General features: G+C 38.2%; 6 protein-coding genes and 3 long non-coding RNA genes across 11 annotated transcripts; 3 read left to right on the forward strand and 6 right to left on the reverse strand.

The window, feature by feature from the left end:
- Positions 1 to 90: 90 nt before the first annotated feature.
- LOC124327629 (NHP2-like protein 1) lies at positions 91 to 953 on the reverse strand. Its single transcript, XM_046786611.1, has 4 exons — positions 740 to 953; positions 549 to 672; positions 346 to 483; positions 91 to 288 (listed from the first exon to the last, which is right to left on the reverse strand). Exons 1-4 carry the CDS (start codon positions 740 to 742, stop codon positions 164 to 166), a joined length of 390 nt encoding a protein of 129 aa, XP_046642567.1. The 5' UTR covers positions 743 to 953; the 3' UTR covers positions 91 to 163.
- Positions 954 to 2,307: 1,354 nt separating this feature from the next.
- Positions 2,308 to 6,660, forward strand: LOC124327627 (allatostatin-A receptor-like). Of its 2 annotated transcripts, XR_006916202.1 has the most exons (6): positions 2,308 to 2,427; positions 3,105 to 3,405; positions 3,505 to 3,873; positions 3,948 to 4,049; positions 4,542 to 5,273; positions 5,520 to 6,660. XR_006916202.1 is itself a non-coding variant. In XM_046786607.1 (5 exons), exons 2-5 carry the CDS (start codon positions 3,184 to 3,186, stop codon positions 5,136 to 5,138), a joined length of 1,290 nt encoding a protein of 429 aa, XP_046642563.1. In that variant the 5' UTR covers positions 2,308 to 2,427; positions 3,105 to 3,183; the 3' UTR covers positions 5,139 to 6,660. The 2 variants fall into 2 exon arrangements, 1 of the variants encoding a protein (XP_046642563.1); XM_046786607.1 differs by having other exon boundaries at positions 4,542 to 6,660.
- A 2,897-nt stretch (positions 6,661 to 9,557) lies between these two features.
- On the reverse strand, positions 9,558 to 10,811 carry LOC124325923. The gene is made up of 4 exons (XR_006915452.1): positions 10,303 to 10,811; positions 10,057 to 10,242; positions 9,806 to 9,997; positions 9,558 to 9,731 (listed from the first exon to the last, which is right to left on the reverse strand). It is a non-coding gene; the product is annotated as an uncharacterized LOC124325923 (long non-coding RNA).
- A 2,789-nt stretch (positions 10,812 to 13,600) lies between these two features.
- Positions 13,601 to 14,023, reverse strand: LOC124325963. Its single transcript, XR_006915469.1, has 2 exons — positions 13,906 to 14,023; positions 13,601 to 13,846 (listed from the first exon to the last, which is right to left on the reverse strand). It is a non-coding gene; the product is annotated as an uncharacterized LOC124325963 (long non-coding RNA).
- A 15,947-nt stretch (positions 14,024 to 29,970) lies between these two features.
- On the forward strand, positions 29,971 to 30,869 carry LOC124327468. Its single transcript, XM_046786399.1, has 4 exons — positions 29,971 to 30,013; positions 30,201 to 30,380; positions 30,449 to 30,564; positions 30,642 to 30,869. The coding sequence occupies exons 2-4, from the start codon at positions 30,202 to 30,204 to the stop codon at positions 30,788 to 30,790; spliced, it is 444 nt and encodes a 147-aa protein (XP_046642355.1). The 5' UTR covers positions 29,971 to 30,013; position 30,201; the 3' UTR covers positions 30,791 to 30,869.
- A 1,772-nt stretch (positions 30,870 to 32,641) lies between these two features.
- Positions 32,642 to 33,184, reverse strand: LOC124327674. The gene has a single exon (XM_046786670.1). It carries the CDS (start codon positions 33,182 to 33,184, stop codon positions 32,642 to 32,644), a length of 543 nt encoding a protein of 180 aa, XP_046642626.1.
- Positions 33,185 to 43,199: 10,015 nt separating this feature from the next.
- Positions 43,200 to 44,967, reverse strand: LOC124327820. Its single transcript, XM_046786831.1, has 7 exons — positions 44,964 to 44,967; positions 44,833 to 44,909; positions 44,611 to 44,772; positions 44,457 to 44,543; positions 44,219 to 44,384; positions 44,022 to 44,155; positions 43,200 to 43,963 (listed from the first exon to the last, which is right to left on the reverse strand). The coding sequence occupies exons 3-7, from the start codon at positions 44,725 to 44,727 to the stop codon at positions 43,730 to 43,732; spliced, it is 738 nt and encodes a 245-aa protein (XP_046642787.1). The 5' UTR covers positions 44,728 to 44,772; positions 44,833 to 44,909; positions 44,964 to 44,967; the 3' UTR covers positions 43,200 to 43,729.
- A 7,846-nt stretch (positions 44,968 to 52,813) lies between these two features.
- On the reverse strand, positions 52,814 to 58,882 carry LOC124327818 (lethal(2) giant larvae protein homolog 1-like). 2 transcript variants are annotated; one of them, XM_046786829.1, is made up of 19 exons: positions 58,621 to 58,882; positions 58,456 to 58,553; positions 58,297 to 58,394; positions 58,104 to 58,185; positions 57,934 to 58,040; positions 57,716 to 57,859; positions 57,492 to 57,654; positions 57,214 to 57,425; positions 56,550 to 57,006; positions 56,323 to 56,478; positions 55,889 to 56,041; positions 55,603 to 55,821; positions 55,111 to 55,540; positions 54,796 to 54,998; positions 54,501 to 54,727; positions 54,046 to 54,432; positions 53,850 to 53,965; positions 53,568 to 53,716; positions 52,814 to 53,425 (listed from the first exon to the last, which is right to left on the reverse strand). In XM_046786829.1, exons 2-19 carry the CDS (start codon positions 58,537 to 58,539, stop codon positions 53,378 to 53,380), a joined length of 3,435 nt encoding a protein of 1,144 aa, XP_046642785.1. In that variant the 5' UTR covers positions 58,540 to 58,553; positions 58,621 to 58,882; the 3' UTR covers positions 52,814 to 53,377. The 2 variants fall into 2 exon arrangements, with proteins under 2 accessions (XP_046642785.1, XP_046642786.1); XM_046786830.1 differs by having other exon boundaries at positions 57,492 to 57,630; positions 58,621 to 58,876.
- Positions 55,996 to 56,412, forward strand: LOC124327821. The gene is made up of 2 exons (XR_006916214.1): positions 55,996 to 56,083; positions 56,166 to 56,412. It is a non-coding gene; the product is annotated as an uncharacterized LOC124327821 (long non-coding RNA).
- Positions 58,883 to 60,948: the final 2,066 nt, after the last annotated feature.

The raw sequence follows: 60,948 nt of genomic DNA on the forward strand, positions 1-60,948 counted from the left end.
TACATATTTGTTGTGAATTGAAATGCACATTCAATATCAAAAACTACAAAATGGAATGGAGAACCTCATAGATGAATGTAAAAGATGAGATTTTAGACAATGAACAGCCAATTGGCAGTTGTGTATTTTCAATCAAAGCATTGTCACTCAAGAAAATTTGAGATCAAATGAGAAGTTTTTCAATTTCTTGTTGTAAAGACTGAATCTGTGGCTTCAGTTGTGATCCTTCATGTACAGTCACAGAACAAGCAATAACAGAACGGGAGACTCCACAAGCACGTCCAAGTGCTAAAAAAAGAATGAGTTAATTATGGCACATCTAAAATAATAACTTTATAACATTACCTTGCTTTGAACGGACAAACACATATGGAACATTTTTGTCTTCACAAAGCAATGGCAAATGCAACAAAATTTCCAATGGTTCAGCATCAGCAGCCATGACAATGAATTCAGCAAGACCACGATTCAGGGCTTTGGTAGCTACACACAAGAACAACAAATGTAGGCTATGACACCGTAACAATATTGCCTGAAAGAAATAATACCTTCATTTGCTCCTTTACGCATCTGCTTGTAGTTAGAAGCTTGCTGAACTAGATTTAAAATTTTTACCGTAAGTTGTCCATCGGCCAACGGATAAGCTTTGGGGTTGATTTCTTGATCAGTTTCCTTATTAGAGAACACACAAGTTAATATTATGGTAAGTAACACAGAGTATTTATAAAATATATATCACCATTTTAGAAATTAAATTGTGATTGATTAAATAGAAAACAACAGTCCTCTCGGCGATGCGCGTCGCTTCACTGAGGTTCGTCAAACAAATTGAAAATGGTGAGCAGCAAACACGTGGTCTAAGGCTGAAGTCTGCGAACGCAAGGAAAGTGACAATATATCGGCTAATGCTGAGGCTAAAGTGGAAACGAAACGATGAAGCGAAGAAAATACGGAGCGAAATGAAATAAATACGTTTTGTAGCGTGCTTACACCGTTGCATGTCACACACTACGCACACAAGACAAAAAAATTCACTTACTGTTTATATTTTTTAATCATTCAAAATTATCAGCACTTTAATTATTTATTAAAATAATAGTTTTTCTTTAAATTAAAACTTTCTGATTAACTTTTAAAGTATTGTTTTGGTTTGACAGTAGTTGGCAACACCTTGGAGTTGAGGCATCATTTTTCTTCTTTCAGAAATTTCTTTATTTTTTAATTTTTTAAAAATGATAAAAAATGATTCCATTTGTAAACGAGAAAACTCGGAAAAGTGTCATCGATAGAAGTAACCCGGGATTAATTGTTCTGTGCTTCAAATCCGATTGATGATGTCTTCAAGGTGGTCCGATCAGCATCATACTTTTCGATTTTTTTAAAATGAAAAACTTCTTCATTTAACCGGGACTAGAATTTTTGGGTCAGCTCTTGATTATTAATATTAAGTGGTATTTAGACATTTAAGATCCTATCATAATAAGGCTTTTTAATACCTTGAAAGTTATAAGGGGGAAAAAAATTTGGATTACTCTATACAGTCGCCTCGCGACGTGACCGCTGTCGCAATAATTGGGCCTACCTATATTGATTATGTCATGAGTTTTGCGATTTTGATTTCCAAATATTAAATATAAAATGTAATAAAAATTAAGTAAAAAAAAGCGTTAAGTTACAGTTCTTTTCTACGTATCCATAGACTTGTAGCAGATGCTACGACGAAACTTTGAAATTGCGCACCAGGAAAGGTGACTTTTGTTTTAAAATGGGAAAAATAGGATAAGCGTGGTGAAATTAATGAACTAATTATCTGATCCTTCGTTTCGTTACAAAGTTAGTTCTCCAATCTCCCTTCATTTGGAGCGGACAAGAAAACAGACCTCATTTAAAATTGCAACTGACTTATGTGACTTATGTCATATATCAACCGGACACTGTGCGTATTATAATAATATGGATATATGCTTATCTCCACAGATGTATTCATAGCAGTCTGTAATACTCCCCTATACATGCACATATATTTATGTTTGCATGGTAACGACTGTCGAAATGGAAGTGAAGCTGGACTAAAGGATCAAAAAGTGTGTTAAGAAACATTGGTATCAAGAAGTCTGAAGAAGTGGGTGGGATACGAAATAACCCTTGGAACTTTTGCGTAGGATAGCTACTACCTCTGGCAATCTTTTTCTGGTGGAATAGGAAAGCTGTCCTAGTGAAGACTGAAATATAGAACTTGAGATCTTCTTCCATTCTGCGCAGCTTCCTGCGCAGCTTCCTATGCGACACCCTCGTTCTCTATTGGAAATGTTGAGACGCGAGCAATCAGCCCAAGTTCAGTTGATTTGGAACTGACGAAAGAACACAATTTTACAGTAATAGATTTCAGGATTCCGAACCTTCTGTGCGAAACAACAACGCTTTCCCGTAAGTTATTTTCAATTTGGGAACATTTGGCTTCCATTAAGTTTTGTTAAGTTCTTCTGTCACAGTGATCTGCTCTGAAATCTAAGCTGCTCTGTAATGGCTGAGGGCTGTAGACGCATATTAGGGTCAGCTTAGGATTGTCCAATAACAAAGAAAACTTACGATTACGTCAATTTACGTCATTCAGACTTACTACGAAGATTAGCACAGTACAAATATGCTACGTGAATATAATTTGTACACTGCATGTCTTTAAAGAAAAAGCAGATAAAATGTTAGAAAATACCCAGTAAACAATAGAGGAAATTTCCGGCTGGATGTCAATTGGGACGCCGAGCATACGGCACGTAATGTCTTCTGGGCATTCGATGCTCAGTTTTTCTTAACCGGCAAAAGTTAAAAATATCCAAATGTTTTCTTCGCTTCAAGCTTGTTTTTATCTAGAAGAGAAATGAGTTCCTCAAGTGCGTAACGTATCACTGTGCAGTGCTTTATTTTAACTCAATTGTTTCTACTTTCGAATTTATCCCAGATTATCAAATGTGAATGTGGTATTTTTCTCAAATTGTTGACATCTATGTTTCAGATCGAGATTTCAGATCAAATTTAAATTCATATGTGAATGAACTTTAACCGAAATGGAATTTTTATATTAATTGTGAACTGTTTGTATATAGTGGGGACTGAATATTTACCATCCGAATTTGGAAACAACTTCTTGTCGGCCAAAGGACGTTAAATATTAATGTGCCAGTCATGGATATGATGGAAGACCTAATGTCCGAAGCTGGCATGGATGGAAGCGGAATAATATCCAGTTATCCAAACATGTCTAATTCTCTGGACAATAGATATGGATTGTGTAATATTTCACGCCATGCTGGTTTGCCCTTTTGCTTAAACAGAAGCTCAGGGGTGGATGAATTCAGACCAGACTACTCTCATGGTTTTGCAATGCAACGCATCATTTCTATAGTGGTATGATACAAAAATATGTGATGGAATTATTTTACAAGTTTTCAAATGAATCTTCATTCATTTTTATTTTGCGCTCTCTCTCTTTCTGTCTCTCTGAAGGTACCAATCATATTTGGCATCATTGTTGTAGTTGGGTTCATTGGCAACGCCCTTGTTGTTGTAGTTGTGGCGGCCAATCAACAGATGCGTAACACAACCAACTTGCTCATCATCAATCTAGCGCTGGCAGATCTTTTATTTATCGTATTTTGCGTTCCGTTCACCGCATCTGATTACGCTTTACCTTTTTGGCCATTCGGTGACGCCTGGTGTAAAATTGTCCAGTACTTGGTCATCGTCACAGCATACGCCAGTGTATATACTTTAGTCCTTATGTCGCTGGATCGCTACTTAGCCGTGGTCCATCCCATCACTTCAATGTCTATTCGAACGGAGGCGAACACATATTGGGCCATCGCCGTTACCTGGGTGGGTATTTCAAAGGCTTCCTTTTATGTGCTGTACTAAAATATCGATTCATTTTTCAACAATTACTCTACCAGGTTGTTATATTTGTGGCCTGTGTTCCATTACTGATGGCTCACGGGGAAGTTATGTATCTCTTCGCCGAAGAAGAATATTCTGTGTGCGTCTTTCTCCAAAAGGTAAAAAATATTGTTTTTTGTCGTTTTATTATCGGCAGAAGTTTAACTCTCTGCGATTCAAACCAAACACAAAGCAAAATTCAATCAAAAATGAGATATAGAAGATAAGTTCAGTGTGCTATAGATGTTATTCCAATGAAAAAGTAGTAGTCGAGCAAAAAGTCGTGCGCAGTTTACGCCGATGCGCACCACAGCGGCCGATAGCAGAACTAAGATTGTTATTACGCTTGACACCAAATGTAGGCACAATCCTTTGTTGGACAAGCACGGTTCTCGAACTGCGCACGACTTTGTGGCATGTCTACTACTTTTTCATTGGAATAACATCTATATTACGTAACTTTATATCAATTAACTCTTGTTGACAAATTTTAAACAAATTTAAATGTAAATCAATTGACAAATGATAGTAGCTTTGTGTCTGATAGAGTCTAGTTGAGAAAGGTTGGTGCAATAAATCGTATTTTTTTATTTATTTAATTTTTGTTTTAGGAGGGTTGGAGCTATCACGTCTTTCAAATCACTTTTTTTGCGACTTCTTACGTTATCCCACTTTTGCTTATTTGTGGATTGTACATATGTATGCTTATGCGCTTGTGGAGGGGGGTGGCTCCAGGTGGGCGAGTTTCGGCCGAGAGCCGGCGTGGTAAGAAGCGCGTTACTCGCATGGTTTGCATAGTAGTCGTCATATTCGCCGTGTGTTGGTGCCCCATTCAACTCGTTCTCGTTTTAAAAAGTTTAGCCTTGTTTGAAATCACACCCTTGACGGTAATGATACAAATCATTTCCCACGTTTTAGCGTACATGAACTCCTGCGTGAATCCTTTTCTGTATGCCCTGATATCCGATAACTTTCGGAAAGCGTTTCGCAAAGTCGTTTACTGCCGGTCTTTGGGATTTGCGCTTCCCAGTTGCGAGCAGCGCCATCAGCCCAACAATGGCGAGAAATCCGACATTCGACAGCCTCTCTTTACTGGAAACACAGGCAACACGGGAAACACTGGGTTTACCGGAAACACTAACATGATGAAGTCTACCGTAGTGCACGCTTCGAATAACGCTGACGCCGAAGCCATTGACGTTCTGTGAACAACAACAACATTTCAACAACCGAGTGATTTCTATTTCAACCTGGAAATTGACAAAAAAAAAATATAAATATAAAAAAAAAAAAACGACAAAAAAAATGATACACCGCTGGGATAAATAAATGCTGCAACGTATGTAAGTAACCGAACTAAAACACTAATTTGACCATTGAAAAGTGGAACATTTATTTTGCTTGAATAGAAATTCGAAATTGTGGCGTTATTTATTGACAAACAAAACTGCAGTTCTGTTTTGCTTAAATAAGTTCAATATGTCTTCCTGTTTTCTTGGCATTTCACGATTTTGTGTCTTTACACAAACTATGCAATAAAATTAGAAACAAAGCGATGACATAATATTTTATGTTTTGTATTCTTACAGAAAGTGCCAACCGAAGCGAATGCCCATGAGGAACAGTACCGGTACCAGTGAAAAAAAAACAAAAAAAAAAACATGTCATAGGCTTTTAAATATTTTACATTTTCGCAACCACATTCCACATAACACTACTTACCCCATCCCGAAGGTTTGTCAGATTTTGTTTTTATTGTTAAAAAATTGTAAATGACGTTTATCTGATAATTATGCTTTCGTTGAATTCATGAAAATGTGTCGTACCGTTAAAAATTCTTTTTCGAGTCTTGTAATCATTCGCTCCGAAGAAATTTTGATCTGAGACAAATGACATATTTGTGGCAGATTAACAAGAATATTCCAGTTAGTCGTTTTTTTTGTTTTGTTTCTGACTTTGATTTTATGCCAATATGCTGCTGCTGCTTTATAGGAAAAAGTTGAAGTTCCATGATAATTCTTCACATTTACTGATTAGTGATTTATCCGAGGATTTATCTATTATTTGTAAATAAAATGCTTGAATTTTAATTAAATTATTGCTGCTCGTGTTTAAGATATAAATGAAATCGCGAAGGAAAGCTAGTTTGCGCCAATCAAACAGTTCCGTTCACGCATCTCATGATTTATTTATTTCTTATGTTGCATATTGATTGCTGTTTCGTGAATTTAATCCCATCATATGTTCAATTGTGAATTCAGTTACTCTTCAATTTTTCAATACCGTATAGGATTAAAACTGTGTCAGAGCTATGGGAACTTATTAGTCTCCAAACGATTTCCATAGCTCTGACTGTATATTAATGTAAATTGAATGTAATTACTACCATTTTTCAACCCCCAGTTGCACTACATTGACAATGTTACTTCGGGGAAAATATGAAATTCAGAAAAAATATAGCATTTTGATCTTAAAGCGCCAAAACGAAAGATTTTTAAAATTTGAGATAAAATCAACACTGAAAGTGTTTTAATTTTCAATTAAATCTCATATAATTCACGTGTGTAACATTCCAACAACTGCTGCATGTTAGGGTGTTGCTCAGTTTGCAACTTTAACTATGATTCCTAGACGACAATATAAATCCACATTAAACCAACAAAACAAATTGAAAATGAAACAGTTTTGTGTCATGTTACCCTCCATATTTAATTAATACATAGTAATGACCGGAACCTATTTACACATTACAGACATAATAGAAAGTTTTAATTCATTTAATTTATGTGATGATATTCCTTATCATTTTAAATTGATAACTGAATCGCAATATCATTCCTAATTAATATAGTATAAATAACTGTTTGACCAACATTTTTTTTTTAAATTTATGTTGAATAACATGCCAAACTGAATCAACTATGATGACGTATTTTCATGTAATTGGTGGGTTACTGTTAGGTTTTATATTTTGCCAAATACATAATGGTCTCAAAATTGTTGTCGTTTGTGAGGACTAGTCTATGGGTTTTAATTGTTTTAATCACGCACCGCACATAGGTTACACAAGCAATGAGAACTGTGAGGGAGAGTAGAGTGGGAGAACTGAGAGGGAGAATAGAGAGGGAGAATAGAGAGGGAGAATAGAGAGGGAGGATGGCTGCTGCTGAGGAGTGAGTGGAGGATACTACGGAGTGGTCGACGACCGATGACTGCCGGAAGCTAAGGAAGCAACTGATAGAAGACTGGCGGCTTGACTTGCTGTTGACTGGTGAAGAGCGGGTGTCCGACTGGTTACTCTTCTGCTACAATGCTGCCGCTCTCTGCTGCTACTAGAGATGTTCTCCTTGTAGAGGGCTTAAATTCTAGTTGCGTAGCCGGTGTAATTTGGAGATGGCTCCAACTTTACGCTAGACAAAAGTTCCCCGGATTTGACTGGGGCTCAGGTTACTCGTATCCCTTACTTCCCTTACTAATCCCTAATCCCTAGCTAATCTCTTGTCTATAAAACGGAAAGGCCCAAAAGGGGGAGGAGTTTGTGTGTGTATCTGTCTGTTTGGTTTTATGTGTCGTTGCGCGCACGCTGTGATTGGTCGACCGTTTTCTACCTGAACAAAGGGTCAAAAACACCCCAGGCTACGTCTAACCTCGCTCGACTCGACAAAAATTGACCAAAAAGGTCGACATCACCCGGGGCTCCAATCGTACAGGGGGGCTGAGGGTGGACGCACACACACACACACCTCGGGCAATGTGGGAGAAGGGTGGGGTAGAATTTTTCCATAGGCAATTTCTATGTCCTCTATTAAATTTCTTGACGAGTGCTGGGTTTGAACCATGGCTTCGAATACACGACGGGGATGAGTGCGCGGCAAAAATTCCCCGATCGAGTACGCTAACCACTACATTATGAACGGATATGAAATGGCGAGTTGGATTCTCAACCAATTCATGCTATTGTTCCATTTTCATTTCTTTTGATTTATACTCTTTCTCTTACTTAGATTATTTATACTATACGTGACGCCACTATTATAATCAATTTATAAAAAATAACGGGCAAGGGAATAAACTTCAAAAAAGGATTTCAATTGCGGGAAAGAGATCCACGGGCAAGGGAAAAATAACGGGCAAGGAAATTTGCACAACGGGCAAATTTACACTAGCCCAACTAAAGACCGGCCCTGGACGGGCATAAAGTTACTAGTCTCTCGTCTATAAAACGGAAAGGGCGAAAAGGGGGCGGAGTTTGTTTGTGTATCTGTCTGTTTGTAAGTCCGTGTGAGCGCGCGCTGTGATTGGTCCACGGGCGACTACCTGCGAAAGGGTCGACATCGCCCGGGGCTACGACTGACCTCGCTCGGCGGCTTGACCAAAAGACCGCCTAAAAGCTCCAACAAAGGCGATCGCTCGCGGGCAAGGGATCCACGGGCAAGGGGAAACGGCACGGGCAAGGGAATTTGCATAACGGGCTAATTTACACTAGCCCAACTAAAGACCGGCCCCGGACGGGCATAAAGTTACTAGTCCCTTCTTCATAAAACGAAAAGGGTTGAAAGGGGGCGGAGTTTGTGTGTGTATCTGTCGGTTTGGTATTATGTGTCGTTGCGCGCACGCTGCCATTGGTCGACCGTTTTCTACCTGCGAAAAGGGTAAAAAACACCCGAGGCTACGTCTGACCTCGCTCGACTCGACAAAAATCGACCAAAAAGGTCGACATCTACAGGGGGTCCAATCGTACAGGAGGGGGGGGGGGGCGATTAAATTTCTTGATGAGTGCTGGATTTGAACAATGTCTGCGAATACACGACGGGGATGAGTGCGCGTCAAACATTCCCCGATCGAGTACGCTAACCACTACACTATGAACGGATATGAAATGGCGAGTTGAATTTTAAACCAATTCATGATATTGTTCCATTTACCTTTATTTTTTATTTATACTCTTTCTCTCATTTATATTATTTTTTCTCCACGTGACGCTACTATTATACTAAATTTATGAAAAATCACGGGCATGGAAATAACCTTAAAAAAAAAGGATTTTAATTGCGGGCTAGAGAGCCGCGGGCTAGGGAAAAATAATGGGCAAGGGAATTTGCATGAATGGCCTAATTTACACTAGCCCAACTAAAGACCGGCCCTGGACGGGCATAAAGTTACTAGTCCCTTACTAATAAAAAGAAAAGGGGTAAAAGGGGGAGGAGTTTGTTTGTGAATCTGTCTGTTTGTCCGTGTGAGCGCGCGCTGTGATTGGTCCACGGGCGACTACCCGCGAAAGGTTCGCCATCGCCCGGGGCGATGAGCCGCTCGGCGGCTTGACGAAAATGCCGCCACGATGTATTAGACTATTAGGAGAGGTGGGCAAACGCGAGAGGAAAAAACTGTGCCAACTTTCGGTAATCATTCTCACTTCTGCCGCTAGGTTCTCTAGTGTTAGTGGCCCTGAAATATGGCGCGAAGTTTAACCATTGTGGATAAAGCATCGCGGTTAAAGGGTTTTTTAGTTCAGTAAAAATAAGATTAACACCATGCTAGTTTGTAATAATGTAAAATCAATTACAATTTATTGATTTCAATAAAATAAATTTTAAAAAATAAGTAGTGTTGTCGTTATTATTGGTCATTGGTAGAAAAATAGTTCAAATTGGGGAATCTAACAAACGTACTCGTCATAGAGGGGAATAGTAATTGGGAGCATGATATACCTGGTCGTTAAGCCCAAGAAACTGATTACTTATTGCCTTTTCGCAAGCAGCAGTGACATTTTTCCTGACATTTTTAATTGCTAGTTGAAGATTCTATGACATAATTGGATGTTAGTTATACGAAGAAGAACGAAATTTGCAAATAATTAAAAATTTTAATAGTGTACCTTGACAACAAGTTCTTTCCGCTGAATTTTTGTTTCAGCACTTTTTATTTCATTAAAGTTTTCTTCTTTCTTGCGGACATTATTTCAATTACTGTTTGCCGTGACATATACTTCAAGTGAATCTTGTCGAGATGTTCACACAAGTAACACATATTACCTTTACCAGATAACATTCTTGGGCAGAAACAGGATCTGAAATTAGCATTTTCCTTGATACAGGTCTAGCTTTAGTTTTTTTTTTAAATTTTCACCTCTTGTTCCTTGGGTTGTGTGTTCCAGGCCGTTCTCTCCACCTAGAGTGACTTCAACACTGTTCACATCAGATGTTGTTCGATTATCAAGTTTCTCTTCTGGTTGTTTATGGCATGCATTGTTTGATAATGGAGAGGTTGTTTGTTTCCGATAATTTTTGCTTGGGGCTACCCCATCTTTGTAACCTGCATAATTTAAAATAAGTTCATGAATAATACAGGAATTATTTATAAAGTGTAACTTACCAAGAAAAAGGATTGGTATGACATCATCACTCAATTTCCAACGACATAATGGGGCACCACCATTTACAGAGTTCTTGATGATGAATTCTTCTTCCCAATGTCTAGAACACACATAATCTTTTCTAGAAAATTTTCTGTCACTTCTTTTCATTTTCTTTCCCCATAAAATGAATTGCCTTTCTTCTTTTGGGTGGTTTAAATACCTTGGCATATTTTTCTTTTGCTGATTTGTATCCCGTAAAACATCCAACAACGAAACACTTAACCATTTCGCAACACGATTTATCAAAAACACATCACCCTAAGTTAAAGAACGAAATTATAAAATGAAACATCGAAATGGAATCTACTTTCAAAAATGGCAGACGCTTTACTTCTGATAATTCGCGCCCAATTTCAGGGCCACTAACACTAGAGAACCTAGCGGCAGAAGTGTAAACAATTTCAGAAAGTTGGCACAGTTTTCAGAGGGGGCGCCCTACTGCGTTTGCCCACCTCTCCTGATACATCGTGATGCCGCCTAAAAGCTCCAAAGGAGATTGCTTGCGGGCAAGGGATCCACGGGCAAGGGGAAACGGCACGGGCAAGGGGATTTGCAGAAACGGGCCTTTTACACTAGGCCAACTAACGACCGGCCCTGGACGGGCATTAAGTTACTAGTCCCTTCTTCATAAAACGAAAAGGGGGAAAAGGGGGCGGAGTTTGTTTTTGTATCTGTCTGTGTGTTTGTTTGTCAGTCCGTTTGAGCGCACGCTGTGATTGGCTGACGGGCGACTACCTGCGAAAGGGTGGCCATCGCCCGGGGCTACGACTGACCTCGCTCGGTGGCTTGACCAAAAGACCGCCTAAAAGCTCCAACAAAGGCGATCGCTCAGGCAAGGGGATCCACGGGCAAGGGGAAACGGTACGGGCAAGGGAATTTGCATAACGGGCCTTTTACACTAGGCCAACTAACGACCGGCCCTGGACGGGCATAAATTTACTAGTCCCTTACTAATAAAACGCAAAGGCCCAAAAGGGGGAGGAGCTTTGTTTGTGTATCTGTCTGGGTGTTTGAAAGTCCGGATGAGCGCACGCTGTGATTGGTCGACCGTTTTCTACCTGCGAAAAGGGTAAATAACACCCGAGGCTACGTCTGACCTCGCTCGAAAAAACGAAAAAAAGACTAAAAGGTCGACATCACCCGGGGCGGCCGGGCTGCAATCGTACAGGGTGGGGGGGGGGGGGGGGGTTGAGGGTTGACGCGCACACACACCTCGGGCAATGTGGGCGAAGGGTGGGGTAGAATTTTTCCATTGGCAATCTCAATGTCCTCTATTAAATGTCTTTACGAGGTGGAGGTCTTGACGGGTTTGAACCATGGCTTCGAATACACGACGGGGATGAGTATTGCGGGGATGGCTATTGCAAGATAGCCTGTCTGGTTTCATTCATGATTTTTTTTGGGGGAAAGGCATGACCGGTGGCTAAATGAGCCTCTTTCTCCTTTTTCCTTCTTCCCACCTTTTGCTTTGTTCTTAGCCCCCAAAATTAGGACCAAAAAGCCTAACATAGTTCCCGCATGACTCATAGGTGGCTTTTAGGTTGTTCGGATTTTTTTGGACCATACTGAACATCACGTAAAAATACATGGAATATTTTCTTTTGACAAATTACTGATTTTCTACTGATATTTACATTTCAGTAAACTTTTGATTTCTTGATGTTGATATCATTTTAGGTAAAAGTCTAATTTAGTGCCCTAGACTTACACTCTTTTTCTACAGCACAACACCACAACACAGCGGTATAACATCGCACTATCACAGTATCACGTAACATTATCGCCTTACAGTACCACACTACGCCGACGATTCAAAACATTACATTTTACACTATAATTACATTACACAACCTTATCATGACACAACATCAACACGATACAATTCAACTTGACTGAAAAAATGTACTAACAAAACTGGTGTAGCTAATAATTAAACTACTGTAGCAAACAAGAAAGCAGAAGAATGTAGTTAGAATTCAACTCTAATTATAATCGAGACATGAGGTCTTTACCTCGCTAATAATAAAAATCAAATGGGGTATACAGCAGACGATTTGCAATGCTGCCATGTTGACAATAGCGAAATTTAACATTTCATCCATCCCTCCTTTAAATTACAATTCCGCTACACAATGTACATTTTTTAAGTTGAAAATTCAAATGCAAAAAAGGAAATCCCAGGGAAGTAATAGCATTCATGGAAATATACGTTATTTCCCAGTAAAATTCTAAATGGGAACAAATACATTCTCACAAAGCAATGCTGTTAGTGGCGAAGAAGTCGATTTACTAGTTCTGGAAAAAGAGGCCGAGGGAAATAAATTTGAATATTTTGCTTAAATAGCTTTCTCGTTTGTTGCTGATCTCCCTTGCCATCTTTAGACGTATTAAACAAAAATTGACAACGCAAAAAAACGCCCCTAAAAAAAATCAGTATGAGCTTTTTCGTCCAGCAATGTGGTGGGCAATTCCTGTTCTTAAAGGTATACGTTAAAAAACTTGGAGAAAATTGTTAAAATTAATTTGATTAGTTGTACATCTGTTATGTTTGACTCTCTTCATCAGTTAGAGTAAAGAATTTAAAATAATATTTTTTTTGTTTCAGTAGACTTTGGAATTTGTTAAAATCATTTTAGTTTGATTTTTGTAAATGCCTAAATGGTTAATTTTTGTCTCTTTTATCAGTTACCTTAAGGGTTAAAGTAAAGAATTGCGTAAAATCAAGATTTGGGTTCACGTAAAATTGTTCTAAAAGTCGGTATTGCGTGTTGCATCTGTAATGTTTACTGTGAGTGTATAGTGATTTAGTGTTATGATGTAGTGTAGTGATGTAGTGCAGTAATGTAGTGCGCTTATTTAGTGTGATAGTGTAGTTTACCAATGTAGTAGTGTAGTGTTGTAATGTTGTGCTGTAGTAAAAGAGTGTAAATCTAGGGCACTAAACTAGACTTTTGCCTCATTTTATTCATTGACACGTATACGTCGATAATCAGCATTTGTTTATCACTAACAAATCATTTCAATGATTAATAAATGATTGTTCAATGAGTCCCGAGTGGTAGTTTTGATTTTATAATGATTTTTATTCAGCTTGCTATTGATTTTTATAATTACTTCTCAGTTTATATCACTGAGCTTTCCTCAGATTTCAGTGATATTTGATGGATTTAATAACAGTATAAAATTATCACTAATAATTCATTCCAATGATTAAACAACGATGTTCAGGAGCTAAATTAGAGCTTAGGCCGGCAGTGGGTTTTCTCTTCAATGTATTGCGAGTAAAGATTTGCCTGCCAGAATGGTAGTATGACTATGAAAAATAACGATGGTGCCTGAAAGAGGCAAAGATACTATAAGAACATGTAACATAATAGATATAATAAGACTAGTAATAAAGCAAGGACAGAACATAAGTTGCTTGCAAGCTTATAGACCATAGAACAGAATCTCACAGTGGAATAAAGCTGACGAGAATGCAGAGTATCTCAGATAGCTGAGCTGCAAATATACATAATTAGTACAAGACACATGGAAAATATATATGAGACAATTCTCACCTCTGTTAGACAGAAAACGGAACAAAATCACAGAAAGAAACGTAAATGCCGGTGATTTAGAAGAACTCAAAACTCTGACAACCTGACATAGAAACGAGAGGCAGACGAATGATAAGGCGTATTTCTGACAGCGGGAAGAAATGGAAAAGAGTGTTGCCAGATTGCGAGAAATCGACACAAACATAATTTCGCCGTAACATTCTCCCCCGAATCGAGACGCAACATCGATGAGTCAGTTACACAGTAAGTACGGTACGGTAGTACGGTTAAACAGAACAATAATAAATTCTGAGGCGGTGACAATGAGCAGCTGAGATCTTCTTGCTCGTCTCAGCTGAATCGACGTGACTATTCTCGATCGTAGAGGAATCCTTCGGCGCACGTTCTAGAAGACACAGGCGATGAACAGCTCTCTTATAAATTCCGGTGTCGGCTTGGACCTCTACCACCCTGACCAGGCCGTCTTCTCCTGGGAAAGTTTTGGGGTTGATTGGAATTGATCATCAACACGAGGTCTCCTATAGCGAGAGTCTGCTGTTTAGTCTTCCACTTCTTCCGCGGAACGAGCGATGGAAGATAAAATTTGGTACAGAGGTCCCAAAAGAGTTGAGCTGTGCGTTGCTCATATCGAAAATGCTCCCGGGGCAGGGCGTCTGATAAATCTCCTAGCGGCAAGTCATAAGTCGGCGGACGATTAAACAAAAACGTTTGGAGTTAAAGGCCGAAAATCCGATGGATCCGTGCTGGTGTAAGTTTGTGGTGTAAGCACCGACTTCTGCCAATAGAGTACGAAGCATCTCATCTGTTGGATACCGCAAACCAGCCTTCTCAGTTTCCAGGGCCCGGTAGAGAGCCCGTTTTGTTGAGTGAACGATACAATCATGTGCGCTTCCAAAATGAGGAGCACGCGGAGGTTGGAAGAGCCAGTCGGTATTTTTCACCTTCAGGAACTGTTGAAACGCTCCACTCTTTGGCAATTCTTGAATAAATGAATTAAGCTCGTTCTCGGCTCCCACGAAATTAGTCCCATTGTCCGAGTGGACGGTTGTAGGTTTGGTGTAGGGGAGACTGGAGTAAGCCGGGACGGTTTTCGTTTTCCCCCCATATCTCCCAATATAATCACCCTATTTTATTGTTTTTTACATTTTTACGTATTTAACATGTAGAGGTACCCCCCATATTTTTTATTTCATTTTAGAATAAACCGTTTACCCGTAGGAAACGGCTAAAGTTTTCAAAAATTTGTGGGAGGTGCCAATTTTGGGGGATAAATGAGGACACTAGGGTGGGTGGGGTAGGACATTTAATTTATAAGCCTTAAAATTTGTTAAAAATTAAAAAAAAAATTGAAATCGTGTTTCCCAATATCAATTCTATGTGTCTGTAAAAAAAAAATTATGATTTATCGTGTAAATTGAGATTTACATTTTATGAAAAAAATAGCTTAGCTACGCCCGATTTGAGGGCGGAGCTCCCTGCCTATCTCAACTGCAGTAAAATTTGCTGTCCCAAATTCCCGATAATCTCTCTTTTTTTAAAATGTCCATATTTCCTAAAATAATGGGCCTAAAATTAAATTTTTTTTCTTAAACGATAAAGAAATGAACAAAGTTTCTTCCCGTATAAATATATTATGTTTTTTTTTTGTATTTTTTCCGTAATACCTTTTATGGCGGCGAAAAATTTTTACATCAAAAAGCCGTTTTTTTTTATTTTGTCAATAACTCCCACAGTTATTGACCAAAACACACCAAACTTCAACCCCGATTAGATAACATGTTTTTACATGTTATACTAAAAAATTTTCAAATTAATTGATATTTTCTATTTTTCCCCTCACTGTCCCTCTTGACCCGGTGTCTCGGCATACTCCAGTCTCCCCTAGATATCTATGAAGCGCCGAAAGACCAGCAAAGAGTCTTCAGTGGAGAGAGATTCAGCGAGCGCTTAAAAGACTCCTCTAGTCACCAAGCAAGTAATGATGACGCCGTAACGCTTGAATACTCTATTTCTCCCAGGGCTAGTCTCCAATGGTCCGAAACAATCTATGGCGACATGAGTAAATGGCAGAGAGTAAGAGTCCAAACGAAAGGCTGGTAAATCTCCCATAAGCTGACCAACAGAAGCACCTCTCTCTCGAATGCACATTGAACAGGTTCGCCGTATCTTCTTCACGGTTTATCTTCGCGAGGAGAAAGTTCGTTCCAGCATGATGTGTTTGCTCGTGGAGAACCGCAATCAACTTTTCCGTCAGCGGATGCTTACTGGGTGGAATCGGTGGATGAATGGAGTCGTACGGCAATGTTGCGTGGCCAATCCGCCCGCCCAAACGTAATAAATTATCCGGTCCTAGAAATGGACTGAGCTGGAAGAGATGGGAGGTAGAACGAATAGCCTTTCGTTTCTTCAAACAGTTTATCTCTTCATAAAAACTCTCCTTTTGGCATCTCTCGATCAACTGGTAGGAGGGGCCCTCCAGCTTGAAGAATTCTGAGATGTTAGATTGATTCAGTGGGATGTCGGACCAATCGGAAACATCCGTTGCTAGTTGAGCTGCATAGGTTCTGCAGGTACGAATTTCGTCCGGAACAGCAATCCAAGGAAGATCTTTAGGCCATTCCGATTCCGGCTGGAAGAGAAATTCAGGACCATTCAGCCAGCGTTGTGAGATACCTTCTTCTTCGATGACCGATCGAGTGGCTTCATCTGCTGGATTCAGCTTGCCCGGGACGAAGCGCCATTCTCCCGACTCGGTCAGCGTCTGGATTTCTCCCACAGGATTCGATACATAAACCTAGTAGTAAGAGGCTGTGGGCCTGTGGCTCTGATCCAGTTCCAGACGGTGCTACTATCGGTCCAAAAAAATCGATTATCGATTTTGCGGCTAATGGAGCTGCTGACGAATCTGGCTAATCTGGAACCCGGGAGGGCAGCATTCAATTCCAGCTTGGGGACGGAAATAGTTTTCTTCGGCGCCAACTTGTTGCTGGCCTTGATCTGATGGATGTGGATCCTTCCGTCACGGTAAACATTCCGTACGTAAATAACGGCGGCTTAGGCTTCTTCGGATGCATCGCTGAAGGTGTGCAGCTGTGAATTCTCGATCTGGTTCTCTTCCGGAAACAGAAAGCGATCCAAAGATGTGTTGATTAGTTGACGGACGACAGCAAACCAGCACTTCCACCAGCTCTCATCGCTCTCGTCCACCGCTCCGAGCCAATTCACTCCTTTCATCCCGAGAGATCGTAAACGAATTTTCGCCTTTACAATTAAAGGGGCCGCCGTTCCCAAAGGATCAAAGATGCTGGCCACTTTGCTGGCGATTCCGGCACGAGTGAATTCAAACTCCTCCAGATTCTCCACTCTGAAACCTAGAGAATCTGTTAGTGTGTCCCAAACCAGGCCGAGCACCTTACCGCTCTCGGTATTCGAAAGTGAATGGTGGCGGAGTGGCTTTGCTTGAATGTGATGCGTCGCATTTTATGATTGACTGGACAAATTCGGATGAATTTGAAATCCACCCATTGAGATGCAAATCGGCGGCGGACAGTATCTTCTCGACAACAACAGCTTACTCAAACCCTTTTCTGACGGAACTGGCTGAACTTAAATAGTCGTCGACGTATACCTTCTTCTTGATGACTTCACAATTTTCTCATCTGCCTTTGCATCAATCGCGGCTCGACGGCAGGTATGGATAGCGATAAAGGGGGAACATGTTGCTCCAAACGGAAGGCAATCCATACGGCAAATGATTGTTTCGGCTGACTCCACCTCTCTCCACAAGAAGCAAAAGTAGTTGGCGTCGGCAGGGCGAAGACGGAAGCGACTAATCATGGCCTCCACATCAGCAGCCCAAGCTACTTCTCCCTCTCGAAACTGGGTCAAAACGGCCGGTAACACTGGTTGTAAAGCTGGCCCACTCAGTATGGCGTCGTTTAAACACTTCCCTTTAAAGGGCGCCGCAGCATCAAAAACTACCCGAAGCTTCGGACCCTTGTACACTTCATGATGCGCAAGGAAGTATTTCGCTCCTTCTGCAGCTGTACCAGATAGTATAGATGTGTAGCCCTTTTCAAAATTCTTCTTTATGGCTTTTCTGTAATCGGCTTCGAACTCTGGATCACGTTCAAATCGGCGCAGCAGACTCTTGAACCGATCGTCGGCCATCCGACGATTGCACATCAAATTCGGCTCCCCTTCTCGCCACGTAATGGGCACTTCATATCCCACATTCAACTTCCGGGTTTCACCGTCTAAAATTGAGACGGCCTTTTGATGGTCTTCCGACATCCCGGCGACTTGATATTCGGTGCCGAAATTTTCTGTCTCGCAGAATTGTCTCATCACGTCGGTAAGTTCAGCCAATTGGGTCGATCCGATGATGGTGTTGGTTCTGACAGCTGTGATTGTGGTTCCATCCTACACCACTCCTCGGATCAACACCCGAACCTGTTTCGGACTGCCGTAGGTTCATAATCGCCGCCAATTCTTGATTCCAATGCTGTGACGAGAGGAGAACGATCAGTAACGATTAATATGTCCACTTTACCACCTGTCATCGTCACTGGTAGATCAGCTAGATGATTCCAACGTTTCTTTAGAACTGGCCAATCGGTTACAGGTGTATCACTGGCCACGGTTGGTAACGTTGAGCAGGTAATGGCGACGATAGATTCATCTGAGTCTCTAATGCCGAAACTGATTCGCTGGGAGGGGTAGTGGTTGACGACGTTCCCGGCTCCGACGACGGTAAGGATGTGATGAGCACCACGAAGCTTCAAGAGTTTGGCGAATCCTTGCCGCATCAAGGTGGAGTCGCTTCCTTCATCCACGAACACATTCGCTGTTATCCAGTGCCCGTCTGCATCTTGTATCATTCCTATCGCCACTCTTCGATTGCTTCCGATGTCGCTGAGTAGATTAGCTGGACGCGCAGTGATGGAAGTATCCGGATTGGCTCGATTGACGTCGTGTAAGCGCGTGATGGAACAAGGTGCAGCCGGATTGACTACAGGGCTTCCGTTGAGGACAGAAACGGATCGAATGTCTTGGTTTCAGACAACCAAAACACAGTCGATGCTTTGCACAAAAGCCGACACGTTCTCCTAGAGAAGATGATTTAAAGACGCCGTAACTCTCGAGTTTATGCTCACCTTCACACTTGAAACAAAACGGGAGTGAAGCGGATTTCGATGAGGTGTGTGACGTGGACGATTGTTTGGAAGGGACTGGGTTAGCACGGGCAGTAAAGCGGACGTTGGATTTATGAGCCACTGTTGTCTGTTCTGCCGCAATACTATAAGCGTTTTGATAGGCAGCGGCTCTTTCACAAAGCCAAACTCCGAATGTGTTTAAGCTTCTTATCTCCAAGCCTCCTTTTCGGCTATCGTTCCATGCTAGACGGTCGTGTAGCAGAAGCCTCAAGCAAATCTTCTCAATCAATCCCGCAGAAGATGTCTCCCCAATACGAGAGAGGTCAAACAGATGAGTCCGTACCTTTTCAGCGTACCTTTTAAAGATGGCGGGATCGTTTTTGAGTTTGAGGCCTTCTATGGCTTGTATATGAGCGGATCGCATCAAATCGCGCCGGTGATTTTGCTGTGTCGTAAACTAAAGCGCGGAAAAGGTCGATCCACTCGAACCAGTCAAGGGATCTTCCGGAAAAAAAGGCTCTAGGTCTGCTTTCACTGACGATCGGGATCCAGCTGTGTAGATAGGTTTCAATGTTCCGTTGGCATACCCGTCAATCCAATCGTCGGGAGCGGTATTCTGCTGAGCTTGATTTCGTTTTCAATCTGCTGCCCATTTCGTGAATGATCCGCCCCTATTTCTAACGGAAGAGAAGTTGTCGGGGTTAACATCGACTTGCTGAAGATCTTGGAGAGCCTCCTCTGCTTGTTGTTGTTGAATCTGAAGTTCCTCCGCTCACTTTCGAGCCTGCTCTGCTTGTGTACGGGTCTGCTTGATCAGTTGCTTTGCTGCGTGAATCTCCTCTTTTGTTACTCTCCCAGCGCGCCCGCCGTTCACTTCCGAGGGGGCTTCATCAGCTCTTGACTTCAGGTGTTCATCAGCTTCGGCAATCGCCTGTGCCGTATGTGTGCTTTTCGCCCCCTTCTCTGTCCACTCCTTCGCTTTTCCCCTGTTTCCTATGTATCAAGGCATTGTATATCGATACAGATGGGACTTGATACATAGGAAACTATGGAAAAAGAGAAGGAGTGGGGGCTAAGTCACATATACGGCAATCGGCATCGCCGAATAAAATGCCTGAAAAATGTGTCGAAATTGAGGTCTCACGAAAATTGTGATATCTCGGGCATCTTACAATATTTAGAAAAAATTCTTTTGGATTCGGAAAAAGGGATGGACAAGCTACATTTCCTTTCAATTAGTTTGTTTTTTAAGGCCGAATATACGGCGAAAAACTATGTAAACGGAGGGGGAGAGTTCGGGTTTTCGTGATATTTCACGTTTTTCAACCGTGATTGGAAAACCCATGAACGGAAAAAGATAAAAATCCGGATTTTATTTTGTTAGAATCGCCTTGCGATTCTCAACAGAATAAACCTAGTCCGGATTTTTAGAGTCTTTTTCCGGATTACGATCCGAAATGTACCTCCACCAGAAAGGGGAATTTCGGTCCGCTTGAGTGGGAGATCGCTTTTCTGGTAGCACACTGACATCCATCGTCTATCATATAGATGTCTTAATGTCTAAATCAAATCTGATCTAGCTACAACCTAAATTGGATATCACATGGATACTCAATTTTCTACGGCCTTATGCTATCTTCGTATAAATGTCCTATAGATCTACGTTTATCATACGATCACGGACATCCATTTGTGTCTAGAAATTAGACGTTTAACAGACAGAAGTAACATGACGTCTGTGAGATGTCCAACTTATCTGTCCACAGGATAGATGAGGACGACAAGGTCTTTAAATTTTCATAATTTTAACTGCTAATATTAATTTAGAGCCGTTGAACCACATACAGTTGAAAAGTAATAGGGAGTGGCGTAGTGGGTAGATTACTGGAGTACCACTCCAGAGAACGAGGTTTCTCTCCCATCGAGGAACGTTTCTTTTTTTCTTTTAATTTAAGTATTTTGAAGACGGCTGTAAGCCGTACCCATTTGGATGTCTTACAGCGCGACATTAGTATAGACATAGGCAATCCTATGGACGTCGGGTTAAAATATCTCACTTGGCTGAAAAGATGGGTGACGTATATCCTATAGATAGAGGCGTGCTACCAGGGTTGTTAAAATTAGCTTTTTTAAGTAATTTTTTTTATTTGTGGTCAGCAATTCAATAAGCAAGTATATTTTTAGAAAAGGGAAATGAGAATGTTTTAAATATTAATGAGAGGGAAGGGTATAATGGCTTAGATAGAAATTTTCTCGGTGATGCCTGTTTGGCGACATGCCTTCAACTCGTGAAAAGGTTTCTATCAAGCGAAAATACTGCAGAGATCCTTAAAGGTCAGACGTACAAGGGAGATAGAATAGAGGGGTATAATGGCTTATTAAAACTTTTTTCGGTGTCGCCAAACGGTGGCACATCCTCTACTGGGGAAAAGAATTTTATTAAGCAGAAATACTGCAGAGGTCCTTTTAGGCGGGACGTACAGTATCGTCCACAAAAATCCGAACGCACCTCTTTTTCAAAAGCCCAGTTTAATATATTTTTTTGTTTTTAACTTTCAAGACTTCATATTATGTGTAGAATTAATTGTTTTACAAAGTTCATTTTTTAGAATTAAGAAAAAAATTTCGAAATATTTTTAAAAAATAAAGAAAGAGACCATGGTGTTTGGATTGTTTTGGAAGATACTGTACAAGGATAGAAATAAGGGATGCCACGGTATTTTGTCACACTGATATAGAAACTGAGAATGTTAGAACATACACTTTTGTTTCGGCTTTTCTCTGTATTGCTTTTTGTGTTTACTGTTTTATTTAATCAAAGCGACAGGTGTAAGCGTCTACGTACGAGATTCAACGCTATATTGATGTGACAATCCAGAACAACTTATGTTTCACCACTACTCATTCCATAGCCGTTTCAACAAAAGTTAGGCGTTTCTTTCTGGAATAACAAATTTACTTTACTTTTACTTATGACGATAGAAACTGAGAATGAAGGAACACACATTCGTTTAATTATACTTTAAGCGTTTACTAGTTTGGATTATTGCGGCATAGTGAATCAACTCGAAATTTTCCTTCGTTGATTTGTTACTTTGTTTATTCTTATTATTTATGCATACAATTTAAGGTTTCTTTCGGTATTTAGTAAAAAAAAACAAAGGGTTGTTTTAGAATCGCAATATCTAATTGATTTCATGACTTTCTGTGGCGATATTACTTCTGAAGAATATTTAGTAATAATTGCTGTTGACTCGGAGGGGATCGGGTCAAGCAATATATACTTGGCGTCAGATGTGATGTGAATGCACTGTTCAGTGCTTACATACACAACTATTAGTGACGATTTAACTTTCAAAAAAACAAAATACATGTTTACCTTGGAATTTTAGTGTTTACGGGAAGATAGAAGGTAATAAATTTTGTGTTCTTTTGGCCTAAGCCAATTTACATTTAATTTGGAGAAATTGGACTTCGGCTTCCTTGCCGGAAATATAATCGACTGTAAAATCATTAGAATAGAAGTGTAGGGTATTTCCCTAGTATTGATAATTTTTATTCACTTATCCATTATAGGAAGACTCGATTGTTTTAGAATTTTTGAAGCATTTTAATTAGAATTGGAAACATTAGAAGGAAATTTTAGAATTATCAAAAGTTCAATAAAATGATTGACACGATACGATTTTTACTTTTTCTGTTGGCTCGAGAGACTCGAGGGAATTAAATTGATCTTATGGGCGTCCGATTCTTTAAGCACTAGGGGATTTATTCGTTCTTGATGGAGCGAAAACGGTGGAGAAGCTGGTATTTTGTGTAAAATAACCAAGCATTTTAATTTTAACTTTGGGTCGGCTAGCTGTAACATCTGTGGCATAGGATAAATAAAGGAAATAAATGGTTGAAAAGGTATCTGAAAAAGGAGATTTGTCCATTTTAAACCAACTGTTTTTATGTGATTTTTTTTCGAGGAACTGGGATAGCGGAAGTTGGATTTGAATTGAGGGGAGTGAACACTTATCATCCGTCTTTCCAGCAGCAACCTTTTGATATGACATATCTTGGATCTGTGTGGTCATGTTCTATATGTATTAGACTTTCCGTTTGGGGAGGAGTGATTGATGTATCCACTTCTAGAGAAGGGATGATCCAAGAGGGTATGTTTGTGGGATGGTAGGGGCAATATTGTGGAGTTGATATGTGGGGTTGGATCTACGGGGATGGCTACCGTAAATATCGGTATGACTTGCCTTAGGGTTGGTACATTGGGGGTGCTGGGAGTGCTAGGAGTGATGGGGCTAATGCTTGGGGTGGAAACGGGAGAAGGAGGGGATGAAAAACGAGGGGGAGATCTGGGTTGGACTTTGCTGATATTTGAGAAAATTTCTGGAACTGTCCATGTCGTTCCGCGTATAGCTGGCATTGACTCTGGAGCTGATGGGTTAAATGGAAATGGTTGATGGTAATATACGTGTTTTGAAGAGGAAGAGTTTGTTGTGTTATTAAATCGTGTGAAAAATAGGTAGATAACTAGACAAATAATTATGATAGGGATTATAGTGAAAAAGGATGTGAAATTTGTAAACCAGTTGGTCCAGGAACATTCGAATCTTGTTTTTTAATCAAAATGTAAAAGAATAGGTGAAATCGGGTTGATCGCGTCATGCTGCATGACGGCCATTAATTTACCAATCATTTTCATTTGTTCATTTTCTTTAGAGTGGAAAGAGGTTTCTAGATTATGTAAATATTTAGCTTCAATATAAACTTCTTCTTCAAAGTGACTTTTCAGGCAAATGGAAGAGATTTTGATATTGGATTTGATCGGAGTCCAGTTTTTTTTTACATATTCAAACGTTTTTCCGTTAAGGTTAACATGACCGTTGCTCCAGGTGCAAGGTCGGACTTTTTTACGGGTGAATCCGTCTTTTCCTATTGTGTAACCGTTAAATTTTGGTTCAAAGCCACATTTGGTTTTATGGGCTTCTACTTTTACGGTGGTCTTTTTACATTGTAGAATGATCATTTGACCGTCGGCTTGTACGCGTTGACAAGTCGGAAATCCTAAAATTATTTCTGCTAGCATGGGGCTAGATTGTGCTGTTGTCATGGCTAAGAATTTTTTAGTTTTTTGGGATTCACAGTATACGTTTCAGATTTCGTCATTTAATTGATTAGAAATTTCTTTGATGAAAGAACTGGATGTATATTGATGATGGCTTGCCTCATCAATAATTTCTGCTCCATTTGCTTGGAATGTATCATTTTTATTGCGGATGGAATACTTCGTTTCTATTTTTGAAATCGATAAGGTTGGGGATCGCATCATTGTTTTGTCTATTATATTGGGAAAATACGCTAAGAGTTAAGCAATGTTTAGTAATATTATTGGTTTTTATTTATTGTTTTCTTAATTAATCCAAAGAAGTCCGGTGGAGCTGTCATAGTCAATTTTTCAGTTTTAGCTAGTTCTGGTGCAGTTTTTGTAAATAATTTTAAGGTTGGATGTTTTGACTGTAACACAAGAGTCTTGATGAGAACTAGGAATGAGTCTTTTTTTAGATATAAAAATTTAACGACATTGTCTGTATCGCAGTTTACTGCTCTCAGAGTTTAATTTCCTAATTTTAGCTTACCAAAACAAAGGTTGGTTCTATCGTTTACAATGTAAATGCCATTTAAATTATGACCTGGTTCGGAATGAGTTGAAACGGTGTGATTGATTTTTATCTACTGGGGCGCGGAAATATTGAATAAAAGTATCTTCAATTCCTTTAACTTTAAAAGAGTGATCAAAATTACAAATTTTTTCTGGTGTACCATTAATTTAAAGTTTGTTTTTAATATCTCGATTGTGTTGAGTTTCTGAACTTTCTGCATCGTATAGTAAAGCTTTCTTTGTCAAATGACTTCGTAGATGCAATGAGGAGATCGTACGTTAGGCTTGTTCCATATAAAAGTTAAATGACCTTTGTGGAGTAAGGGATCATTATTTGACTGAAGATTCGGATTTAAAATACCAAAAGGAGATTTGATCGGGCAATTAATGTAGTTTTGTGTTATATTGAATTCTTAAATTTCACAATTCAATATTTTATGAATTTCTCCAGATCTAAGGCTTGGTACAGGGCACGTTTTGTAGAACGGACCAAGCTTCCCTTACGAAAAAATCAGCTATGCGCTCGACCTTGAAGCTAGCGGCAAGCTGATTTGGTTCAAGCTAGTGATTTCTAGCTTGCCGCTAGCTGGCAATTATGTGAATTTCTTCATGCTTGCGCAGCTCTCCTTCAAAATACCTGAACATAAGGTAAACTATTTTAGCCTACCTTCGCATAGCTTGCTTTAAACTAAAGCTATGCTCAAAACTCCTAGCTTGATTCGACCTGTCTTTTTTAAGCTATATCTAAGCTAGTATTTATGCTGGATAAGGTAAACTGTTTTAGCCTGCCTCCGCATAGCTTACTTCAAGCTAAAGCTATGCTTAGAACTCCTAGCTCGATTCGACCTGTCTTTTTAAAGCTATATCTAAGCTATTACACTACAGCTTATTTACAGGTCTCCGGCCGTTTTGAAAAAATGGAACCCCCAGACCTCGATTAAAGTTCCCGATGCGGATTATAATGAGCCTCCCTTAGAGAAATTTCTCTAATCCCTCGGATTAAATAAAAATAAATTAAATAAAAACGGTATCGCTACATTAAATTGACCGAATTACCATTTAAAAAATTGAGCAGTACGTAATATATAAGACTAACAATAAAATAGATTTGGATTTTTGTATTTGTTTTAATCAGTTTCAAATGTGTTGACGATTGCTGTGATAATAAAGGTTTCAGTCAAATCATTCATCATAGCACATACTCTTTTAGCCTTAATACTTATGGGATCATATGCAAAAAGTTCCTTACTGAGGCCAATCAATTTAGTAGTGTGACCGGGAATCGCGGAGAAAACTGTGTTTTTAATTGGTTGGGGTACATACGTTTTTTGTGAATGAGTGACAAATTTTCTACCAACTATGAATGCTCTTGCTATTCATCAATCTCAATCGTGAAAATGCTTTCAATCTTAAAGAAATTCCCATCTTCCATAAAAGCACAATAGTTATTCCTTTTTGGACTGCGGTTATAACTGCTAGTAGTAAAAATGGACTGAGTTTCCACGACTTTAAGTCTTGCATAAAAAATACCTTTAATGGAATCAGGGAATTCTTTACAACGAAGAGACGGAGAATAATTTCGAATCGCGATTTCTTCAAAAATGGTCAAGTTGCGGTAACCTGTAGTAACTCCCAAGAGAAGGATTTTACCATCGTTTACATGAACCCCTTTGGAAAGTTCCCTAGGTGTAGTAATTATGACAATAAACAAACGACGTGATGTGGAAGATTGTTGGTTTTGATCAAATCCAACGCTTCATCACGAACGGACATTTTAACAAGCGATCCACGATTCAAGTAGACCGAAATCCCGGAGCGGCTTTCCAGATCTAAATCCGGAAACGCCCTTAAAAATATATAAAAAATATAGTCATGTTCGTCCGGATTTACCTGCGTTTGCAGAAATACGAAATTCCTGCCCGTTTACGAGATATTAAGCGTTAAAGTGTGGGATTTTTGAATTTTTTCAGAAATGGGGGGTGCTTTTACATCGTTTTTTGGAAAAGCGGGGGAGCTAGAGTAAAAACTAATTTTATAGAAAGGTTTATTACTATGTCAACCACCAAAATCTAAAAGGAATTTTCTTTCCGGATTTTATTGGTTGAGTTATGACTAATTTCCTGAGAGGCTCATTTTTCCCTTTTCCCTCTCTGTCTGGCAGCCATTTTTATTGTACTGTCCTCCGCGCCCCTTGCGGAAGCCAGCTTGGTTCCACTAAATATGAAGGCCGATATGACTTCTATGGGTCTAAAATGAAGGCCAACAGATAAAACCTTCTGCTTGCTTCCGCAAGGAGCGCGGCGGAGAGTACAAAAAAATGGCTGCCAGACAGAGAGGGAAAAGGGAAAAATGAGCCTCTCAGTAAATTTGCCAACCATCTCAGTAAATCTCAACCAATAAAATCCGGAAAGAAAATTCCTTTTGGATTTTGTTAGTTGAGATAGCAATAAACCTTTTTATACAATTAGTTTTTTCTATAGCTCCTTCGCTTTTCAGAAAAGCGATGTCAAAGCACCCCCCATTTCTGACAAAATTAAAAAAACCCACACTTTAACGCTTAATATCTCGTAAACGGGTGGGAATTTCGTCTTTCTGCAAACGCAGGTAAATCCGGCGTGCAGAGACAAACATGATTATATTTTTTATATATTTTTAAGGGTGTTTCCGGATTTAGATCTGGAAAGCCCCTCCGGGATTTTGGTCTACTTGATTCGTGGATCGCTTGTTAATTAGAAAATTAATGGCCATTTGTTTACCTGTATGTTGAGTGCCATTACACATGCTCATCATTTCTCCATTAAACCATTCAGGAATGAATGTTGAGGTAGCCCACAAACACCCCCAATCAAAGACAGACTGACAAAGGTGAACCAAAAAATGGACATTAATTGTGATGGACTTCTTAGTATACAGTTTTTCCATATCAATTACAAGTTGCTCAAATAGAATTTGCGCCTTGAGAACATCTTCCCTTGATAGACGGTTTTGTAAGAGAAGATAGATCCCATAAGAAAGATTACTGTAGTGCATAAAATACTTTTGAGGCAGCAAATCTTGTAAGATAGGGAAATAATACAGCTGAAAAGTACGGAAAGTGGACGCTTTCCAATCACTAGTAATATCTAGACATTCTATAGTACGAGTAATTTCGTAAGGAGGTTTGGCTGCAATTAGTCTGCTATTGATAACTTTCATTTTTCTTCCCAAATACCATTCTTTTTTTCCATTTTCACCAACTGTTGAAGTAAACAAAATGATGTAGCTTTTGAATACGCCTTGGCAGCAAGAATATAGATAGTCGGGAACCAAAGCTTTTATAAAATTGAAGTCAGGTAAATCCATAAAAATATTTGGGCCAACCACCCCATTGATTCGTTGGCCAGATTCCATTGCCATCTTGACGTCTCTTAAATGCTGTTCCAAGGATCTTGAAGAGTAAGTGAGGTGCTCCAGATTATTTTCCTCGTCAAATTCTTCGTCAGGCTGAGGGTAAACTCGAATGGTTCCACGTCCTTTAGAAATCTGTTCTCCAGGGTGAAGGCAAAAATCACAGCCGCAATCTCCATTGTGTTGGGTAGTGTTAGTAAGGGCAGAGCGAGCGATGGTGTCCACTGTGATGACAAGAACTCGAATCTTGTACAGTTTTCCGTTGTAATGAAATCCATCTCTCTCAAGTTTCTTCAACTTTGCGATGGATCCTCTCATGACTGCATATTTGGGGGGTTTCTTGTTGCCAACCCAGATGGCCAACAATATTACGAACTTTCGCCGATCTTTGTAACTGGCTTCGGTGACGATCGCCATCAATGGCCAAAACGAATACTTGCTAGTCTTGAAATATTTTGCCCCATCGGCATTTATCTGTAATGTGACAGTATAACTGTCAATTTTTCCTTGGTCTCGAAGCGCTTTATAACCATCTCCGGAATCAACATCACTCAGAGTATCACCATCTTCTTGTTGGTTGTTCGTGTCTGATGAGAGACTATGGTGTTGCAAGAAATATTGCAGCTGTTTTTCAATCGGCATTTCAATTATGATGCAGTCGCTTGATTTGTTTTTGAAGTGCTTGTGACCATAACTTTGATGTACAGTATCCTACAGAAAAATCCGAACACAGCTCTTTTTCAAAAGCGGAATTCAATGTATATTTTTTGTTTTTAACTTTGAAAACTTCATATTATATGTAGAATTAATTGTTTTACAAAGTTCATTTATTAGAATTAAGAAAAAAAATGCCGAAATATTTTTTTTTAAATAAAGAAAGAGACCAAGGTGTTCGGATTTTTTTGTAGGATACTGTACTTTGGGATATTTGTCGTCTCGAACGACAAGAACATTTTCACACTTTAAGGATCGGCAAATATACGTAATTTCCACTTCTGACTTTAAGTGATTGTACTTTGACATTAGATTATGTACACTGGTGAGTCGCTTGTGGACACCTTGTGTGGACATGTTTAGAATTTTAAGATGATGATCTAATGCTTTTTTCGTCAAGCTGTTGGATAGATAGTAGGCAACACTTAAAATTGATAGATAAACAGATGGGGGGTCTTCACTTTCAACCTACATGGAACGAAGGAAAAATCAAAATTTATGTATACTATTGGCTTTAATAATTACTGACAATAATAATTATATCATGGTCATCACTAAAATCAGAATCAGAATCCATGTAAGGAGTTGCCGTATCTAGTTGGACATACTGGCTTGGCTGACTTTCTATTTCTCGAGTAAATTCCAAACCTGCTGGACCACTATTCGAAGTGACTAATGGAGGGGGATCTTCATTTTGGGAGATCTATGTAAAGATTACTAATTTGTATTGTATGGATGCAAAAAGAAATAAACTCGTTAAGTTCTAATTACCATTAAGTTTTGATGTTCGCTGACTACATCTACATCCTTGGATGGAACTGAAATATTCACTGAAATTGATGCCGAACTCTCGGTCTCAAGCATTATTTGAGTTCTTCTATACTCTAATTCTTCTTCCCGTTCCGCAGCTCGTTTTCTGGATTTTCTTGTACCCCCTTCTTTTCCTTTAAAATCACGAGACATATTGGCTGATTTGAAATTAGAAAGAAGATGAAAAGTAAACACGCAAAACAAAGACTTGACAGTAGCCTGCAATAGGCGGCTGCTATATGTTTATTTTTACAGTCGAAAAATATTACCCGGCAACATTGTAAAAAAAAGAGCTGCAGTTTCCCGCGTAAAAAATCTCGTCTGCACTGAAATGTTCAGATCGTCACTCTGAATGTGCTCTCGTTTTCTGTCTTGATAAAAAGTAAGTTGTGACTTTTTTAAATTGATTTATCATATATTGCATAGCCTATAGCCTGTTTTTGAGAGGCAATGGTTTTCTGAAACCATTTTTTAGCAAAGTTAATGCAAGCCTTGTATATTACCTTTGATTATTTTACGCTCTGAAACTTTATCTTTAGTCATGAGGAATTTACATTTTTGTATCATAGAATGGCAAAGTCAACAGTCAATTTCCCAGTCATTCTTTTTAAGTGTACTGATGAGAAACTTATCATCACTACAATGCGCAGCTTCTTCAAGCCTAGTCTTAGTCTAGATAACATGGATTTGATCGACTGCATCTCTTTGTTGGATTCATGGATCCAAAGTAAAAAGGTCATCGTATTCAGGTTATTTTATAGTTCTTGTTTTGTATTAAACTTGTATCTGTTTATTCTAACGATAAAATGTTTCATAGATGGACTAGTGAGGATGATGATAAAACCCCTTATGATTTCACCGATTATTCAATTCCAGAGAATTGTGATGGAAGTAAATTTGTAATGAAGACTGGCCTAATTCTCTATCACTGTGGTACAATAAATATCTACATTTACATTTTACCCTAATTTATTCCAAACTTTCATTTGTTTTTATTCCGTTATGTTTAGATGATCTTTCCAAAATTGCATTGGAAAGAGACAAACTTATCATGGAAAATATTGAAAAGACTGGAACAAGGTTTACTTCAAAGGCAAAGCGTTCCCTTTGTTATCCAACAATGGTTCCAAGACCTGCTGGTTATACCCTTGATGATTAAGACGAGATTAGTGGTGATGGTGTTATAACTGATATATCACAGTCACAACCTCAACCTTCAAAGAAAAGAACTTATGCAGAATTGGACAAAGTATAGGCTAATATTATTTTATTTTTGGTCACGCATTCAATAATTGTAAGACTAATTCTTTTTTTTTCAAATAAGGAAAACATGGAACTACACAGTAAAAATCAAAAACTTGAAAATGATGTGGACAAACTCGCGAAGGAGTGTGCCGAGTACGAAGATAAAAAGGCTGACGTCGAAGAAGAACTAGAGAAATTGAAAAGGGAACAACCTATAGCTCTCATTGAGAGTAAGAACTTAAACAATTCTGTGATATGTTTCATACCTTTAATAACCAATAATTTCTACAGAAATGAAGGAGCATGTTCTGGATTTGGGACACATTTTGAAAAATTCAACAGCCCTACAGGCATCCAATAACCTTTCTCCTACATCATCTTTTGCCGGAAGCCCTGGTCTTCTTAACAGCAGAGCTGTAAATTCTGATAAGGTATATCCACATCCATATTCTGCTTTATATTCGTATAGTTCTAACTAAATGAATTCTATGTGTAAAAAGGTTTTCCTTTTTAAAGAAGTTTTGATCAGCGAGAGCAGTTTGAGGAAGGCAAAGGTGGCTCTAAAAACAGACGGCAATTCAAACAAATCAAGAAATAATGGTGTTGCGATTATTATGGACGCTTTGTATCAGCCAGAAGAATCGGCTAACATGTCTCTTTCCGGCAATACCTGCCCAAGTATGCCAGGCTCTAAGCCAAAGCCAGCAAATCCCAAGGAGGTCTTGAATGAAATTATAGGTACGTTATCGACAAAACCTCTTTTTTTATGCATCGGATAGTTATATAACCACTTATTTCTTAGGTTTCATGGTAAGATATTGGAATCAAGCATACAAAGGATCTATTCTGACAGAGCAGCAAGTTAAAGAAGCTGTAAGTGCCAAACTCATGGCGGTCCACACAAGCGAGAAAAAGCAGAAAAAGAAGATGCTGGCCAACGAGGCATCGTCAACACTTACCGTAGGAGCTGCCAATACTGCTACAGTTCCAATTACTACTACTGATGTTTAATTATTTAAAGTTTTCCAAATCTCCTGCCGGCCAAGTGGTCTTTTAATCAATTGCATTCTGATCCAAAAGCTGTTACGCTTTTGTAAGCAATAACTTCTAATCCCGAAAGTCAAAAGTGTTGTTATTTGTATTGTTCTATATTCTTACTTGTGTGAGTAATGTTTATGTCTGTTCGTTGGAGCGCGTGATTATGCCCAACATTATGTGTCGTGTTTTGAAATACAAAGTCGAATTCAACTCAAAATTTTAACATGCTGTTTATTTTGTTTTATTTGCCCGACCCCCGCCTCAAGTTAACTGACAAAAACAAGTTAACTAAAATCAGTTTATTACAAGCTAAATTTTATCACCTAGTTATTGGTTGAATTAACTTAGCTTGAAAAAAGCTAAAATAATTAAGCTTATTTTAAGCTGACCCTCAACAACTAAAAATCAGTTGATAAATGGAAGGATAATATCGTCCATTTTTAGCCTAAACTTTATCAGCTAATTGCAAGCTTGGCGGTCCAAATTGTCAAGCTAAGACAAGCTTGAAACTAGCTGTTTTTTTGTAAGGGTTTCGTGAGCTCCGCCGAGGTGTGGTGCTCGTGGAGGCTGGAAGTACCTATCAATCACCTTCTCTTTTCGGAACTGCGACAGCTTCGGGTCCTTTTCGAGTTGAACCAACAAAATGGTTCAACTCACGCTCCGCTCCGACGAAGTTCGTTCCATTATCGGAGTGGACAGTGGCAGGTTTTCCGAATAGACCAATGAATCAACGAAAGACGAGCAGAAAATCTTCACTTGACGATGATTCGGTTAATTTCAAATGTACCGCTCTTGTTGCCAGAGAAGTGAAGGTGAGGGTACCATACCGCTTTGTCACTCTGTTCCAGCCAGGACTCGTCTCTATAGTACTGAAATAGTCAACTGTGGTGTGGAAGAAAGGCGGAGAAGAGGAATCAAGTCGCACGGCTGGTAGATCGCCCATCAGTTGAGCGGCTGGAACCGCTCTCTTCTTGATGCACGTTGGGCACATTCGACGCACCTTCTTGACCAGTTCTTGCCCGCGAATGATCAAAAAATGTTGACACAGTTTGGTGAATAAATAGTGGGTTCCGGCGTGATGCATCTGACCGTGCACGACTTTGACTATTTTCTCCGTGTGCGAGTGCTTGCTGGGAAGTAACGGAGGGTGACGGGCATCGTACAGCAGCTTCGCTCTATCAATCCGGCCACCTGACGTAAGATTCCATCTTACCCAAGCTTCGGGCTTAACACCAGTAGATGGGAAAAGGAACGAAATGGCTTTCCTCATTTAAGTCTGGCGATGTCTTCCGGAAAAGCTTCTGATTGACATTGTTTGAAGAGGTTCTTCGTTTTTCTTTCTAATTTTAAGAATGATGAAAGGTTAGAATGGTCCAAACTGATTGCTGACCAATCAAACGGATCCGGATTGAACTGGACAGAATACAATTTGGTGGCTTTGAGTTCGGCCGTCGCCGCCATCCACGACAGATCTGTGGGCCAGGTTGATTCAGGTTGTAGTAGAAATTCCGGGCCATCTTGCAAGATCTTTGACCATACTTCTTTTCCGATGGCGGAACGGGTCGCGGCGTCAGCAGGGTTGAGTTTGCCGGGAATAAAACGCCATTCGTCGCTCTCTGTTAACGTCTGGATCTCTCCTACTCAGTCGGCGACGAAGATTTAGTAAAACGAGGTGGTTGCTCTTACCCCATTTCGGCAGTACTGGAGTCTGTCCAGAAATATCTGCGGCCGATGGAATGGGTGAGACAGTTAGACAAAAAATGATCAGCATTTGAAATTTCTAAAATGTAGTCTATAATCAAGAACAACCTGAAATGTACATACCTGAAATGTCATTGTCTTTGCTATTTCCTACGAAAGCTTGTTCCTCATTTTTCATAAGAATCAGACGATTGTTGGCTTCTTCAGTGTAATTGGGTACTGTAACAACAAAACAGGTCAATACATTTGTTAAATAATACATTAAAGTTACATACCCATTTATAAGGTTTTTTTTCTGGTCTCACTTTCCACGATTGTTCTTTTAATATTGTAGACTAGAGAACTCACTTTATCCTCATAGAGACCTAAACCATAACCAAATTATTATACCAGCCTTACAGATATTATCTCTAAACCAGTACTTACTTGTATGGTTCACGTTTTTTACTTCTTTCTAGAACGATTGTTTTTTTTATTCTTCAAAGGAAAGGTTTGACATATTCAGTTGTCAGAGCTAAACTCCAAATGAAGTACCACCACCATGAGCGCTAGTTGTATAGGGTTCACAGCGAGAGAAAAAGTGGCACAGCTGTCGCGCAAACGGGTTCACAAGTGCAGCCGAACTAGAGTTGGGGAAGTTGGAAGAACTTGCAGCTAACCATGTGTGTTTTTATCTAGGCTAATAAATAAAACGTAAATTTAGTAAGTTAACTATTTACGTTTTTCTTAATTTTCTGTCTTCTAGCAAATGAAATGGGGAAAAAAATTCTCGTACTGAAGATGTGATAGAAAGGTTTAGACAATTGCCAAAAAAAAGTATAGTGATGGGCTAAAGATATCAATTGAGGAGTCCACGAAGAGGGAACGAATTCGTTCAGTGAAACGCACGGTATTTTTTTGTATTGCATTTATTTGTTTATTTTTTCACTAAACTGTTGCTGTTATAATGGTAGTTGGCTGCACTTGAAATAGACAGTGGGGCTAACGTAGTTATGTTTATGCATACACCAAATGAAAAAGTTTCCAGTTTCAGAACTCGTGCTTATGGAAATATAGGAAAATTAACAATTAACAAACATAGAAAACAACAACAAAAATTAGTGAAACAACCAGCGTTTCGTTTGTGCAAATTGCAATTAAAAGCTCATGTTGCAGAATTTGAGGGTAGGCTATGATAGAATATATTAAGTGACATTATAATTATTTACAAAGTAAGTGTTTTTAGCTAACCGTTCAAGTGCTGTGGAAATTGAAGATGCTCAGTTATCAGATAAAGATTCATTTAGAGAAGCCAATCATCTTTCTGAAGAAGAAGACAAAATGAATTAAGGTACACTTCTCTTTTGATATAACAACATACAGATCTTTAAAAAATTTATATTTTGTAATCTCAGCTATAGAAAACTTCCATGTTGGTGGGAAAAACATTAATGACCTAAGTTTTGAAGCTAGTGAGGATTCTGATGATGCAGTAAAATTGACCAGACGAAAAAAAGTGACAGTGAACCCAAAAATAAACAAACAAACAAATCTTCTGGCACTAGTGTAACTGATGAAAATAACAGCGAAACTTTCACTAATTCTGTCTCCGGACCAAATTCAAAACCAAGTAGATTAATTAACATAGTTATTTAATTACGTACTGTGTCTTATACAACTGTGTCATACCATTATTTACAGCTGGCGGACATCAACCTCGCAAATCGAGATCCAAGAAATAAAAAAAAACCGCGTTTCTGTGCCCCCCCCCTCCCCCCCCCCCCAAAGGTTAAAAGGACTGCTGAAACTAAGAAAAAGCTACCAATAATTACCTACCAGCAATCCCCAGCTAAAGTCCTCGTTCACCCAATTGATGAAGAATGTGGTAAGAAGAGTGATTTACACATAATTGTTCCAAGCCTTAAACAATTTATTTCCCATTAAAGACAGTGGAGATTCTGATGAAATATTAACGCGGTCTTAAGAAAACGGAGTATGCAACCCCAATCGGATTTAAAAAACTTTGGGAACGATGTTTACAGCACCGATGAGGAAAATAACGAGATGCTCGATCTTCCGATCACAACAAAGGCTACGATTCACAGAAGTATAGGAAACGGTAACAAAATGTTGATATAGTTTGACTTATTTACTTATTAAGACTTAATATTTCTGTTTTCAGAAAATGAACGTGATACAATAGATAAAAAAACAAAGGGAACAAAAGGAAAACTACCATTTTTGTTTCCCCCAAGAATAAAAAAAACGCTTCTGGAATGATCATAAAACCTAAACTGCCGTTCACGAATGAGGTCCTACTCAAAGAATGGAGCGATGAAAACGGTAATAACAATAAGTTTTAAAAATATTTTGACTTATTTTCTTATAAAAGCTTGTTTCTCCCTGCTTTCAGAAGATGGTGATGGTTGTAACAATGATGAAACAATTGTTAAAAACAGAAAAGTGTTCCTGAAAAAAACTGTACCTGGAAAAATTGAAAAATCACTTACCAGGGAATTGGCTTCCAATTCAACAACAAGCAAACAAGCCGATTTGGCAAAGATTCTGTGTCCTAAGGAAGTAATAGTCAGGATCGAAAGATTAAGATGGTGATGGTTGTAACAATGATGAAACAATTGTTAAAAATAGAAAAGTGTTCCTGAAAAAAACTATAACTGGAAAAATTGAAAAATCACTTACCAGGAAATTGGCTTCCAATTCAACAACAAGCAATCAAGCCGATTAGGCAAAGGTTCTGTGTCCTAAGGAAGTAATAGTCAGGATCGAAAGATTGTAAGAAAAATGCAGAACTACGGTACAAAATTGCCTTAAGAATTGCTGGTACCGCCAATAGTGTATTTTGAAAATGAACATTTCAAGCAGCACAACTCAGAACTCGGTTTTAAAACTTGAAAAGATGGTCATAAACTCGGCATTTATTAAAATGTTTTCATTGTTAAACGTGTTGAAAGGAAATAAATGTGCAAAGAATCATTTAAAAAACAGGTTTTGCGATTTCATGGAGGCTTTTAATGTAACTTCTGTCAACCTATCTCCTTTATTCTTAATTTTTTAGTTATAAGCACAGTAGGAACATATAAATAACTAATATTACAAAATAATAGGACTTCAAACAGGATTATGTTTCTAATTTAGAAAGAACTGACAACATTGTTGGTTTACCAATAATACTGACAGAAATTTTTTTTAGTTTTTAACGTAGTAATTTGACAATTGAAACTTTTTTTAAATTGAGGTTTTATAAAAGAATAATTGTCAGTAATCTCATTTTTTTAGCAACAAATGTTTTACAGAATAGCAGTTAACTTGAATAACTAATATTTGTCTCTTAAGATTTTCCAAGGTAAGGCGATCACATTCAATTACCGCCTTCAAAATGATCGCCTTACGGATACTTCTCGTATTTTTTAAACACAGGAAAAAAGTTCAAGCAATTTTCTCAATTTTTGCGATCTTGTATGTCAATACTAGGTAATCACCCAACCGCGGTGAAAAAACACTTTCTTTATTTCACTTCTTTTATTGCATTTTAGGAAAAAAAGCTGAGGCAATACGACAAGGTTTGGTAAAAGAAAATGTTGTAAATATCGGTGTTCGATCGGCCCTTTTGTCGCGTTGCGCTAAAAAAAAGGTTTTTCAAGTGTAGTATATAGAATTTTCACGCTTGCCGTTGGTTCTAGGGCTTGTCGATCTTTTAAAAAATGGTTCATTAGTAGAAAAAACAAATTTTTAGGGATAAAAAAAACTCGGTGTTCGATCGGCCCTTTTTTTTCGCGTTGCCATAAAAAAGGTTTTCCAAGTGTAGTATATAGAATTTCCATGCTTGCCGTTGGTTCTAGGGCTCACCGGTCTTTTCAAAAAAGGTTCATTAGTAGAAAAAACAAATTTTTAGGGAATAAAAAAATCGGTGTTCGATCGGCCCTTTTGTCACGTTGCCATAAAAAAGGTTTTTCAAGTGTAGTATATAGAATTTTCACGCTTGCCGTTGGTTCTAGGGCTCGTCGGTCTTTTCAAAAAAGGTTCATTAGTAGAAAAAAAAATTTTAGTGATAAAAAAAATCGGTGTTCGATCGGCCCTTTTGTCGCGTTGCCTTAAAAAAGGTTTTTCAAGTGTAGTATATAGAATTTCCACGCTTGCAGTTGGTTCTAGGGCTCACCGGTCTTTTAGAAAAAGGGTCATTAGTAGAAAAAAAAATTTTTAGGGATAAAAAAAAATCGGTGTTCGATCGACCCTTTTGTCGCGTTGCCATAAAAAAAGGTTTTTCAAGTGTAGTATATAGGATTTTCGCGCTTGCCGTTGGTTCTATAGTCCTCGTAGGTATTTTCCAAAAAGGTTCTATACTAGAGAAAAAAATATTCTTAGGGATAAAAAAAAATCGGTGTTCGATCGGCCCTTTTGTCGCGTTGCCATAAAAAAGGTTTTTCAAGTGTAGTATATAGAATTTTCACGCTTGCCGTTGGTTCTAGGGCTCATCGGTCTTTCTCAAAAAGAGGTTCAGCAGAAGAAAAATTTTTTTTTTTTTTGGGGGGGGGGGGCAGCACGATTTCAAATTTCGTTTTCGATGGCTGAAATTGTTCAGAAAAGGGTAAATCATAAAATTTCAACTACAAAAAACGGTTGCCAGCCCTCCTCCGGAGATTCCTAAAAAAAGAAAAAAAGTGTTGGTACTCCGCTGGGACCTTTTGTCAGCGACAAAAATAGGGTTCGACAGAACCATTTGTCGCGTTTGGTGAGACCAGGTTGGTAAAACACAAATATAGCAGTAGTGATAGCTTGTTTATCTTTTAATGCTACTGCTTCCACCCATCGTGAAAAATAACAGTTATCATGAGAATGTGTTTATTCCCTTGATTGTACGCGAAATTATCGGGTCTAAAAAGTCGTTCCCGATAGCTTGAAAATAGTGCTTTTGTGAACTCGTACGGATGTTTTTTAAGTTCACCTGGAATTGGCTGCACATATTTCACACGCTTTGCAATATTCGTGAATTTCTTTTCTCATGTTTGGCCAATAGTGATTATTTTTTTTCAAATATGTTCGTAAAAAGGCAAGATGACTATCCATCGGTTCTTCGTGCATATCTTTCAACACCAGGGGGCGGAACGCTAGGGGCACAACCGGCTGGTGGTTGATTCGTTCCTTCTGCTTTTTATTGTCACCAACGAGTAACCTGAGCAACGGTCAAATCCGGGGAACTTTGGTCTAGCGTAAAGTCAGACTTTTTTTTATATTCTCTTTTTTGTAGCTTAATAGCACGATCTGGCCATAATAGATTTTATCGTGGGATATCTGCCCAGTCAGTAGATTCCCTACCTTACTTGAAGATTTCATCTACATGGCGATGCTACAGACATCTGGTGGTGACGCAAATCTGGTTGTTGCGTCATGGTTGGACATCAAATATTGCGTCATCACGGCGACGCTATAGACATCTGGTGGTGATTTGCGACTGACCAATCACAGCGCGTGTGTATTGTGACATGAATAAGCTCCTCCCCAAATGTCCGTGACATGAATAAGCTCCTCCCCCAAAATGTTCGTGACAGACACAGAATCCTCCCAGGCTCCCCCAAAAGCTTGTTCTTTTATTATATATGGATTCTCTCCGGTAGAGCACTCCTTTCGGAATTTCAAAAATATCCCTTCCTGAATTCAGCAATTCAAGCCATTGTTAAGTGGCGTGGTATGTAATAACTTCAAAGGGTCTGTCTTAAGTCGTCGTAAATAATGTTAAAAATGATCGATTGCATACACGATAGTCAGTGCTTCTTTTTCAGTCGTATGATATCTTGTTTCGCCTTCCTTCAATAAATTGCCTACTTGCGTAAGCAATGGGTTGCTTCTCCTCATTTTGTACCTGCGAAAGGACCGCCTCTATTCCGTAGTCACATGCTTCCGTAAATAGGAGGAATTTTCTTCAAAATTTGGTATGGCAAGTATGGGGGACGTTACTAATCGATTTCTTAAATTTACAAATGCTGTTTGGTCTTCTTCTGTCCAAACAAATTTCTTCTTTGCTATATCTTTGTGTGTTTTTAATGCGATTTTTTCTAACGGTTTTGCGATTGAACCAAAATTCGGAACGAATCTTCGATAATAACCAATTAGACCCAAGAACGAACGCACTTCGTGTGCAGAGGTTGGCACTTTATAATTAACAATTTTTTCAGTTTTCGTGGGTTCCGGTTGGATGCCCTCTGGTGTTATAACATTACATTCTTGTAAAATGATAAAGATTATGTTTTACTACAAAGGCTGTTTTCTCTTTTATATCTTCATCTAGTTTGATCCGATAGTAACCTGAGGCTAAATCGAGGGTAGTGAAAAATTTCTTTCCATACAATTTATCCAAGGTATCGTCGAAACGGGGCATTGGAATTGGATCTTTTTTCATAATACTATTTAAGTTCCTATAATCTATGTATGCTCGGAATTCTCCATTTTTCTTTTCTACGAAAACTAATGGAGCGGCCCAAGCTGAAGTTGATTCTCCTATAATTCCTGCTTTTTTTAGTTCCGAGAGCTGCATATGCAGCGCTGCTGTGTGGCTCCGTTGGTGTCGATAAGAGCGCTGTCTTATAGGGCCTCTCCCTTGCGTGTCTATCGAAAGTTTAATTAAATCCGTACTAACCAGCTGTGAATTTTTCGTTACAAATAACTTTTTTAAATCGATGAATTTGTAATACTGGTTTCTGAAATTGTGGTTTCAACATTGCGAAAAATTGTCTAATCAAGCTCGTCATCTGTTGTTTTCTTCTGCTGTGGTTTTGCAAAAAACCTGTCCGACATTGCATACGACCTCTATGGTACACCCGTCTCCATAAATATGTAACTCTCCCAAACGACGGGAAATATTGTAATACCACTGCAGTTATTCTTGACACTGAATATCATTGCAGCGGAATGTCAACATTATTTCTTTGGTATTCTTGGTTGACTGTTTTCTCCCCCCCCCCCCACCCGAATTTTGAAAGACAAAGAATACCAAAAAAAGAATTTTGACATGTCGTGTCAAGAATAGCTGCAGCGTTATTACAAACGCAGTCCTCATTTTTTAGCCCATACCCTTAATGTACATTACGTTTTTTCATTGGATACATTTATGTAAAAGGAAAAATCAGAGTGTGCCTAATCTATGGACTCGTACTATGGAATATGGACTACTAAATATGGACTTTCACCAGAAACTATAACAACAATCCGTAAAAAACGTAAACGTGGAATAAATAGTGAAATGATCTAAAAAAAACTACAATTATCTGATGTGTCTCATATAGTCTCATGAAGCACAATGGCGAGCTTGCCAATCATAAAGATTGTTGTATACGTTTAATAAATTTTAAGTTAATTTGAATAGAATAATATTTTATTGAATAAATGTACTGAGATAACAATCAGTACACCGGCGATTGTTAAACGACGCATAGACTATTTTATTCCTTTGAACTCGTTGTGATGCAAGACTCTAGAATATTCAGGAAAAGTTTTATCGGGCGACATGTTGACATGCTGCTTGCCGACACAGACTACATTCTGTTGGCTGATGGAGGTTACACGTTGCTGCCACGTGTTATGATTCCTTATCGATTAGACCATCCACTGAAACAGGTATATTAAAAAAAAGCAATATGAATTTTTCTCAAAAATATTTTTTCGTTAATTTCGATCAAGTTTGAGGTGGTGTACAAATATATGCAGCGACGTAGCCGCCAAGTAGTTGAGCGATGCTTTGCTCTTCACAAGTTTAAATTTAGGAGACTTAAAGTTACCGATGTGCAAAATTTAGAGTACCTGTCGGATATAATAATAGCCTGCTGCTGTTTACACAACTTTGTACGGTGTCCACCAGTTTCGGCATTTTTTTCGGCACTTGGATTTCGTCGTTTTCGGCACCTCATGCAAACCACACTTCCTCGATTATGAAAAAATATTGTCCATTTCGGCACCCAATTTGACCGTTTCGGCACCAATTTCGATCGTTTCGCCACCAACTTCAACCTTTTCGGCACCCCATTTCAATTTATCGATTTATTCATGTCAATTTGCTATCCGCGCTATTGCACCGTCAGGCCACTAGGGGCGCTCTGACGGCTGATGGCTGTGGTACCCTCCCTCTTCCTGACGGCTGGAGCAACCCAACCCGTTCCTGATGGCTGGTCGACTACCCCCGACAGAGGCGCTGCGGCCTTATTGTTTTTTATTTGTTTCGTTTGACGTTTGTGTCAGTATACTTTCGTTCGTTCGTGTAGTGATAGTGATATGTTAATAGTGCTTTGTGATTTGGATTATTTTGGATTACCTGTTTTCTTCGACATACACACGTTAAATTGTGAGTACTATTCTATTATTTTATTTCATACGTTGTAATTTAGGAAAAAATAAAATTAATGCCCTGTATTTGTTTACATGACGGGGGCGTGAAATGTAGCTGTCAAAATAGACGCCATTATAGGAATTCATTGTATATGTACCATATACAAAATTTATAAATAAAACAATCGTCACATTTGTATAATTGTTTATACTGTTAATTTTCAGGTGCCGCCAACCCAAGCAAAATTTTGATTTTGGTTTTAGATAATAGCTTTTTTGGGGGGTAGAGCCTTCTAGGATGTGCCGTTTTGCTTTCTTATTTTTTTTTTATGTGGTGTGTGTAAGGTTGGCACGGTGTGTGTTGTGGCTGTTCATGCTATGCATGTTGACTCGCCATTAGGGTATCCTAGTTGGTCAGGTACTAGCACACAACATACTGTCTCAACAAGTGGGTTGCAGGGCGCCAGCTGGAACCAACGAACCTCTGGAATACCGCTGGTCGTGGCATATATTTTGTCTTCTGAGCATACACCACTTTATTAAAAAATAGATTGGATGACGCACGAAGTCCTCTAACATTATTTTTTTGTTTTTTTTTTTCAATTGTTTTGTTTTGTTGTTACTCCCGGGTGGCACCGGAAGTCTTTTTTGGTCTTTTTTTGGAGAGTGTTATCACTCAATTGTTTTGTTTTTTTGTTACTCCCGGGTGGCACCGGGAGTCTTTTTTGGAGAGTGTTATGTGACTTATTCTGTCTCTATTTCCGTTACACGGGCATCATTCGCAGTTTTTGCGTATTTAATGGCATTAAAATGTGTATAAATATTGGCACATTTTTCCAAAAATTCTTTGCTGGTGAGGTGCTGCTAGTTGTAATCATCCTAAAATTTGAACAGTTTTTCGTTCAATTCTCGGTAAGTTTTTCTTTGTCTTCTTAAACTTTGTCCCTGCTCCAGCATTTTTTGTGTACAAATCCACTTGAACAGATTAAAGGCACCATTTTCTTTTCGTTCTTGTAACGAAAGAAGGCGTGAATCGTCCACATCTGCATGAAGGGTTTCTTGACGATACTAAATGTACCATCTATGTACCATCTTTTCGCCGTTTTCAACAGCCGCGCCTGTTTGTTTGATTTGACTTGATGAACCATTTTTCGAGACAGTAAACATGACCGAATTTCTTAGGGACCACCCACTGGAGGAGGAAGATATAGAAAATGATGATTATATAGATTTTGAATTGAAAATGAAGCTAAAATCAGAAGAGATTAACTTGCAGGTTATTTCGTGGCTGTCTGAATAAATAAACAAAGAGTGTATTTGACTTCTTACGATATCACAATGCCAAATGAAATAAATAAAATAACTTAATTGATGGTCTCTTGTTTGAAAAGGGTGAAAGAAAAGGTCTGTACTGCAGGATTTCCTCTACTTTGATTTCTATTGGCAGCGTGACTTGGAATTAAATAGAAATGATTCATATTGAAAAATTAAGTAGGTTTCTGTTGAGTCAAGTGCTGAACAAGGGCAGCGGAAAGTAAGCGCAAGGCTTCGGTTCAGGACTTTTGAAGCTCACTTCTCTTTGAACTTTGTTCAGCAATTGTCTTCTTATGTTCTGCATCAGCATCATCCCTTATCTTTTGTTCTTCATACCTATTTCTTCTTTCTTCAGCTTCTTCCTTCTCCCTCTCAATAAGTTCTTTCAAAAAATCAGCATTTTTCTTTGGAACCTGCGTCTTCCGTCTCTTTGAGTTCGATAACCAACACTCGTCTTCTTCCTGCAATAAATGAATGAAGTGTAAGTTTACATCGCAATCAGAGGTTGGATAATCAGCCTCTTCTTTTTGTTTGGTCCCAGTTTCCCGGACGAAAGCACTGCTGTTTTCAGCTTTGTGTCCTTCAATTCGCTGCAAAGTAGCATGATGTTTTTCCCCTTAAAATCCAAACGAGAGCGATATTGCCCTTGAAGTTTACTGAATTTGTCCATACATTGAGCTGCAGAAAACGAAAAACCTTCGTCGGCCAATTGTTCCGCAATCTTAAATATTTAGAACATGTAAAAAAAAGAGAAACAATAATTTTTTAGTTGTTTAAACCGCAGTCCACAAGGCCATCCTTTTGTGAGGTTTCGACAGATCCGGTTTTTTTAAAGCCTCGTAAACTTCCAACATTTTCTTCGTAGCTGGTTCTGTCCATCTGTTTCGTGTCTTTGTCTTGCCCTTCAACGACTCTGAAAATAGAAATATTATTTAGAGCACTGCAGTTTCATTTTAAAACATTTCGTTGGTCTTACCGCTGCTGTTTGATGTAGAAGGACCACTTTCATTCACATGGGTCTTGTCAGTATCGCTATCTAAATTATTTACTATTCCTTCTGGGGCATCTATGTCCACGATTGGGCGATGATCGCCACGACTTTCCCCTCGGAAAAGAACAATTGGTCCAGCAGAAGCATATGACTACGCGAAAGAAATAAACACCTGAAGTTATTACATTAAATTTTTTGATTTTTAACATTTCATTTAACCTACCTTATTTTGTTGTGGTTGCTTGAGCTGCACGTTGGGGTTTGTTACTCTAATTTGAGTTAGTCGAATGTTGGGCGTTTTTCCTAACCTCTAAAAAAATGTTCTATTCTTAGTACCACAACATATAAATATGTTATATTAAGGAAATTGTCCATACCAATGTGTTCCCTGGTGTAACAACACGCACTAGCTTTACAGGTTTGTTACTATTTAGAAGAAGTGTTGAGTTAATGTTGGGGTTAGTAGTAGAGTTACGAATGGCTTGGTCATTCATCAACTGCCTTAATGAGTTTCTTGTAATTGGACCCACTTGACGCACCTGTTGACATAATAAAGCAATGATTATGCAAAAAGAACAGGGTAATACATTAATAGCCACCTGATTTGTAATGGGAAATCGGAAACGAATCGATGATGCATTTGAAACGACGACTGTTCTTTCAAATCCTGTAGCAACTGCAAAGTCATTCATTAGATTTGCACATTTTATCAATTACTTTAGACATTTACGGTTTCCAACATCCGTCGAGCTGCTGTCTACATTAATTTGATGCCCAGTTTCGTTACTTTTACTTGGACTCTAATTCTTAGACATTTTGGTCGACAACGGAGATCATATGTGAAATTTAACTGCTTGGGTTGTCTGCTATTGCAAATAAAGCGGAACACAATTAAAAATTGCAGAAGACACAATTTCGTAAAACAGGCAACGGCGCATAAGAAAAGCTTAAGCCGAAATTTGACGCTCTCCAAGTCTATACTTTCGGACAGGCTGTACCATCTAGCGGAGTTCATAGTTTCTGGTGAAAGTCCATATTTCAGTAGACCACTGTAGGCAGCGTACGTACGCCGCAAAGTACCCGAAGGGATTGGAATTTAAATTAACTTTAATTTTACCAATAAATATAAAGTTACGACAAATATGCAGGCATCCGTTATTGGGGTTGCAAGGTTCCCGTTGGAATATAAAAAAAATTAATTAATATCTCAAAGTTTTAAGTAAATATATATGCAGCTTATACTAACTCCGTGCGATTAATTAATGTCTCAAAGTTTTTAGTAATATATATGTAGCAAATAATACAAACACCCGTGCGACTTTGGTGCTGCGGGGCTGGAGCCCCGCCGCCCCACGCCACACGGGGACGGGTCTTTATTTAAAGCTCATATTCTCTAAATATCCATTGAGATATTGAAATCCTGAATCAATATTGAATGAGATATTAGAATCCTGATTTAATATTGAATGTGATATTAATACGCCTCGTGGCGGGGCAATCCGCAAACTGTTGAATTATATGAGCCCCGTCACCCTATGTCGTAATAAATTTTTACTTTGCAGTGACGGTAGAAATTAAGTTTGGTGGAATTGTGCCCATAACTTGGCCTAGTTATCAGCCTAGAGATAAAACTATAGGCAGAAACTTTATAAATGATTGGATTTCTCGTTTAATCCTATCCTATTTCAAGTAACGTTTACTTTTAATATTATTTATCCCTGCCATCTGTGTTATCGTTTGTTTATCCCTCCCATCTGTGTTATCGTCTGCTATAACAGCTACTGATATTCTGTGAAAAAGTAGCAATTTCTCCGTCTGATCAAACGCCTGAATAGATTTCAGCCAAATTTTCAGAAAAGATGTAAAATATCCTCAGCTACGTAGTAGAGTTATTGAAATGTAATAAAAATGTTGATTACAATCAATAATTGTAAAAAGCTAGTGCATCCATCTATGTAGTGTTACGAGAACTGCAAAAAGCCATCTGTGTAGTGTTACGAGAACTGAGGGTGCCCTTGTAAAAACCATACCAATGTAAACCATACGGCAAACGAAACTTTGACCAGTAACCCTTCGGGTAACAGTCCATAGTCCAAGTCCATAGATTAGGCACACCCGAAAAATCATTTCTCATGCGTGTTTTTAAAAACACTTCAACATACAAATTTGTTTGTCCCAATCTTCAAAAGATAATCCGTTTTAATGGCGGTGTTACATCTCAGTATAAACATTTCAGAAACCTAGTATGTCATTTGAATATTTTAAGTCGCCGGGGAGTGGCATTATTTTTCAATTAGCTACTGAAAAGGCCGATGTGACGGAATAGGAGAAACACTGAAACGACTTGCAAAAAAAAGCCAGTCTCCGATCAATCCATTTAGGTATCAGAGGGGCAAGGGTCATTCTGAAAGTGACTCCCAGCGATGATTATCAACCATTTTCCGAATAATTTCAAAGGTGAAACTGAGGAATCCACAATTCTGCTGGCGAACGATAAGGTCGAGTATGATCATTTTGAGACTCAAGTTATAGGAACTCTAGCTAACTGTTGAATCGTCAGACTTTTAAATTAAAGTAAAGAAAAATACAAGCTGAGGAGGCTCTCACATCTCTCACACCGTCTCAAATTGGTAACGTCAATTTTTTTAAGATCAAAATGGATGCCAGGAGCTCAAACTCGGATCAAACCTAAGACACAAAATCCCGGCTTTGGTGAAATTTATATGAATTTTCAGTATCCTAGCTTCGAGAATAAACACGTCTTCGCTATTGCCTTATCGAGGAACATATATCGAGAAATAATAACAAATGTTGCATGGCAATACAAAATGCAATTTCAACAATACCACAATACCATCAGCCAAGAGCAGCTATGCCCAGCAACATTAATACCTCTACACACAACATCTTTAAAGCTATTATGGCCAATATTCAGAACGAAGTACAGGACTGACACAGACTAAACTCGCCTTTTTTTAGAAAACACAGGCGATCAAAACTGGAAAGGAATTAACAAGATTCCTTCGGTAATATCCTTCGGTAATTTTTTTAAACGTTAAAGAGACAGAAAATAAAGGTTATGGTAGATTAATACATACTATAACGTTTGGAAAATTCTGTTTACCTTTATTCTCTTTCATAATTGATTCTTTATAACAAATTGACTAATTGCGAGCCCGAAGGGCGAAGCTAATAATCGCATACGCAAAAAAAAAAACCATGTCACTTTGTCTGTATGTATGTATGTATGTATGTAACGCTCCATAGCTCGGGCTTTTTACGACACATTTCAGACTTTTTAGTCTTGAAAATTAAACAAAAAATATGCGGTGCGACCAGAACAAAAATAATTCCATTTACTTAATTAGTTCTCCTGTAATTAATGAAAAACTGCTAAAATAACAGCTTAATGACTAGTGACATCTGGCGGTGGCGACTACAACTTTCTTACTTTAGGTCAAAATAAATCACCACCAGATGTCCATAGCATCGCCGTGATGACGCAATCTGTGATGTCCCAACCATGACGCAATAACCAGATTTGCATTTATGTTTTGCAGTAATTAAACTAAAGGGTGGTTATTTTTAAATTTCAATCACTGAACTTTATGTGTGAAAATAGGAAAATATGAGTTGAGCAAACTAAACGTAATTAACTTGCAAGGATATTGAACAGTGACGGAAAAATCCCGTTTTAAGACAAAAAGTCTGTGAAGAAATGTGTGTATAACAGATTCACAACAGATTTCGGACTTTTTGGTCTTAAAAATTACACAAAAAATATGTGGTGCTGCCAGAACAAAAATAATTTTATTTACTTTGATAATGGATCGAATTAAAATACGAAAAATAGATTTTTGGTTATAGCGCTGGCTAGATAATGAAGAGGGTCATGGTTCAAGTCTCATTATAGATTTACTTTTTTTTGAATAAAAATATTTTTTTGACCCATCCCCTTTGTTAACCATGACTTAGACAAATCAAAATTTCCCGATAGAATTTTTTTTCCAGAAAATTTCAGAGAAAAAACATAAAATATACAGAAAAATTCTGAAAAATTAGGAAGGCATTTAGCAAAAAGTCCGACTTAACAATAGGCCTTGAATTTTTCATTTAAGACAGTTTTCAACTGGCTTACGACTATCCCTTCGTGGCGAGCTGATTAGCTTGCTTTTCTATCTTAATCTGTTAATATTATGAGTGGTGCGACTTAAGTTATAGCAACATTTATTACTATAGTAACATGGAATTGGAAAAATTATTAGTTACATATAAACTATAAAGAAATGGATGTGCTCTTATAGCAGTTAGATTAAACCACCGCTGAAAAAATCTTAATTCAGGCATACAACCTAAGTGTTTTACGACCGGTTCCGAAATTGATACCGATGTAGCGTCGCTAGCGATATTACCATAGCTTTACTTCGTCTTTCGTTACATTGTTTGGTGTACACACCAACCGGACCACGCTTTCCCTTAAACCTCGTGTAAATGTTGGTCTAATGGTTAGCAACCCGGGCTGCCACTCATATGATTCGAGGTTCGAATCTCGATGAAGTCATTGAGGAAATTTAAATTTGTAAGTTTTGAAAAATTACACTTATAAAACTTTCGGAGGTAAATGGAAATGGAAGATCGGTGGTAACTCTTCACGACCGTCAAAAGATCTTGATGACTGTGGAGAGGACAAGGGAAGAAGAGAGAGATGACCCAGAGCTTCAAAATGAGTATGATCAAACATTTTTAAAATGTTCCTCAACTTCTTGGTTGATGACTAACTGTTAACAAAAAGGGGAATAGAAATTTTACTTGATCAAAAAATTTATTACAATCAAGATCATCATTTATTAAAAACAGTAAACAAAAAGAGGCAATAATAAGAACAATAAAGACGAAATCGAACAAGAACAATAAAAATCAAATCAAATATCATCAAAATATCAATATTATATCATCAAAACTTGTCTTGCTAGGGAAGATTCAAACTTTTTTTCTTTTTGTTTACACTGCTGAGCACTCACTGCACTGACAGTTGGAAGGTTAAGCAAACAAAAGCGAATTCACTGCCTAGGATTCGGCAACCAGCTAGGTAACAAATACGCAAATTAAATTTTTGTCGGTGCTTTGTGTGTAATACAAAGCAACCGATTTACGCGTCTGCCTTAATATATTCAGATTCCCTGTATTTTTCTCTGTTTTTTAGTGCAAAAATTATTCCTCTTGTGAGGTTTGTGTTTTTGGCCAAATCACGCCGACTTCGGGAGTGCACCACGAGTGAACGCGACCAGTCTGACTCGGCAGACGGGTGGATTTAGATTTCCCATCCCCCCTCCCCTTAAAATAGTCGTCAAACCTTTTCTTGAAAGGTTTTTGTTTCATTTGTCATGGGTTCCCTGACTATGGAGGAAGGAAGGATTACATGGTGTGTGATTACACTCTTTTTGCAGAGGGCCCATTTTATGTACCATATTGCAGTGATTTGGGTCTTTACTACAATTTTAGTGAAAGAGTGGCGAGGGGGCGTGTGGTCCGTGGTGAAAGGATGGTTTATTGCAGCTTCTTTGGCCAGATATGTTAAAAGTGGGCAACAAGTAGGTCTTACATTTTCGAGTTTATTGAAAGGACCTTGCTGATTGACACCATGAAAGATAGAGCAGCCAATTAGTCTGATAGGAACTCAATTTACTTAATGTCCATGCAATTGTAAAAAATTAATAGGGAGCAGTGAATAATGGGGGATTCAGCTTGAAATACGGAGGCGTAGGCCGGGAGACGACCTTTGGAGGTGTGGCGTAGGTATACTCGTCAAAAATGGCGACACCACAGCCCACTTTGCCTTTAATTTGGGAGCTATCGATAAAAATCCTAATGGTGTGTGGCGATGAGGCGAAAGCTAACAGAGATGGCAAGATTTTGAGATTGAAGAGAGGGTGGCATGGTCTGGCACTGAAAAAAATGTATGTATCAAGTCTACAGTTGTTCTGCATCAATCAATTTATTCACAACGTGACCCAGCCTCTCCGCGATAAATTGAGTGTGGTTGATAAATGTTATGAAATAAATGTAACATGTCATTTCTGTATTTTGAAAATATAATTAAAATATAATGATTTCTTAAAATGAAGGTAGTTATTGAAATATTTTTCTGTTTTGGTCAACTTCCCAGAAGAGCGCCTGCTCACTTTTTGTTTCGAATATGGAATTAACAAATCCCACAAATAAACTACGTCATTAAGCTAAAATAGGTTAAAGCAGAGCCATTATTTATGGTTGTGCGACTCAACGTTAAAGGCTTTCATAAGCTTTTGGCGTCGTTTTGAATTCCTATCAAGTATCACTGCCACCTGGTGGGTGTGTACCAACACCACGTGTCACCCACCACCGTCTACTGCCCATTTTAATTACTAAGTTCTAACAATACGTTTTGGGAAACTATTGCTTTACTAAAAAAGGGGGGTTACCGAGAACAAATTGCAACACGTAATTTTTTTCATGAGCTTTGTTTTTACTATAATTTTATATTTCTCGTAAAAACCCTTCTCAGAAATAATTATTTTTACTATAAAAAAATATCAAACAAAATGTAAAAATTAGAAAATGTATTATTATTGTGATAAGAAATAGAAATAATTTTTTTTTAATGCTAATAAATGTTCCCCGTCTTTTTATTGATCAGGGTTTCAATTTTGAATGTTCTAGCTTTAACGTTTTTTTTGTAATTAAATATACTATGAGGGACTATGCCTCAAATTTTATAAAATCACCAAAAGGTGTTTACAAGGGACCTTATAGCTGATAGTCCCTCCGTAAACTCATTATATCTAGTCATGTAGTTGTCCTAAAATTTTGAGCTTTTGTATAAAACTTGTTAAGATATCAATTTTTCTAACTGTAAAAGTCGTTTTTAAAAATATGTAAAAGCTCTTTAGTTATTTCATGAGAAAGTTCGCAGAAAAAAATTATTTGCCGCTATGGTTCATAAAAAAGCCGCCGCATACAGGTGGCGTTTCGTTTCGTTTCACGTTTCGTAAAAACGCCATTTGTATGCGGCGGCATTTTTATGCAGTATCCTGCATATAAATCCGAACCCGTTGGTATCTTTCTTTATTAAAAAAAAATATTTCGGCATTTTTTTTCTTAATTCTAATAAATGAACTTTGTAAAACAATTAATTATACACGTAATATGAAGTCTTGCAAGTTAAAAACAAAAAATATAAATTAAACTGGGCTTTTGAAAAAGAACTGCGTTCGGATTTTATTGCAGGATACTGAACCAGAGCGGAAAAAAAAATTTCTGCGACCTTTAACAATGAATAACTTAAGAGCTATTAAATATTTTTCAAAATGACTTTTAAATTTAGGAAAATTGATATCTGAACTAATTTTGTACAAAAGATCAAAATTTTAGGACAACTACATGACTAGATATAATGAGTTTACGGAGGGACTATCCGCCATAAGGTCCCTTGTAAACACCTTTTGGGGATTTTTTATAATTTGAGGCATAGTCCCTCACAGTATATTTAATTACAACAAAATCGTTAAAGCTAGAACATTCGAAATTGGAACCCTGATCAATAAAAAGACGGGGAACATTTATTAGCTGTAAAAAAAAAATTTATTTCTATTTCTTATCACAATTATAATACATTTTCTAATTTTTACATTTTGTTTTACATTTTTTTTATAGCAAAAATAATTATTTCTGAGAAAGGTTTTTACAAGATATAAAAAATTATAGTAAAAATAAGCTCATGAAAAAAATTCCATGTTGCAATTTGCAATTTGTTCCCGGTCAAAAATTATCTTGACTCCACTATTTGGCTTTCTGTCTTAATTGGTTTCCTCTCAATATTTTGCAAGCTAATTAAATTTAGGTAAAATTACATAAAAAAAAAGAATTGCTTACGCTAGGATCGAACCTACGATTTTTGACTCTGTACCTCGTCGCTCTACCGACTACTACTTCCTATTGAAAATAAATGCACTTTGCTACAATCAATTCGTAAGATTTTGATGCTTTCGCCGTTTTCTGTAATAAGTGGAGACTATCGCCGCTAGTGGCGGGACCACTTGATAGGAATTCGAGGGGGCGGAATAGAGTTTGAAGGAGGCATGTCCGTAGAGGAGCATCAAGACGACGCCATCTCCGAGAGAATCTTCCGCCATATGAGTCGCAGTGTCGCACAACCATAAGTAATGGCTCTGGTTAAAGTAAAGTGGGTTAGAAGAAATCCGTTAACGGATCAGCCTTTGGACACGGATCTTTGATAGGCCTGTATTTTTCAGATTTTTAGGTCCCATAGCGGAATGGCCCGAATGGGAAAAAACGGGGGGGGGGGGGGGGGAGTCCATGAATTCGGTGCGCTTGAGTGGTGGATTTCTTGAAAAAATCGCTGCGCGACGCGGGAACGAAGCGCGGACGAAATGGTCGCGTACTCTATTACCTATTTGCGCTTGGATTAACTCTACTCGGCCCCTTTTCTTTCGCTGTCTTGCTTACTACTTACTTTTTACTGTCTTTTATTTCAGAAGTATTATTGACATGGACCGGACAAAGAAATAAAATGAATCGATCTCAAAAGGTTTCCCATAGCAGGATTGTATTAGTAAACCAGATTCCATACCGAATTCTCATATACAAAAATGGCGGTAGAGAAAACTCGTAAAATTCATGAAAAGGCAAAACTGATTAAAGGCAGTCGACTCACCAGTCAAACAATTCCACAACTTGTAAATTGGAGAAGATTTTAGTTCCTTATTAGCGTTTAATTTGAGTACATAGAATAATAAGAAAATAAATTCCTTTACAGTACGGAGAAACCCTTTAAAGAAATAGCCCAGCGCGACTACAATGCTCAGTTGTAGCATTAATCTTTGCTTCATTTAGGAATATTCGAATTGATTTCAGTATGTGGAATGCTTTGAGGAAATTATTTTCTCTACCATAATATTACTAAAATAAGACAATTGTGATACTGGAATGCAGTAAAAACCGACACCATTAGTTATTGACAATAATTAGCTGCCTTTTTGCTACGAAATTAGCTTGATTAACAATTATCAGCCAACATAAAAATTTGGTGTTTCTACCAAATTAAATGATTTCTTTGAAATTTTATAAGCTGCTAATTCACCATCGTTATTTTGAAGTTTCCACATTTTCTTCAGTCGACAATTCAGTAGGGTCCTAGAACAGTAATAAAATGTGCCAATAATTAAAATACAATCAGCAATAAAACATTTCAAAATATAATAAATATTTCAAATTGATGTTAGAATCTAAAAAAAACTTAAGTTGTAGACTAGTGGTGAATATAGTAAATGTTTACCTTGGTAACAGTCACATCCAAATTTCCATGCAAATCACTCACAGTACATTCTTGCGAAACCACACGATTCTTCTCCATATCAGACTCTAAGTGCACATTAACCTTAGTCTCGTGATGAGTAATGGAATATGATTCATCTATTGAGATTACTAAAATAGATGAAATATTGATTAATAGAATTCTTTTTTGTCTATATTATCCGAGTTAAATTCGTTAGTGTTCAAAGTCAGCACTAGTTAATGTAAGGTTCAATAAAATCAAATGAGACAACTTCTTGATTACCGTTAGAGATTTTTGAAGTTTCGTGTAAACTTAAAACAGAGGATATTTCTGTTTTTACTTGTTCAATGCGAGTTTCCGATGCAACTTCTGTGATTCTACATTCGTCCAAACTAAGGCTTCAATAGTCAAAAGATTTCATGCAAATAAAAAATGTTAAGAAATGTTTTTCTTTCTATGAATATAAATGGAAACCTACACTATATGATCTTTGACAGAGTCCACCGTCATATCTCCAAAGCTGGTTTCCGGCTCAACACTTACGATTGTTGAATTGTTAATTTCATTATTGCAGATATTCTTATCGTTTTCTCGGTCTTCATTTGGATTACTCGTGTTTGAAATGACAGAAACGTCAGAGAATTCAGTTTCCATTACTACTTCTGGCTTTTCTTCTTTTGACGTACAAATCTTGATCACCGCCTGAGAGGAGGATTCCACGGGAGCCTGGGTATTTTTCATCCCATTCACTTTACATTTTAACTGGAGGGAATTACGAGCACTCAACGCAACACGTTGTAATTCACTGGAAGACAACATGTAAAATGCTTCTCCTTGATTTGTAAGGACAACAGTACTGGTAGCACTATAAATGATCCGAAGTTGCTGATGAAATTTAAGAAAACATTAATTAAGAAAAAACCTTTATCTTACTGTATATCTTCCTTTCGTATAGCCTGTGCATTCATTTGTCGCCGCAGTTCCGGGAGACTTAAAATGTGAAAATCTCCTTGATTGGACAGACACACCAAACAGTTCTCTTTATAGGACGGATCCGATCGAGCAGTAAAGGGAACAACCGCAACGCGCCTAACTTTGCAACCAGTGTAAGCAGTTAATTTGTACTTTCCATACGGGCGCAGGTTTGGAAGTGTGAAAACCTAGAAGCAACAAAAATAATGCCATTCATTACATATGGCAATTAATTCCTCGCATACTCATCACCCACTTTGAACTGTTCTTCCGACGAAATCACTACGCGATGCGGAGGACAGGATTCAGAAGTCGATTTAATCCCAGAGTTTTCAAACGATTCCCCAATAGCTGCATAAGAAGCATCAATTATGTTAATCGATACAACAGGTGCTCGATGTTTCAATTGAATCTCTTTTGCAAGTTGTGCGTTCACGGGCTCCACGTGTCGTCTATTTCCTGAAATATTTAAAGCAAATAAATATTAGACAGAAGGAAATGAGTGCATAGTTAGACACAAATAAAGAAAAAAGGCCACAGCAATAATGTAAAAATTAAAATGTCAACATACCCGTCTGTATGTTAAGGCTAAAAACATATATAGCTCCGCTATTTGTTCCGGCCCAAAGAGTTGCGGTAGCATTGGAAGACTGACTGATTACGTAAGTTTTGACAAGCAGTAAACAACGAACCATGCTGCCCATACCGTCATCTAACATAACATTTCTAGCTTCAATCTGCCTCTCAACAGGCCGCACTTCAGCAGCTATAGATGGCCCAGCATTGTTTATAGCGTTACTATCTTCGACCTTTGATATCGGTGAAGTTGGTGCACATTTAGGGCCAGCGGAAGGACGCTGGCTACGCCCTTTACGCAGCCGCCTGAAGGATTCTCTGAGGGATTTTTTAAAAGATTTTCGTCGTGACATTGGCTGCTCTCCAGTTCCTGACACATCATTCGGATTAAGGGTGCATTTTGCAACTACCTCCTTTTTAACGGTCTAAATTTTTTTGTAAAGATTAAAATGGATTGCGAACGATGACCATTTCATTCAATACTTACTATATCATAAAGTGTTAGTCCATGAGCTGTTCCTACAGCCAATACTGACCACTCTGCATTTAACGCTAATGCCGTGGCTGCAGCGGGAGGATGAAGCTGTAGGACAGAAGTTGGCTGGAAGCCTGGTTTAAAGGACAGTAAACCTTTCCTTACTACTAACTTATCGTGGCCTTTCCACACAAAATTATCCCGATCTGAAACTATGTTAACGAGTACAATCTACGTCAAGAAGAAAAAAATATATAGAATATTGAATTTAAAGTAAAGTTTTGCAAAATATAAGTACCGGGACTTCTTTTTCCGATTGCATTTCGAATAATTCGGCAACGACAACTTGACCAGCCGTCCCAGCAACTGTTAACAATCCAGTGACAGGGCACAGGCACAATTTCTTAACAGCCAAACGTGGGTCATCTGAGTAAGGATCGAATACTCCAATCTGAACTCGCATAATATAAAATTTCAATTAAAAAATAAGAAGGTAAGGAATAATTGACACTTCTGTTAAATACTATCACTTAGCACCACCAACTAAATACTAAAAAATGTCTATCATAATGAAGGACTCTATACAAGAAAAACAGATAAAAATGGAAAAGGATATAATCCAGTCTTGGGCAAAGCAAAATGTATAAAAAATAATAAACTCCATTGGAACAACATGACTTAACTTAAAAATACAAAATGGAAGAACTTTAAGACGTAGTCCAATAACATTACCTTACGAAACGGCGGCCATTCATCCTCATCAATTTCTCTTTCATCACTTTCCGCTGTGCAGTCTAAATCGTCACTCGAGAAACATGAAGACGTTGAAAATTTCGATATTTGAAACAGGGAGGCAGTGCTTGCATCCCAAAACCGAACAGATCCATCCTAAAAGAAATCCGTTAAGTTTTATTTTATTTTTTCTAAAAAGTTCACATCTATTGTCATTTTCTACATACCTCGTGCCCAGTGAGAAGTAATATACGATGAGAAGGTTGATCAACTTGTTCGCTGAAGGATATTCCTCCGTTAATAGGCCATGGGCGGGTACTCACTTTCGATGATGGTGTCATTCCTTGTGGATTTGCTTTGATTTTATCATACAATTCAGATGTTACTGTAACTACAGTTTGAGCTGTAACAGCACTGCAGTGAAGTGAAGCTAAATAAGGCAGGGAAAATGTAGGCCAACCCGTGCTAATCAAATCGATCACAATTAACTCTTCTTCAGCTAGCACTACAAGAGCTTCTGCCTGGCCGGTAGTAACATCACTGATTAAACAGAAATCTATCACTTTCGAAGTGAAATCGTAAGTAGCGTGAGTATTTTCCCCTTTTACGACAGAAAGAGTATAGCGGTCGCCATAGGCAAGTCTCGGCATTCCACCACCAAACACAAAGATTCCGCACTCCTCCCTGAAAAAAATAAAGTTTGAATTTATTGACAAAAAGTTGGTAATACTGCATTTAAATTTTGCTGTCAAGAAATATTGTGAAGATATGTGATAAAATGAATTAAAAACTACTGCTGAGTAAACTACCACAAATAAATTGTATCCAAGTACGGCAGTTGATAACTTATTCAACAACTACTCAACAAGTCTCAATAACTATTGAACTTACACATCAGTGTTACTCCAAAGAATTTTTGTGATGGCTTTGCATGGATCAGGACCATAGTGTGATATAGTATTTGGCTCTTTCTTTACAAACATATCTGTTTCTTCTTGTCCAAGAGTCCATACCATGTAAGACCCATCATTATGAGCAGAAACAAACTTCTTCCCATTGGGGTGCCAACTCACACTTTCCAATTGTTGAGAAGCAACAAAAGTCTGCAAATGTAAATAATTTTTCAAATAAAATGATGGCATTTTAGATAAAACTGATAAAATACATACTTGAACAGCAGACAGTGTTTTACAATTCCATAGCACAAGCAATCCACGTGTATAACCAATAAGAATGTGATCTGCACTGTTTGGCTGTTCACTAACACACTCAACAGCTCCTGGGTTCACTTTGAAATCTTCTGTAACACTGTTAAAATACGAAACCAAAAATCTTTTTGTACAATTCGTACAAGGCAGATGGTGAAATGCAAAAATAATATGTAAGTACTTACTTCTGCATTACAACGTCAAGATAAATAACAGAATCAGTCATTTCAAGCTTCAGCAAATCCATGATGTAGATATTTCCATTCTCTGTACCTATTAACAAATGTTCTCCACTTGATTCAATACAACACGCTGATATCTTTTTTAACCTGCAAAATATAAATGATAAATTATGAATTATAAAACCTTTATAAGTAGGCCTACATTAAAAAATAAATCTTACTTTCCCTCCAAAGATTGTGAATGAACACATTTTAAAGCAGGGCTACCGTCTGTAGATATATCCCAAAGTTGTAGGGAATTGTCTTCACACACTACAATAACACGCCCCTGTTGAAAAAAATAAATAAATCAGAGATGAATAATAGCAATAGTTTTTATGCGTAAACATACATGCCCAGGGACAAAATGTAAGCTGCAGATAATTTTATCTTTTGGTAGCTGTCCATAAAACTCCACTCCAGGAGCTCCAAAACTGAAAGTTCAAGTAGGGGTGTGGTACAAAAAAAATTGAAAAAAAAGCATTTAATAAATACAATAATAAAAAAATATGTGTGAACAATTGTGAATGAAAAATGAAACTTACATTTTTAAGGCACCTGTTCGCGTCCCCAAACATAGAAGCCGTAACACAGGATCCCATGCCAATGAAGTGGGTTTACTCGGAAAACCATGTTGTGCTGTCTGTTATCAAATATTGGATGATGCAATGCCAATTAATATTCATAATCATGATAGTAAATACTTTTTGGAACTGAAAAAGCTCTTTCTGTATTTTCAATCTTTCAGCAGACTGATGTGCACCTTTCCCCCAGAAGAACTTGAACATTTTTAGCCGCCAAGCTGAAACAGACAAAAATCACAACACAAACTTTAACAAGCAAATACAAAATAAATAATTTCTGCTAACCTGAGCCCACTTAACTCTAGACAGTCACAAATACCAACTTATAATATAATAAATCGAAGGAGTTGGAAATATGTAGAGGAATTGCTGTGGATGGTGTACTTGTTGAATTGGATTATATCACTGTAAATCTAATAACTGAATAATAACTGACAGCTCGGGAAGTCGGCCGGGGTGTTTCAGATGAGACGCAGATGGCGTCCTACATAGTCTCTTTAGTTCTTGTACTTAAAACTAGATGGCGAGTAGTACAATACAGGTGCACCCAGAAGTTGGCATGATGTTATCCCTGAGGCTAAGGCTTTAGCCTGCCGAGGGCCTCCTAAAAGGGTTCCCGTCAAAAGTCCCAATGGAAGGAAATGGGAAAAGGCGGAGCTTAGTAGAGAGAAAAACTACTCCCACGTGACCGAAATCGGGCCACGCTATTGGCTCCCGTCTCGATTCACCGATCGATATAAAATCGGAAATTCAGTGAAGCCTATACTCCCTGCCACGCGAAAAATGGTTAGGACAAATTTGACTCGTTTGGAAATGCCATCCAAATTCTGGAGTGCTTCTCTCCCGTGAACGATACGCTGTCTTTCAGAGTGCACATAATTCAAATCAAAATCTGTATACACATAAAAATTGTAAATTCATTAAGACTACTGACTGGAAGACAAATCAAGATAATGTTTTCAGAGCTGATGCCACTGACACTGATTTCATTTGAAAATGATTCTTGTTGATTTTTATATGCACTCGGTATCTTGTATTGTTCTTGATACGCCACTATCGTCAAGCGTGATAAGTTATCTGTCTTAGGCACATATTTATCACTAAAGCACAACGGACATTCTAGTTTCAATGCTACTTCAAACTCTTTTATGTAGTTTCTTACAGAAGTTATTGTTTGTAGGGGAGAGCGGGGCAGGAGCGGGGTTATAGTCTGGGAGCTGGGTGACCAAAAAATGTTTTTTCTTTAGCAAAAGGTTTGAAGCTAAAATATGGTTAGGGGGGGGGGGGGGGGTATGACGCACACGAAAAGCAAAGTTTGTCGACTGGCGGCCGGGGCGTTCAAGCGTGACGCGATCCCGAAGTCGGCGGGAACCGTAAAAAAATACAATTTGTTTAGAAAATCTGAACTATATCTTAAAAAATAGAGGGATATCAACTTTATTTAATTTCCGACAGACAGACGTCATAATCTGGGGCCTTGGGGCCATCAGACGTCGGTGTGTAAGAAATTTTAGGAAATTTCAGTAAATTGTGAAAATGGCAACGCTGCATCCTAAGCGCCTAATTTTAAATAGAGAGATTTGGGGAGGATCTGTGAGTTTTTAACTAAGTAAATGTGAACAGAAAATGCATTTTTCGGTTTTTTAAATAAGATTATGCATTAATTTGGTTGAACCGATCACTTTTTGATTATTTGGTTTGTGTTATTGGCAGTTATAATTTCTTCCCTATATATTCCCAGCTTTTTTTCTGCTCCTCTTTCGTGAGCGCATATCGAACGTCACGGGAAACCCTTGACTAACAGACATTATGCTTTTCTCCCCTTCTTCGTGGTTATGTTGACCATCCACCGGCCTTGGCCGTTACCGCAATCGTCCACCTTGTAGGCGTCATTCGGTCATCCGCGTAACCATATTTTAGCTTCAAACCTTTTGCTAAAGAAAAAACATTTTTTGGTCACCCAGCTCCCAGACTATTATGATGGACGGGTCCAGCATTGGACAAATGATACTGTGACTAAACTAGCTATCTAGAAATTAATTTAATTTTAAAAAATTAATCCCTGAGGGATTTAGTTCACTAAATAACCGAAGGTTTAGAGGTCTTTATAGCAGCATAGGCTCCTCCTCCATCAGTCGACCTGAAAGGCTTTATTGGGATTTTTTTTCAACCAATAGGAATCGTGAAAAATGAAAATGGTCATTAATTACGAAATAATCATTTTTCCAAGGTAAAACTGGTAGATTTACATTATGGCAAATGTTTTAGATGTTTTGTAGTTAATATGTTTCATTCAAAAAAAGGAAAGTGAATGTAGCGTAGCTATAGCATATGCCCCCAATAGATATATCATGTATCCCGTAGTAATCCGATATACCACGCGCTGCTATATAACGCGCTGCCCCTTGTAGTAAACATCAGTTCAGTTCTATTCACTGTAGTCACGAATACACATGTGAGAATATTACAGATAGGTACGATTTGTTTAAAACTCTGAAATAAATACAGCGTATTTTAAATGAGGTTTTATTTATCCTCTTTCTTTTTCTTCCTGAATTTCTGATTAATTTTGCGAGTTTTATGGGAAAAACCAAAAAATGGGAATCGGAAAAA

The sequence above is a fragment of the Daphnia pulicaria genome, chromosome 2 (genome assembly GCF_021234035.1).
Source record: "Daphnia pulicaria isolate SC F1-1A chromosome 2, SC_F0-13Bv2, whole genome shotgun sequence".
In the NCBI taxonomy this organism is placed as follows: Eukaryota; Metazoa; Arthropoda; class Branchiopoda; order Diplostraca; family Daphniidae; genus Daphnia; species Daphnia pulicaria.

What these genes read in the sequence shown, in the direction of transcription:
- LOC124327818 (XM_046786829.1), bottom strand. Translation starts at nt 58,539, where the DNA reads ATGTTCAAGTTCTTCTGGGGGAAAGGTGCACATCAGTCTGCTGAAAGA. An exon ending in CTTTGGAGTAACACTGATGT is followed by an intron (nt 57,007 to 57,213) that starts GTAAGTTCAATA and finishes TATTTTTTTCAG; the next exon opens with GGAGGAGTGCGGAATCTTTG. An exon ending in AACTTCAAAAATCTCTAACG is followed by an intron (nt 53,717 to 53,849) that starts GTAATCAAGAAG and finishes CATCTATTTTAG; the next exon opens with TAATCTCAATAGATGAATCA.
- LOC124327820 (XM_046786831.1), bottom strand. Translation starts at nt 44,727, where the DNA reads ATGAATGACCAAGCCATTCGTAACTCTACTACTAACCCCAACATTAAC. An exon ending in TTACACCAGGGAACACATTG is followed by an intron (nt 44,544 to 44,610) that starts GTATGGACAATT and finishes ACATTTTTTTAG; the next exon opens with AGGTTAGGAAAAACGCCCAA. An exon ending in TTCTACATCAAACAGCAGCG is followed by an intron (nt 44,156 to 44,218) that starts GTAAGACCAACG and finishes TTCTATTTTCAG; the next exon opens with AGTCGTTGAAGGGCAAGACA.
- LOC124327674 (XM_046786670.1), bottom strand. Translation starts at nt 33,184, where the DNA reads ATGAGGAAAGCCATTTCGTTCCTTTTCCCATCTACTGGTGTTAAGCCC.
- LOC124327629 (XM_046786611.1), bottom strand. An exon ending in GCGTAAAGGAGCAAATGAAG is followed by an intron (nt 484 to 548) that starts GTATTATTTCTT and finishes TCTTGTGTGTAG; the next exon opens with CTACCAAAGCCCTGAATCGT. An exon ending in GTTTGTCCGTTCAAAGCAAG is followed by an intron (nt 289 to 345) that starts GTAATGTTATAA and finishes TTCTTTTTTTAG; the next exon opens with CACTTGGACGTGCTTGTGGA.
- LOC124327627 (XM_046786607.1), top strand. Translation starts at nt 3,184, where the DNA reads ATGGATATGATGGAAGACCTAATGTCCGAAGCTGGCATGGATGGAAGC. An exon ending in AACGCATCATTTCTATAGTG is followed by an intron (nt 3,406 to 3,504) that starts GTATGATACAAA and finishes GTCTCTCTGAAG; the next exon opens with GTACCAATCATATTTGGCAT. An exon ending in TGTGCGTCTTTCTCCAAAAG is followed by an intron (nt 4,050 to 4,541) that starts GTAAAAAATATT and finishes TTTTTGTTTTAG; the next exon opens with GAGGGTTGGAGCTATCACGT.
- LOC124327468 (XM_046786399.1), top strand. Translation starts at nt 30,202, where the DNA reads ATGGCAAAGTCAACAGTCAATTTCCCAGTCATTCTTTTTAAGTGTACT. An exon ending in AAAAAGGTCATCGTATTCAG is followed by an intron (nt 30,381 to 30,448) that starts GTTATTTTATAG and finishes AATGTTTCATAG; the next exon opens with ATGGACTAGTGAGGATGATG. An exon ending in CCTAATTCTCTATCACTGTG is followed by an intron (nt 30,565 to 30,641) that starts GTACAATAAATA and finishes CGTTATGTTTAG; the next exon opens with ATGATCTTTCCAAAATTGCA.